This window comes from Rutidosis leptorrhynchoides, chromosome 5, assembly GCF_046630445.1.
Source record: "Rutidosis leptorrhynchoides isolate AG116_Rl617_1_P2 chromosome 5, CSIRO_AGI_Rlap_v1, whole genome shotgun sequence".
NCBI lineage: Eukaryota > Viridiplantae > Streptophyta > Magnoliopsida > Asterales > Asteraceae > Rutidosis > Rutidosis leptorrhynchoides.
Window position 1 is genome coordinate 99,874,918 of NC_092337.1, and position 72,089 is coordinate 99,947,006.

The 72,089-nt window shown below is 34.4% G+C and overlaps 5 protein-coding genes across 5 annotated transcripts; 3 read left to right on the plus strand and 2 right to left on the minus strand.

Annotated features, from left to right (window-relative positions):
- Positions 1–14,831: 14,831 nt before the first annotated feature.
- Positions 14,832–15,293, minus strand: LOC139848874 (uncharacterized). Its single transcript, XM_071838560.1, has one exon. The coding sequence runs from the start codon at positions 15,291–15,293 to the stop codon at positions 14,832–14,834; it is 462 nt and encodes a 153-aa protein (XP_071694661.1).
- Positions 15,294–15,744: 451 nt separating this feature from the next.
- Positions 15,745–16,823, plus strand: LOC139848875 (uncharacterized). Its single transcript, XM_071838561.1, has one exon. It carries the CDS (start codon positions 15,831–15,833, stop codon positions 16,821–16,823), a length of 993 nt encoding a protein of 330 aa, XP_071694662.1. The 5' UTR covers positions 15,745–15,830.
- Positions 16,824–18,952: 2,129 nt separating this feature from the next.
- On the minus strand, positions 18,953–20,775 carry LOC139847499 (putative F-box protein At3g28280). The gene has a single exon (XM_071837170.1). The coding sequence runs from the start codon at positions 20,696–20,698 to the stop codon at positions 19,250–19,252; it is 1,449 nt and encodes a 482-aa protein (XP_071693271.1). The 5' UTR covers positions 20,699–20,775; the 3' UTR covers positions 18,953–19,249.
- A 970-nt stretch (positions 20,776–21,745) lies between these two features.
- LOC139847103 (uncharacterized) lies at positions 21,746–24,863 on the plus strand. Its single transcript, XM_071836709.1, has one exon. The coding sequence runs from the start codon at positions 21,823–21,825 to the stop codon at positions 24,367–24,369; it is 2,547 nt and encodes an 848-aa protein (XP_071692810.1). The 5' UTR covers positions 21,746–21,822; the 3' UTR covers positions 24,370–24,863.
- A 930-nt stretch (positions 24,864–25,793) lies between these two features.
- Positions 25,794–30,785, plus strand: LOC139848876 (uncharacterized). The gene is made up of 2 exons (XM_071838562.1): positions 25,794–26,775; positions 29,035–30,785. The coding sequence occupies exons 1-2, from the start codon at positions 25,794–25,796 to the stop codon at positions 30,783–30,785; spliced, it is 2,733 nt and encodes a 910-aa protein (XP_071694663.1).
- Positions 30,786–72,089: the final 41,304 nt, after the last annotated feature.

Consider the following 72,089-nt stretch of genomic DNA (forward strand, 5'->3'; position numbering starts at 1 on the left):
TAGGGTCAATTTCTTACCGAACACGTCTATCATTGCTTTAGCCGTGTTTAAGAATGGTCTTCCTAATATGAGAGGAACTTGAGAATCTTCTTCCATGTCCAGAACAACAAAATCTACTGGAAATACTAAAGTACCAACTTTAACTAGCATGTTCTCCATTATCCCTCTAGGATATTTTATTGATCTATCGGCTAGTTGTATGCTTATTCTGGTTGGTTTCAATTCTCCAAGGTCTAGTTTAGTGTATAGTGAATATGGCATTAGATTTATACTAGCACCTAAGTCTGCCAATGCTTCTATTGAACTAAGACTACCCAGAAAACATGGAATTGTGAAACTTCCTGGATCAGATAGTTTTTCTGGTATCTTATTCAACAGCACTGCTGAACAATTAGCATTCATAGTAACAGCCGAGAGTTCTTCCATTTTCTTTCTATTTGAGATTAGATCTTTCAAGAATTTAGCATATCTAGGCATTCCTGAAATCACATCAATGAAAGGAAGATTTACATTTATCTGTTTAAACATATCCAAGAATTTGGATTGCTCGGCTTCAAGTTTCTCTTTCTTCATTTTACTCGGGTAAGGAAGTGGTGGTTGGTATGGTTTAACATAAGGTTTATCCTTAACTGTGTTATCTTCATTAACCTTTTCAATTACAGGTTCTTTTTCCTTATCTTGATCAGGTTGTGGTTCTTGTGGAGTAGGAATAGTTTCATCAGAAGTTACAGGTATTTCAGGTGGTTTAAGTGTTGTACCACTTCTTGTGGTAATGGCTTTAGCTGTTTCATTCCGGGGGTTAGCATTTGTATCACTAGGTAGACTTCCTGGTTTTCTTTCACCTATTAACCTTGCTAGGTTACTCACTTCTTGTTCCAGATTTTGAATAGAAGCTTGTTGATTTGTAAATGCTTGAGCATTTTGTTCATTGGTTTGTTTTTGAGATGTGAAAAACTGCGTTTGAGTTTCAACTAGCTTTGTCATCATATCTTCTAAATTCGGCTTTTTATCATCGGTTTGTTGTGGTGGTTTGTTTTGAAAATTAGGTCTTTGCTGATTGTAAGTATTATTGGATACTTGTTGATTGCTAGGACCTTGTTGGTTGTTGTATGGAATATTTCGGTTATAATTCTGGTTTTGATTGTAAATCGGTCTTGGCGGTTGATAATTATTCTGATAATTATTTCCAGGCCTTTGGTTTATGTATGAAATATTCTCTCTTTGTTCCATTGTTAATTCAATACTGAGACAATCTTTTGTCAAATGTGGTCCTCCACACTGCTCACAACTAATTCGTATTGAGTGAATATCTTTAGTCATCTTTTCCATTCGTCTCTCCACAGCATCTATCTTTGCGGAAATGGAATCTAAGTCATGGCTAGAATCGGCTCTAGCTGCTTTAGATGATCTAACGATGTCTTTTTCTTGGTGCCACTCATGTGAGTGGGAAGCAGTGTTATCAATAATTTTGTAAGCATCAGTTTCGGTTTTCTTCATAATAGAACCACCAGCTGCTATATCTATGTCTTTCCTTGTAGTGATGTCGCATCCTTGGTAGAATATTTGTACTATTTGACAGGTGTCTAAACCATGTTGCGGACATCCTCTTAACAACTTTCCATATCTAGTCCATGCCTCCTATAGAGTTTCATTCGGTTTCTATGTAAACGTAACAATTTCTGCTTGAAGTCTTACGGCTTTAGATGCAGGAAAGAATTGTTTAAGAAATTTGTCAACTAAAACATCCCATGTATCGATCGCCCCTTCAGGTAACGATTCCAACCAATCTTTGGCTTCTCCCTTTAAAGTCCAGGGAAATAACATGAGATATATCTGTTCATCCTCCACTTCTCGAATTTTAAATAGTGTGCAGATCCTATTAAAGGTACGTAGATGTTCATTTGGATCTTCCTTCGGTGCACCGCTAAATTGGCATTGATTAGTCACCATGTGTAGAATTTGTCCTTTGATTTCATAATCTGGCGCATTAATGTCTGGATGAGTAATTGCGTGACCTTGGCCAGTGCGTTTAGCTCTCATTCGGTCTTCCATACTTAAAGGTTCCAGATTCTCCATAATTGAATTTGTTGAATCGGAATCACTAGAGGATTCTGATTTAATGGTTCGTTCCTCAACAATCTCTGTGTGAATGATTGGTGGTTCCAGAGGAAAGTTTAATGGTTCAGGATCTACGAACCGTTCCTGAATATTCTCCGGATTCTCAATTGTGAGGTCGGGTTCAAAAAATGGATTATCGGAAATTTGAACTGAAGTACTTGGTCGACTGGATGACGATTCTAAAGAAAAATCAACGGCGGTTATATTTGCTAAATGTCTTGATCTAGTTACAGGTGGTGAACGTACAAAAGGTGGTGATCGTCTTGCTCGGTGCATTCACTGAATATCCTATTAGTTTTTAAAAGGAAAGAAAAATTATAATAAGTTATCCAATTAATAGACTTTTCTGATTTTGCCCACGTTTTGAATAGCCAAAAGATGCAGCAGAGGGGCAGGATTCGTTTGGTCTCAATATAATTGAGGACTGTTTGGCTCCAATAACCCGCTCCACGTACAAATCCAACTATTACTACGAACCAGAAAATTTTGATGTCTATCAATTTAACCACTTAAAATAAATTTTCGTAATTTTAAGAAAATTAGATAAGAAGTAGAATAAAAATCTATGTCCTAAAAACTAGAATAGCGAGAAATAAGAAAGAAAAAGAGTTCGTCGGAAAAGGAAAAATGGTTGAAAAATAAAAGGTGACGGAAAAATTAAAGAAACTTATAAAACTTAAAAGTACTTGACTAAACTAACCTTATTACTACAACTAACTTAAAATTATAATCGCAAATTGAGATTACTAATTGGAATGATAATTGATACATAGGTAAAAGGTGTCTAAAAATATTAAAGCTTACAAGTAAAACTATATCCCAAATGGAAATAACTTTAAAAGAAACTAAAACTTAAAAAGGCGTCACAAAATTCTAAAGCACCTAAATCTTATTCTAAAGAAAAAGCACTTAAGGAATTCTACGGCAAAGCCTAAAAATCTAGAAGTAAAAAAATAACTATGGCAAAAACTAAGTTTAAAACTAAATATGAGCTAAATATACAAATATTACGCTAAAACGATTAAAAAGGGACAAAATATAAAAATATACAAAAAGTTGTAAAAAGTACAATTTTTATAAAAATATTATTTTTATATTATTTATTTAATAAAACTACTAATTTTACAATTTAATTAAACTAATTTAATTAAATAAAACAAATTAAATAAAAAGTAAAACTAATTAAATAAAAATCTTAAAACTAGATTTATATATATATTTTTATATGTTTTTAAATAAAAACAAAATACTTAAATAAAACTTATATAAAAATAAAGAAACTTTATAAAACTTAAATATTTAACAAAATCTTAAAAATACATAAATTTTTTTTTTGTTTTTCTTTTTATATTTTCGAATATTTAAAACGTACTTTTATAAAAACGAATTTTAATAAAAGTAAAATAAAAATCTTTTTTTTATGTAACGTTGCGCTTCCGGCTTTTAAGAGACTCCCCGGCAGCGGCGCCAAAAATACTTGATGTTTTAGCAGAGTAGTATATAAAATAGCTTATTTTTACAGAAAATACTATTAAATACGATACAATTTTACACAAGATATTTATTTATTTATAGAATGGATATACTTAAACCTTGCTACAACACTTATAGGCAGTGTACCTAATCGTACAGTAGTGTAGTTTTTAGTAAGTCCGGTTCGTTCCACGGGGAATCTTTTTAAACAAAGCTTAACGCTATATTAGTTTACTTTTATAAAAATACAAATATATATATATATATAAGTAATATTATTATTATAAAGGGGGGTTTTTACCGTTTAATGACCGGTTTGTCGATTTTAAAACTTTAGTCGCAGTTAAAACCAAATAAATACAAGACTTTAAATTAAAGTATAAAGTAAATAACGATAATGAAATTGCGAATAATAAAAGTGCGATAAAATAAACTTGCGATAATTAAAAGTGCAATTAAATACAATAACAATAAAAATGCGATAATTAGAAGTGCAATTAAATATAAAATAAAGGAAATTAAATATGAAATAAAAGAATTATGCTTATTTAAACTTCCGTAATCATGATGTTTGACGTGTTGATTTTAGTTTTATGCCCATGGGTTAATTGTCCTTTGTCCTGGATTATTTAATATGTCCGTCTGGTTTTTGTCCATAACAGTCCATCAGTCATAAATATAAAGTGCGAGTGTCCTCGTCAAATTATTCTTATACCCGAAGTTAAATATTCCAACTAATTGGGGACTTAAACTGTAACAAGATTTTAATACTTTGTTTAATAATTACACCAGGATGTCGACTGAGTGTAACCCAAGGTTTTAATATTTTGTTATCAATTATACCAAGTGTCCTTGTACATAATTTCACCCCTGTTTTAATTATTCTAGTGGCTATTAATCCATTCCCTTATCCGGTTAAATGAACGATTATTCGTACATATAAATACCCCGCCCATCGTGTCCGATTGAGTGTATATGGTAATTTATAGGGACGCCCAATTGTAAATCTTTATATTAACATTAACAAACTATCATTTAGTTAAACAAATATAAAGCCCATTAATAGCCCATAGTCTAATTTCCACAAGTGTCGTTCTTTTGTCCAAACCCCAATTATGGTACAAAGCCCAATTACCCAATTTTAATAATTAGCCCAACATCATGATTACTTCGTTTTAAATAAGCATAATAATAACTTAGCTACGAGACATTAATGTAAAAAGGTTGAACATAACTTACAATGATTAAAAATAGCGTAGCGTTACACGGACAGAATTTCGACTTACACCCTTACAACATTCGCTAACATACCCTTATTATTAGAATTATAATTAAAATTAAAATATAAATTATAAATATATATATATATTTTACGTATGAATGAGGAGAAGAAAAAGATTATTTTTTACGATCAGAATGCGCGAGCTTTATAGGGAGTTTCTGAAATTGGGGTTCCGCGACTCGCGGCCATTTTGGCCTTCAAACTCCGCGAGTCGCGGAGTTTACTTTTACAGCTCACACAAGCTTGGCTCTTTGTTTACCGACGGTTTTAAATATAAATATAATATATTAAATAATTATAAGAATTATTTAAATATTATATTATATTTATGTGCATAGTTGACTTGTAATTTTTAGTCCGTTGCGTCGAGCGTTGAGAGTTGACTCTGGTCCCGGTTCTGGATTTTCGAACGTCCTTGCGTACAACTTAATATCTTGTACTTTGCGTTTTGAATCTTGTACTCTTGTAATTTCGAGACGTTTCTTGTCAATAATTGGAACCTTTTTTTATTGTCTTTTGTACTTTTGAGCTTTTTGGTCGTTTGCGTCTTCAATTCGTCGAATCTGTCTTTTGTCTTCACCTTTATTATTTAAACAAATCTCACTTGTAAATAGAACAATTGCAACTAAAAGTTTGTCTTTCTTGAGGAATAATGCTATGAAATATATGTTCGTTTTTAGCATTATCATCTTCCCATACTTAGCTTTTATTTATTCTTTTCTTTGCCTTTTTATTCTCCTCTATTCCATTTTAAATGAATTCAAGCGTTTTGGGTTGTTTCTCAATTTATGTCCTTTCCGAGGTAACACTAATTTCGGTATTAACACCTATTTTTATCGTTCATAAATATGTATAAACATGATTTTGAGTTCATTTAATTGAAAATTTTTCAAATTTTCACAAAATTTGGCAATTAAACTAAGTGTAAATCCGAGAGAATTTATAACCCTTCCCCACACTTGAGATCTTGCAATGCCCTCATTTGCAAGAAATCAGTAAAAATTTAAATTTATGAGGGTGATTAGCATAGGAAAATGATTAAAAATACCCAGTTTGCAAACATATTGTTGTTATCTCACATTTGATATTTTGCGTCTTGTCGTCAAAATTAGTACTTTTTGCTGAACTTAATGACAGTCTTTGAAAGTGCGTTGTTTTACCTTGTGTATATGATAAAATACAAACATATATACATATTTTTGAAGTTGGGTATATTACCCCACATTCATATAATATTTTTGGCATACATTAGATCAATAAAATTAAAAATAATGATAACAAAATTTGTCGCCCCGCCCTTGGGTAAAGCAATTTCGATTCTATGACCTAGTGTTCAACTCACGACGAATTTTAGAAATCACTTTTTTTAAAACTTAATGAAATAAAGTAAATTTTTGTTTTAAAAAAAACACAAAAAACTTAAATTTAAGAAAAGCGTATTAATTTCATATAAAACCTACAAAACAAAAAATATTTCAGAATGGTGGGAGAAAACTAGTTCTTTAGTGTCTGCTAGTGGAAAAGACCAATCGGATTCCATTCTCAGAACTACACGAGAACAGAACAACTAACTCTAGACAGCATTTTCTTTTTATAACATTTGAATCTCCCCACACTTAGGTAGTTGTGGTGTCGAAATTGTGATTAACTTCATCGTCAATTTCTCTTGGACCATAATCAACTTGCATATCCGTGACTTTTGCTTTAAGCCAGTGACCAGCTTCTTCCGTAATATCCACAAATTTAACTAGTTTCGCTTTTTCTTTAGGCGACAGATTGGATACTAACCGGTTACATAACTTAAAGTTCCCCTTACTTCTAGCATCATAAACCCGTTTAAAAAGTTTCTTCATTGAACTGTTAATAACGGGGTCATTTAATTTCGTATAAACAACGGGGTTCTTTGTTATCAGTTCATCATTAGGTGTTGTTTCATTTTCCCCACACTTAGGCGTTTTATTATTGTTAAGCACTACTGTTGGAGTTGGTAAAACAACATGGTTCTTACCAATCGTTTTTGCTGGTTCAACGGTTTTGGTTGGTGGAGATTTAGACATTCGAATCATAAAGGTGATCGATTTCTCATTATTACTAAGTGTCATTCTACCCTTTCTTACATCAAATAACGCCCCGGTGGACGCTAAGAATGGTCGACCTAAAATTAGAGGAACGTTTGAGTCCTCTTCTATGTCAATGACAATAAATTCGACTAGAAAGGTTAAATTACCTACTTGAACAGGTAGGTTGTCAGCAATTCCAACTGGATGCTTAATGATTTGATCAAGGAGTCGAACACTCATATCCGTTGGAGTTAACTCACCTACACCTAATCTCTTATATAATGAAAGAGGCATAACACTCACACTTGCACCTAAATCTGCTAGTGCGTCATACATGACACAATCACTAAGTAGACAAGGAACAATAAATTCACCCGGATCACCTACCCTAGGTGGAGGTTTTGGTGGAAATGTCTTCACTGGGTTTACTTTTACGAGTTTTGTTTCTTGTACTTTCTTATTCTTCTTCTTCTTTCCAGAGGTATCACAAACTTTATTTCCTATTACTTGCTCATACTCAACTCCTTTTCTTGGAAACGGGATACGTGGTCTGTATGGTGCCACCACTGGCTTTACATACTCGGGTGGTGGTGGTGTAACTTCTTCATTGTTACTCACATCTAAAACCTTCCCATCTTCTGGTGTTGGTTTTTCAGAATTTGTTGACACCATATTAACATTCTCATTCCGAGGATTTACTTCAGTATTACTCGGTAGCTTTCCTTGTTCCCTTTCACTCATCAATCTAACAAGAGTACCTACTTGTTTTTCTAGATTCAAAATGGAAGCTTGTTGAGTTCTAAATGACTGATCAAACCTCTCATTCGTTTGGGTTTGAGTTTCAATAAATTGTGTTTGCGATTCAACTAGCTTAAATACCACTTCTTCCAGATTTGACTTTTTCTCTTCAGTTTGTTGTGGTGGTTTATACAAGCCAGGTCTTTGTTGATTGAAAGTGTTGTTTTGAGTTGGTTGGTTATTCAGACCTTGTTGGTTGTACGAGTTATTGTCGAGTCCTTTTGGATTGTAAAGAATGTTTTGATTTCGATTGAAGTTTGGCCTTGGCGGTTGATAATTATTTTCCGGCTTTTGGTTCATGTAGGAAACATTCTCACGTTGTTCCATTGTTTGTTCGATGTGACAATCTTTCGTTAAGTGTGGTCCTCCGCATTGCTCACAACTGATTCGTATTGCGTGAATATCTTTAGTCATCTTTTCCATTCATCTCTCGAAAGCTTCTATTTTTGCGGAAACAGAATCAAAGTTATGGCTAGAATCGGCTCTAGCCGCTTTAGATGAATGGAAAATATCGTTTTCCTGGTGCCACTCATGAGAGTGGGAGGCTGTGTTATCAATGATCTTGTGAGCTTCGGTTGCGGTTTTCTTCATAATGGAACCACCAGCTGCTGTGTCGATGTATTTTCGTATGGCGACGTCGACGCCTTTATAGAAGATTTGTACTATTTGAAAAGTATCTAGACCGTGTTGAGGACATCCTCTCAACATCCTTCCGAATCTTGTCCAAGCCTCATATAACGTTTCATTTGGCTTTTGCACGAACGTGGCAATTTCTCCTTGAAGTCTCACGGCTTTAGATGCCGGAAAGAATCTTTGAAGAAATTTCTCAACTAAAACATCCCATGTGTCAATCGCTCCTTCAGGTAACGATTCTAACCAATCTTTGGCTTCTCCCTTTAAAGTCCATGGGAACAACATAAGATAAATAGTTTCATCCTCAACTTCTCGGATTTTAAATAGATTACAAACCCTATTAAAAGTTCGAAGATGTTCGTTTGGATCTTCTTTTGTTGTACCACCAAATTGGCACTGATTGGTGATCATGTGTAGGATTTGCCCTTTGATTTCAAAATCTGATGCTCTAACACCTGGCTGATTAATGGCGTGACCTTGGCCCGTGCGTATGGCTCTCATTCGGTCTTCCATGCTTTGAGGTTCCGTTATTTCTATTTTTGAATTTGTTGAATTCGAATCAATAAAAGATTCTGATTTAACGATTTGTGGTTCAGGAGGAATGATTAGTGGTTCATGATCTTGGAATTGTCCTTGAATATCCTCCGGATTCTCAGTTGTGAAGTCGGGTTCAAAAGATGGATTGTCGAAAATTTGAATTGGAGTATTTGTTCGACTGGATGATGATTCTAAAGAAAAATCAACAGCGGCAATATTGGCTAGATGTCTTGATCGAGTTACAGGTGGTGAACGTATGAAAAGTGGTGAACATTTTGCTCGGTGCATTCACTGAATATCCTATTAGTTATAAAAATAAAAATTATATAAGTTATCAAATTAATAGACTTTTCTGATTTTGCCCACGTTTCGAATAGCCAATAGATGCAGCAGGTAGCCAGGACCCTTTAAATCGGAAGCCCACAACTCGCCACTAACAAATCCAACTATTACTACGAACCAGAAAATTTGGATGTCTATCAATTCAACCACTTAAAATAATTTTTCGTTTGAAATTTTAGAGAAGAAATAGAAAATTCTATGTCCTATAAACTAGAGCGTAGAAATGAGAAAGAAAAAGAAGCGCGTCGAAAAACGTCGAAAAAAATAAAATAAAAGGTCGAAAAATAAAAATAAGAAAGTAGCGCGTCGAAAAATAAGAGGTACTAAAATTTATAAACAGCGTCGCAAAATTCTAAAGCACCTAAATCTTAATCTAAAGAAAAAGCACTTAAGGAATTTTACGGCAAAGCTTAGAAATCTAGAAATAAAAATAAACTACGGCAAAATATTAGACTTAAAACTAAGGAAAAATTACTCCAAGTGAATAATAAATTTACAATATTTAATGGTAGAACGACACTTGATATTTAATGTTCATTGAACGTAGTTATATAATGCTAGAATATTAAGACGGGTTTTGTTCAATGATTGATATTTAAGAAAATATTGCACAAGAAAAATTATATATATTTAATGTTCATTTAAATTTCGTTTTCATGGTTTAGTTCAATTACCCTTACATATCATGTGAATATTTTACACAACAGTGTCCATCGGTCAAGGTTTTTTTTTTTTTTTTTTTTTTTATATCGACCCACACCGATGCACGCAATTGCTTTCTCAATTCTCTCCTCTAATTCATGTACACATGGACTAGTAGCAAATCACTCCCTTTAATTTTTCTTTTGTTTCACATGATCAAAGTCAAAAAGGGATGTCACCCTCATGTCCCAACTTATATATTTATCTACACTTGCTTTGCTTTTTCTATTCTTTTAATTCCAATCACCTTACTGACCCAACATATTTAATATAATTAAATTGTAGTTGCAGGTCGTGTCAGATAGCACTCGAATTTTTTATTTTTTTTACACAAAATATGTTACGTTTGTAACTATACTAAATGAACACCTAGTTAGATTTTAATAGGTATACCAAAATGTTGATTCCATTTTGAAAAGGTTATAATCTTAAAACAGTTTTATCATTTTCATACCCATCCTTATTCCTAAAACTCAAATACTCTAATTCTCTAAAGTAAATTAAGATACAAAACACATATGGTGTCGGTACTAGTATTTTTAGAACGACAAATTAATAAGTTATTTTAATATCACTAAACAATAAAAGAAGATTTCTTTTAACAAACCCACAATTAAAAATTACCTAATGAGGTGGATTTGGTAGTTTCTTTGCTACCTACTCCAATTGAAATTATTCTAACAACCAGTTACCACTAAGCTATTATCAAACTTGATAATGAATGAACATACTTGTAAAAATCAAACTTGATAAGTATATATATTAGTATTAAAACTAGTAATTCGATTATATTTAAGCAACATCAAGCATCTTGAACACACGAGTATACATATATAACTAGTAAATGGGTTAGAATCTATTAGTATTTTCTTTCTTTTTCTGTTTTAATTATTAAATCCTAATTAAAATTATCTAAAAATTAAATTTTTTTACACAATCTTACTTAACTACTTAAATACCTAAAATACCCCGTAAACACACAAAAAAGTCTCCCCGGCAGCGGCGCCAAAAACTTGATGATGTGCGAGGTGGTGTACGAAATACTATTATATTTTACTACGAATTACGACGAAATATTACACAAGTTTTATTTTTTATTTACGGATGGATTATACCTAAACCTTGCTACAACACTTATAGGCAGTGTACCTAATCATAGAGTAGTGTAGTTTTTAGTAAGTCCGGTTCATTCCACAGGGAGCTAGTGATTACGTACTATATTTTTAACAACTATATTTATATAAAATATATATAATTATATAAGTAGTAATATTATAAAAAGGGGGGTTTACCGTTTAATGACCGGTTTGTCGATTTTATATTTTAAGCATAAAGATAAATGACAATAATTAAAGTGCGTAAAATAAATAACAATATTAAAATGACAATAAATAAAATGACAGTAAATAAAAGTACGATGAGATATAAAATAAAAGAATTATGCTTATTTAAACTTCTGTAATCATGATGTTTGATGTTTTGATTTTAATTTATTATCCTGGGTTAATTGTCCTTTGTCCTGGTTTATTTGATACGTCTATCTGGTTTTTGTCCATAATAGTCTATCGGTAATAAATATAAAGTGCGAGTGTCCTCGTCAAATTACCCTATACCCGAAGTCAAATATTCCAATTAATTAAGGATTTAAACTGTGACGCAGTTATCACTTCTGTCAATAATTACACCAGTTATCACTGTATGTAATCCACCCCTGTTTTAATTAGTTTATGAATATTAATTCATCCACTTGATCAGAATGAATAATTAATTACCCAACCCAATTGATTAATTAAATGATTATAACAGATTCCATATGAACATCACTAAATAGGACAACCATAATCATTATTAATTATTAGGTTAATTAATTTGAAGATAGGTTTGACAGACTCCAATGAGTTGTCACTCAATTAGACAATACCCTCCATCTATTAATAGTCAATAGTCCAATTTCCACAAGTGTCGGTCTTTTGCCCAAACCTTAATTATGGTCCAAAGCCCAATAATCCCGTCTTAATATTTAGCCCAACATCACGATTACTTCGACTTAAATAAGCATAATAATAACTTAGTTACAAGACATTAATTCAAAAAGGAAGAACATAGCTTACAGTGATTATTTTCGCGTAGCGTTACACGGACAGAGTTCCGACTTAAAACCCGTAAAACATTTCTTACAATAACCCAACTAAACCATAACTTATTATTAATCTTAATTAAAATTATAATTATAAATATATATTACATAAAGAGAAAGAAAGATTGAAAAAAAGTATATTCTGAAAGCCTCCGAATGCGTTGCTTTTATAGGCAAATATTGAATTGAAATTTTCACTTATGACCCCTTAACTATGCTCAATTAACAACTTTTTATTATTTATTATTATTCTTATTATGAATTATTTAAATATTATATTATATTCTTGTGCATAGTTGACTTGTACTTTCAGCTCCGTTGCGTCGAGCGTTGAAAGTTGGTTCATGTCTCGGTTCCGGATTTTCGAACGCCTTTTCGTATAATTTAATATCTTGTACTTTGCGTTTTGCAGCTTGTACTTTTGTAATTTTTAGACGTTTCTCATCAATAAATTGAACCACTTGGATTGTATCTTGTACATTTGAGCTTTTTGGTCATTTGCGTCTTCAAATCGTCGAATCTGTCTTTTGTCTTCACCTTTTATTATTTAAACGATAATTACTTGAAATTAGAACAATTGCAACTAAAATCTTGTCTTTCTTGAGGGATAATGCTATGAAATATGTGTTCGTTTTTAGCATTATCATTTACCTTCGGTCACCTGCAAGTTCCGAACAGTATCACGTAACTCATTTAGTTCGCTATTCGTTCGGCCCATCGGTGGATAGGCCCAATTGCCGAGCCCATCTCCATTAAATTCTTCGATTTTGCTACTGATGTTGATATCTTTGTCGATCTCTAGCCTGTGTAGTCTTTTGAATCTGTCCTTAAAGCTTGCGTTCCCCACCCAAATGTCATCCCAAAAAGAAGTGCTTTTCCCATCCCCGATTGAGCATATGAAAGAATTAGAGAAAGAAATCCCTAACCCGTCCACATGTTTTCCTGCATCACAAATAGAATTCCAAAGGCTAGCGTTTGGATTCCGGGCAAGTCCGTTACCAAGTACAAGACCTCCATTAGAATCATAAATGCTACGAATAACAGTGACCCACAAAGTGTTAGTTTCGGTTTTAAACCTCCACCACCACTTACAAAGAAGAGCCAAATTTTTACTTTTTAAGGACATAATATTTAAACCTCCTTCTTCGTGAGGAAGAAGAATTTTTTCCCACTTAACCCATGACATTTTAGAATTAGAACCTGTCTCGCCCAAAAAAAAATTCCGTCTCACACTCTCGAGAGAATTAAGCACACAAGTAGGGGCACGAAAGAGCGAGAAGTAATAGAGAGGTAGGCTAGAGAGAACCGACTTAACTAAAGTTAACCGTCCACCGAAAGAAATCATTTTTGCTCTCCAATCCGCTAACCTCTTGTTAAATTTCTCGATCACCGGGGATCAATCATTCAATTTCTTCATCCTATTACCCACGGGAATACCCAAATACATGAAAGGCAATCGACCGCCGAGACACGAACACCAAGACGCAAGAGCTTCCACATTATCATTACTAATGCCTATCGCAAATAATTGACTTTTATTATAATTAACCTTCAACCCCGAAGCCTGTTCAAAACATTCCAACAAGTACATTAAATTTCGCGCATTACGTCTACTCCATTCGCCAAAAAAAATCGTATCATTCGCATATTGCAAATGGGAGATGACGACTTTATCTTTACCCACCTCCACCCCTTTATACATCCCTCTCTCAACCGCCACTTTCGTTAGGATATTAAGTCCCTCCGCTGCAATAATAAAAAGAAAAGGCGATAAAGGATCACCTTGGCGAACGCCCCTTTTAAGATTAAACTCACTTGTCGGAGACCCGTTTATGAGAATGGAGATTGTAGCCGATTTAAGACACGAGGAAATCCACTTGCACCATTTGGTACCGAACCCCATACATTTCATCACTTCAAGAAGATAATCCCAATTAAGCGAATCAAAGGCTTTCTCGAAGTCTACCTTAAAAATTAGGCCGTGCTTTTTGTTTCGTTTAAGATCTTCGACCACTTCATTAGCAACTAACGCACCATCAAGAATATATCTACCCCCAAGAAACGCACTTTGTTCCATCCCTACAAGACGAGGTACCACTTTACGAATTCTCAAGGACAGCATTTTCGCGATAATTTTATAATAACTGCAAATAAGACTAATCGGACGATAATCACTAAAACTCAGCGGATCCGATTTCTTCGGAATAAGGGAAACAAAAGAAGCATTGCAACCCTTTGAAAACTCACCAAAAACCCAAAACCAGTTGATTGCACCTACCAAATCATCTTTGATTATGGACCAAAACTTTTTGAAAAAACCAAAGTTGAACCCATCCGGTCCAGGGGCCTTCGAACTACCACAACATTTGACCGATTCCCAAATTTCCTCTTCCGTGAAGTGAGCTTCTAAGAGCTCATTATCCGCTGATGTAATCGATTCAGAAAAGAGCCCTTCAAGGCTTGGTCCATCCGAATTATGCACCTCGAAAATGCTCTTAAAATGGTTGAAAGCAACTTCTTTGATTGTATTAGGATTTTCACACCAAGACCCGTTAACATTAATCCCCCGGATGTTGTTTTTATTATATTTTCTCTTTAAGGAATTATGGAAATATTTTGAGTTTTCGTCTCCATCAATCATCCATCGAACACGGGCTTTCTGCTTTAGCATCCCTGTCTTAATTTTTTCCTTTTCCATCCATGTTTTTCTCGAGTTTAGCCATTTAGCTCGCTCTTCATCATTCAAACATCATACTTCAGCTTTCAATTCAAGATCCGTTACTACCTTTTTAACCGACTCAATCTCACTATCAAGCTTACCAAAGTGAACTTTACTCCATTCTTTAAGGTCACCTTTTAATCTTTTTAACTTGTTACGAAAAACGCAATCTTTCCGGTTACCCCCCATTGGACCAGACCAAGAATCGGCAATAACCTTGTCAATACCCTCAACCACGAACCAATCATCAAAGATTTTGAACGGTTTAGGCCCAAAATCCACCTCACCATCCGACAACGAAATAGGACAATGGTCCGATACACTTCTATCTAAAGCCACCACTTTTAGATCGGTCCAAAGGTTAAGAAAGTCGTCTGAAACCAAGAATCTATCTAGCTTACTCATTTTCATCCCATCATCACTAACCCTAGTAAATTTCCTCCCACCCAAAGGAATGTCCACTAAACTATTCATCATCTTAATCTTCCACATCAGCGCCACATCAACACCAATATCCTATAACTAACTCATAATTAAACACTCCCTATAATGGCTAAAACAATACTCCTCTTAATATATAACGTACAAGCAATAAAGCATCAAGTCCAACAATAAAAAGTCACTGGACCCACAATTTCTATAACTAAACTTAAAACTTCCGTTAAATCCATGGTGAATGCGGGTAACTAAAGCGGGTAACGAGCCCGTGCCTATGGTTAGTTACGGGTAATGACGGGTAATGTGCGGGTAACGGACGGGTAACTAACGATAGTGGTGGTCTTAGAATAGGTATAAGTTGTAAAGCTATCATTTTTAACAGTGAACCCCAAGAGAAACCGACCCATAACGACTTGGACAATACGACCTCGCAAAAGCAAAATACACATTCATAACTTATACGTGCATCTTCCTTCCTTCCATATTTGACTTTGACTCTCTCAACTATTACTCATACCAATTTTTATTACAAACAGAAAATCAAACAATTAAAACTCGGATCAAATCAAAATTTCACAAACGTCGATAACAATGGCCGGGTTATTCACTTACATGATCGGCGGTACCGGTTTATTCCTAATCGGAGCATCCGAATCCATCGTTTCAACTTCTCAAACCCTAAAACAAATCTCATCACCACCGCTTACGTCATCACAATCTCAATCCCAATCAAAACCAAATCCCGCTTTCATAACTTCATTAATCTACTTCACAATCTCCTTAATCTCTTTCTTATTCATCTCAAATTCGTTAATTTCATTAACCGATGCCCTAAAATCACACGACCAAACCGGCGTCGTTTTACAGCTAGAAGTAATTTCAATTTCTGCTTTGTTTTTCCTCTTTTCAATTTTAGGTATTTTAACAAACCTAAATAATTCGTTTCAAATTCCGTCGCAAATACTTAACGTACTCTGTTTATTCGGTTTTGTTGAAGAGTTTTTTTTATTTTACATTCAGAAAAAAGATTCAGATGGAATTGAGAATAGATACTATGATTTATTATTAGTTCCAATAACTGTATGCATTGTTTCAACTTTACTCGAGTTAAGAACGTCGAATTTGGGGTATAGTTATTCGCGATTAGGGCGGGGAGTTGGGTTGGTGTTACAAGGGATGTGGTTTGTTCAAATGGGGTTTTCGTTTTACTCGAATTCGATAACTGATGGTTGTTTTATGAAGGAAAAAAGTAGAGGGAATTTTACGATTAGGTGTAAAGGACATCCAGAGTTTCATCGAGCTAGAGCGATTGCTACGTTGCAGTTTAATGTGCATCTTGCGTTAGTTGTGTGTTTTGTTGCTGGGGTGTATAGTTTGGTTAGTAGAAAGTACGGTGTGAGTAATGAGTCGATGATGCAGTATAAGCCGATTGGAGCTGAGATGCAGCAGTTGGATTTGGGTCATGGTCAGGGTCGGTTTACGTTGGATAGCGATGATGATGACGATGTGGGAAATGTGGTGGTTGAGAAGAGTGGCGTTGTGGGGTCGGATACGATGGTCAATGGTTATGGATCTAACCATTAAGATGATCAAGGTGTTTGTTAGCATTATGAAGAGGTAGTTTGATGAAGATGGTTTGATATTGAATGTATGTTAGAGATACAATGTGATTCTTGATGTTTTGTTTTTGCTGAATAAAGATTAGTATGAGTTTAGTTTAAATTTATATGTTGATGTTGATGAATGTAAGTCTGCTATTTGTATACAATGTTTTGAATCTTGGCTGTGTTCTTGTGTTTGTATTATGGTGAGTAGATATAGATATGATGGATCAAAAGATGTTAGTACTTTTTTTGTTCATTGTATTAGTTTGAATCTAATGTTGATACGTTGCGGTATCTGAGTTGCCCCATCAACCAACAGGTTACGGAATCGAGTCTCATGAAACAGATCAAAACAGTAATTTTGATAGATACTTGCATTTGTGATTTGTTTGCCGATTTGATGACGATGAAGATATATGTAATATGGTCAATTTATATGTTAAATATGATAATCAGCAAATATTAAGTTAAATTTTGAGTGTGCAAAGCGTTGAATAGATGTATCTTGATTATTACGGTTCAAAGCCGAATTCTGGTTTATTCATTTGTTTGTAGCTAACACCGTTTTAAACTTATTTGAACCTTATAATCATTGTTCTAAGTCTAGATTGTATTAGGTATTTGTTGAACAATCTTGACGTTGATTGGTCACTACTCAACTTCCTGATGGCCGAGACATAATTAGTCACTATTTTAAGCTTATAAAATACTCAAACGTTCTTTCTCAATTCGGTGTGAGGCGAGTTGTTTGTGACGTCTTCGGCAGGGAAAACCATAACCAATACACATGATCCATATCCCACGAGATGCGGGAGTCGCGTGTCCGTCACACCCCGAAAGTCTGATGTTTATGGCTAAATCAACGAACTAACCGAATATCTTTGGGTTTCAACTAAAAATCATGGTAGTAAATATTAGTTAGCCACTACTTTAAGCATGTAAAGACTTCATTTCTCAATTTGATGTGGATCGAGTTGTGATTGTGACACATATCAATAGGGATTCGGTATAGCTTAAAGTGTTTTCAAACTAAAAAATAAGCATAATCGGACCTTATAAAACCAAATAAGTAGATAAACGATCATTCAAGAATTCTTTGAATTTGTTGATCTATCGTAAAAATAAACAATAAAAATGTAAACACTCTCCAAACACCCCCTTAAGCTGGAAGGAAAAAAGAACTATGGACATCATACAATGAGCTTTTTAAGATGTACAAACACTTGTACTACTTAAATGTCAAAATGGGCGAAAAATATCAGATTAAAATAGCTGAGATTTTATAGGGGAGGAAACGGGTCCATCAATAGAGTTATATCCAATTTCAGAGAGGAAAAATCTACAAGATGCCGTAAGTAATAAGAATAGTAATAGAGCATATAATATCACAATACTAAGTTGACATTGTTTAAATCAGGGTTGCAAAAGACGTGAGACGGGGTCGAGACGGTCGGGTTCTAAAAAGGTCGAGACGGGGGTCTAAACGGACATTGACCAAAGTTGACTTTTAAATATATAATTATATAAATGTATATATGTATACACATTTTAAAGTCAAAAACTTAAATTGACTAATTTGTACCCATAATCGCTATTCCCGTTAATTTAATACTAAAAAGTTTAAACTAAAATACAACAAATTTGACCGATTTTACCGACTTTCCGGCTTTTCCGAATTTTGACAGACTTTGACCCGATTTTTTCAACTTTGACCCGAATTTTGACTGTTATATTAGACGGTTTTCTTATAGACGGGACGTAGTGACCAAATCGTCGTAACGGACGTCGCAATGGCTTGAGACGGGGTCTTTTGCAACAGTGACAGCATGAATCTTAAAAACTCAGTAACCACGGTATAAAGAACTGTAAATATCACCTTTTTTTACCAAACTTTACTATCATAAACCAACTAAATGTAAATCAAAAGAGTTAGATAAACTTACAGAGCCTCATATACCAACTTCAAACAAACCATATCCATCTTCTTACATAAAGTGACTCCAATAACGATACAGTAACAAAGGTAAAAACAAGTGTCAAGGGTTAGCTATAAGCCCTCATATTTAATTATAGATGAGTACACAAACAAGAAAGAATTTCATCAGCATACACAGTCATAAGTATCACCAGAACAAACTAGTTTCACTCATAAATATGTATGAGGCTGTTACATCCTCTTTGGTTACATTTACTAACAGACAACAGAATACTTGTTATCTGTAAAACAAGTTACATTTATTTAATAAATTAATCCCACCGGAAGGGAAAAAATACAACACTCACAAACATAGTATCACAAATTCATTAGTCTAAAAGAAAAGCAGAAACATAGTTTTGTATCTGAGGATACAGTCATACAGAGCCCTCATACACAACATTTATCAAAGAAAGAAACTCACCCGTTATTTAGAACCGAGTATAAATCCTATACTGGCGATGGCGATGTGCAACTTTCGGCCTCACAACCTTCTTCGGAACAGGTGGTATCGGAACAGGAGTGGGCCACCTCGGGATCATAAACGGTACAACAACACGCCAAGAAAGATCATCCACAACACCAATAGGTTTACAAGCAACATCCAGCCTTTTATTCTGAATACTATACGACACAATACAAGCAAGCTCAACACACCTTAAAAAAACAATATCAAGATTAAACGGGTGAAAAGATAACGGAAGAAAAGTAGCCTTCATTAACCAACTCTTCAATTCAGGGTCAGACGATGTCAGATCACAACGAGTCACCTTAAACTCATTAACCCATTCACCTTTTTCATAATCTTTCATATCCCATAAACTAAAACAGTAAAAGCTACAAGCTTCGGGTGCCACCTCGAAAAAACGCAACTTTCCTTGACACTCGTCACACAATCGATAAAGCCCGTCGTATTTATACTCACTCTCGACATCCCTATCTTCGGGAAACGGGATAATCCTACATGACTTAGGTTCTTTATTATTAGGATCAAAAGCAACCATACCATGTTCATAAACAAACCAATGCAAAATCCCGTTAAAACTAATAGGGCCCGCACCACGTTTCAGCAATGCAATTGGTTTAACACAAGGCAACCTATAATCAATCCATTTCCCAGTATCAGACGAAAAAGTTTCTAAATTTAGATAACTTGTTGCAGTATTCAGTAACTCAACTCTTACAACCGTATAACTAGTAAGCAAACCATCTTCGTTAATCTTACTAACAAACCCCTCTCCGAAAAAAATCGGGTGCCGATTCGGAGACGTATCTCGACCTCTAGGTAAGGTAACCCATTGTCTAGTAACCGGATCACAAACGTAATAGATCAACGGGCCTAACAACCCGCACAATACCAACCCATTACTCACACCTAAAACCTTAAACTGGTCAGACTGCTGCTGTTCCTCAAAACTCGACATAAAAAGCACCGAAAATTTAGACGAATTGTAATTTTCCGGACGAAATCGATCAAGTACATCTTTGAATTTGGAAACATAAACATACCTATACAATATCCTCCAAGATACTAAATTTGATGAAGCGTTAATTGAATTGAAATAGAATCGGTGAAATGAAGGTTGTGAAATTAGGGTTTGCCAGTGTTTACAAACACATTTGAATTTGAAAATTGATTTGAGAGGTAATCGGGATAAGATCTCAAGAAGTAGTGAATCAGGTATATGAGATATATCATAAGTGAATGTGCGAGTAATGAAAAAAAGCCCTAATTTTGACGAATCAGAAACATTAGGGTTTAATTGTGATTGGGCGAAAATTACCTGCGATTCAAGTTGCTTCCTTTTTCTTGAATAAGTGACGATATGATGATTTTGATTTTGGATTATATCTTTTTCATTGTTGTTGTTGTTTTCCATTTGAAGAATCTGAAACCAAGATCAGTTCGTACTTTTGGGTTTGTAGAGTACTGTGAAATTAGGTTTCTATTATTATCTGAACTGGTAGTTGTTTTTAGGCCCAATACTTGCCTTTTCAGTTCACTTTTTAAGACAAAATGATTAAACTACTAGTCCCTTTAGTTTGTCCAAAATCATTGGTTTGATTTTTGCAACTTTTTTTCTGACTGCGATAGTCCTTTTAAAATGCAAATCTGGCTTATAATCCCATCTCGCACTGACTGAAGTTGAAAAATCTCGTTAAATTATGTCAGGTGGGAGACATTTGAAAGGTAAATTCATCATTTTCAATCTCCTTCGTTATCTTCATCTACCAAATATTTTATAATCTCTAACTATAACATAACAAATAGCTTTAAATCAAAAACAATATGATTATACCTTATAAAAAAAGTGATATATCATCACAATATATTTTAGAGTTTTGACTTTAAAAAAGTGATATATCACAAATATTTCCACTGTATTTCACACGAAGTTTAAACATACAGTATCTTAGATCTTAGATCCATATTATTTTAGAAACACATATCAATATTTACAAAACATATACTCCGTATGATTTATACGTATATAGACATAATTTAAATCTTTTAAATTATGGTGGTTGCTGATATTTTGTCACTTTCTGGCTCTTGATCTGTAGGTTGTTAAGGTCACAACGGTGTTATCACTTTTCCGGTCGGTATCCTCATCGTCTGAGTTTCTGTTAGTCGGAAGTTACTTTTTTTCTGCATTTTCTCTTTATTTACTTTATTGTTAGTATAGTCGTTATTTAAGTTTCTGATTGTTATACCCCTGGCTTTACTTTGTTATTTAAATTAAACTAAACGGGTTTGCGAGGTTGTAAATGGCGGTTGTATGTCATTTCCATAATAAAAATTAAAATTAATGAATTGTACAAGAAATTTATGTGTTGTTAGACACCTCTTAAAGAATGTTAGCAAAATCTTTCTTTTATATATACCATGAACTTTTTCTAACACCGTGTGATTGAAAGACACTCCGTACCGTAGTTACTACTCCAGTAGACTTCAACCAAAACCAATTTAGTCAGTCAACAACCCAACCATCCTCACACAACCATGGCTTCCAACCACAACCACCACCATCAACACCGTCCCAACCGCCTCTCCCTTCCACCACGAACCACCGGAACCCCAACCACCCCAATAACCCCCTCCCGCCACTACCCACCCTTCACCCCAACCGCAACACCATCCAAACACCGCCTCCACACACCATCATTCTCCCCCAAACCCAAAAAACACATCTCACCTTCATCTCTATTTCTCCTATTATTCTCACTCAGATCCCTTTACTCACTCCTTCCATTTCTTCAATCATCTCCATCTTCATTCTCCATCTTCCCCTTTTCATTTCTAGTTTCTCTGTTTTCCTTCATTCTATCCCTATCCTTTTCCCTCTTTAAACCAAACCCTAACCCTAATTCCAAATCAATTTTCAAATTTCATCAATCAATTACTAAATTCCAGCAGCGAATCTTAATTCTGAAGTCGATTTTACTCGCGATTGTGTTCCTGATTAGATTTCAAGCGCTGCGTTACTGCGGCACGGCTGCTATGATTCTAGCTGAATCGTCTGGTTACGTTGCGTCGCATTTTTTAACCCGGTTCAATCGGAATCCGGTTGATCCGAATAACAAGGTTCGTGGATTTTTCGCATTGTTTATTGGAATGTTGTTGTTGTCTATTAGTTGGGACCGAATTGAATGCTTTCCGTTATCGTTTGTGAATTTAGGTAATTTAGGGTTTTCGTCGTTTTTGATTGCGAATAGAGAGAAATGTGTTAGGGTTTGGCCTATGTTGCTTCCTTTTTTGTCAGGGTTTTTGAGTGGGTATGAACAGAGGTCTATGAATTGGGGGACGATTAGGGAGTTAGGTCGTAAAGAGGTTCGATTAGTTTCATTGTTTTATACGACAATTGTCCTGTTCGTGCCTGCTGCTGTTAGTATGCTGGTGTTTGAAGCTGAGGGTGATAGTGTTTCGATTAGCACACTTGGCTGGCCGTTAGCTAATACAGTAGTTTTCGGGGTTCTATTAAGTGAGAATTACACCGATGACAAGTTAATAAGGTTGAAGGATTTTAGAAAAGAGTTTCTTGTTACTTTTGTATGTACGGTTATTTTAGAGTTGCTTTATTACCCCGAGCTTTCACTTTGGGGGTTATTGATTTGTGGAATGTTGCTTGGAGTTGGTGTAATGGAATTGGATCCGGTTAGTTTGAATCCGCTTGAATCAGGGTTTGAATCGCGTGATACGTTTATAATTTCGGCTATGAAATCTTTAAAACATATTTTGAGTGAAAGGAAATCAAGAAAGATTGCACTTTTTTTATTGATTAATACTGGTTATATGGTGGTGGAGTTTTTTGCAGGGTTTATGAACAATAGTCTTGGGTTGATATCTGATGCTTGTCATATGTTGTTTGATTGTGCTGCACTTGCGATTGGTCTTTATGCTTCGTATATTGCACGGTTGCCGGCTAATAGTCGGTATAATTATGGACGTGGGAGATTTGAAGTTTTGTCGGGTTATGTTAATGCTGTTTTTCTTGTTTTGGTTGGGGCTTTGATTGTGTTGGAATCGTTTGAAAGAATTTTGGAACCACAAGAGATTTCGACGTCTAGTTTGTTGACGGTTTCGATTGGTGGCCTTGCTGTTAATGTTGTGGGGTTGATCTTTTTTCATGATGAGCATCATCATGCACATGGGGGTGGTGCATCATGTTCGCATGGTCATCATTCACATGACCGTGTACATGATCACAAAATCAACAAGAAATGTCAAGATCATGATCACCATGAACATGACCATCACCATGATCACCATGAACATCACCATCGTCATGATCATCATGAACACCATCATCATGATCACCATGACCACAAACACCAACATGATCACAGTGATCACACACACCATCATGATCATCATGAACACCATGGACATGACCATCATCATGATCACCATGAACATGACCATCATCATGAACACCATGAACATGACCATCATCATGATCACCATGACCACAAACACCAACATGATCACAGTGACCACACACAACATCATGATCACAATGATCACGAACACCATCATGATCATATTCCCGTTAGCACAATTAGGGTTCCTGTAGAGGGTAAACAAAAGCATCATCATCATCATCATGTCGATCATAACATGGAAGGCATATTCTTGCATGTTTTGGCAGACACTTTAGGAAGTGTAGGGGTCGTAATTTCAACCCTTCTCATTAAATACAAGGGATGGCTAATTGCTGATCCTGCTTGTTCGATCTTCATATCGATATTAATCGTGTCTTCTGTGATACCATTGTTAAAGAACTCTGCAGAAATTTTATTGCAAAGAGTTCCTAGAGGACATGAGCAGGAGCTAAACACAGCAGTAAGTAGTATAAGGAAGATAAAGGGTATATGTGGCATTCAAAACTTTCATATATGGACTCTTGCAAACAACGATGTTGTTGCTACACTTCATATGTATGTTTCTGAAGAAACAGACCAGGTTGTTACTAAAGAACAAGTATTAGACATATTGCATGATGCAGGCATCAAGGACTTGACATTACAGGTGGAATATGTGAAAAGTTAAAACCTTATTTTTCTGCCCAATTTAAAGAATCTTATAACAGCTTTGAGGATGAGTCTTGAGTCTTGACAGTTTTGTAAAATATTTCAAAGTTTTGAACAAAGGGTATATGATCAAGCTAGAACACAAAGATGGCAACTTTTTTGGTTGGGTTTGTAAGAAAAAGTACAGCAAGATATACATGTGTGTAGGACTCAAACGTTGACTTTCTAACTGTACGACGAGGTGGTTTTGATTGTATCAAATAACATTACAGTTAATACTTAAATGATTAAAGTTGTATCAATGAAGAGCCCAAATTGTATCGGTATTCCATAATCTTGTATACTACTATAGTTATTGACATTCAGTGTTGTACAGAAACTGAAGGCTTCGCGAATCATGCATTAAAAGTACATTTGTGTTCGATTTGAAGCTCTAAATCTACAATCAAATTGCAGAACAGAATTAATGTAGCAGTTTTAAAAAACATGAATATTTTAAGTGCATGTAATGTTTGATGGTACATAAGATTTTATTACTCATATAGATAATACGAAAACTTTTGAAACATATTCCAATGATAACATAATGCAATAACCTTTTCGACGATCGCTTATTTAGGCTCAAAAGTAAAGTAGCAAAATCATCCCTTTTAAAACTGTTAAACTGGTGAGTTGATAGTTATTACTATATGACTAAACAAACTTCATATCCTACAGGAGGACTTGATCTCGTCAGACACTGCTGCAAAAGTTAAAGCTGTATCAGGTTTGGTAGTACTTGGATGATACTTACCGCTCTCGTTATTTCTGATACGATAGTTGTCTGATACAATACTAGAAGATGAGTATTATGTTATCGGTCAATTAATTTTTTTTTTGCTTTTGTGGTTTTCAATTATATGTTTGTAGAAGTGTGCTTCAATGCCAAAGTAACCTTGAAAAACACTCGGCGATAAACGCCTGTCGAAAAACAACCGTAGAAAAACGCCCGTCGAAAACCCCGTCGGAAACGCGCATCGAAAAACAAACATTGGAAAAAGCGAGTCGGAAATCGTCCGTCATAATCGCGCGTCAAAATCGCATGTTGAAATGTACGTATGATATAAACGTAAATATTTGAGGATCTTTTGATTTTTCATAGATTTAATAGATTCAATGTTTGAAGAAATTCAAATTCATCACCATCTTGAAGGAATGAACATTCCATAGATGAAAGAATCTTAAGATTTCAAGAAATTTACTTACTTTCAAAATATGTCAACTAAACGAAGCGGTCTAAAGAATACAATTCTAATTCAATTAAATTTCCTTGGGATTTCATGTACCAAACAGGCCTTAGATTTCAACTTCCAAGTTCCTAATTACTTCGAGGTGATAAATCGTAGATGATAATTTCAAATAATTTATTTCTCAACGATTATAAGTATACATCGAGAAACGAAAATGAGGTTGAATTTGAATCAAATAATATCATTCACACTTTTATTCCAACTTAATATTAACTTACTACTACTTTATCTCTTAAAAAAAAAATGGTTAAAAACCAATGCGATCAATTTGGAAATACAAGCCGAATCTGGGGTATTAGATGCGAACGGGCATAAATTGTGGGTTGACTCACGAAAACAGTGGCTTGAAAAGGAGGCGATAAAGACGAAAATGCTTAAGCAAAAAGCTAGGGTTAGGTGGATACTTGATGGTGATGAAAATAGTAGATTTTTTCACGCGCTAATTCGCAGAAGAAACAGCAAATGCAATATCAGAGGGTTAACTATCAACGGGGTTTGGAACGAGAATCCTAAAGACATTAAACTTGCGGCCTTCAATCACTTCACTAACATTTTTAGGGAACCTGAGATAGATAGGCCTAGCCTTGAGGATCTTCACTACCCCTCAATTTCAAATGATGATGCAAATGCGTTAGAATCTCCCTTCGATGAAAATGAAATACACGATGCTATCTTTGATTGTGGTAGCACGAAAGCACAGGGTCCGGACGGGTTCAACATGCGATTTTTTAAGAAGTATTGGGATATCATCAAAGGCGATCTCATTGATGCAATTAATTGGTTTTGGAATAATTGCGAATTTTCAAATGGATGCAACGCTTCGTTTGTCATTTTGATCCCAAAGAAAACCGATCCTCTAGGCCTTGGCGATTTTAGACCAATAAGCTTAATTGGTAGTTATTACAAAATAATTGCCAAAATTCTCTCGAATCGCCTTCGCAGGATATTACCAGCCCTAATCGGTCACGAGCAAAGTGCATTCTTAAAAAATCGTTTCATCCTTGATGGTGCACTCATTGTCAACGAAAGTATCGACTTTTTAAAATCAAAAAAGCAAAAGGGGATATTGTTCAAAGTTGATTTTGAAAAAGCCTTCGATTGTTTAAATTGGAATTTTCTCTTGGAAGTTATGAAGTGTAAGACCCGAATAATTGTAATGTACATATGTGTATATAAGTGTATTGAACGATATTTGAAACGGGGTTTTATTGTATATATTAAGAAGACAAAAGAAGCTGAACTGGCAAGGTTGCGCGCCGCGCGGCTAGGTGGCGCGCCGCGCCATCTGACTGTGACAGATTCTCCATCCTTTTTAAATTAGATATTTGGAGGGTATTTTGGTAAAATCAATTGGAGGCCGGATTTAATGCTTGGGATCAGATGTTAGAGTATCATTTACTCAAAAACTCACCAACCTTATCCCTTTCAATTCAAGTTTAGAGAGAGAGTGATTGTAGAGTGAGAAAGCTCACTTTGAAGGAGAAGAAGCTCGTTTCGGGTTTAATCGCAAGCTTTAAAGTTGTGCATCTCGTCATTTGCTACATTTTGATAGTTGTGGTATGCCTTAACTTTCTTTTCTTAATTTGATTTTTGTGTATGGGTTAGGGTTTGTGTTAAAGATGAACATTAAGACCTATTTTAAGTAAATTGGGTGTTCTTGGGTAATTTGGGTCATGTAGACTCAATTATGTGTAAGCTAGGGTTTTAAATGTATAAATTGTTGTTATGAAACCCTAATTGGCTAGTAATTTGTTAGAACACCTTGAGGAAGTGTAAATGGGTGTGATTTGGGCATAAATGACCCAAAATGGGTGTGTTGACTTTTATCGAGTCAAATGGGTCAAAATGGACCAAGATGGGTCAATATTAGTGTTTTGTGCTAAAACCTAGTGTTCTAATGTGCGTGAAGGCCATGAGTGCCAAGTGTTAGGGTTTTTGGTGAAAACGACCCAATTTAGGGTTAGTTGTCAAAATGGGTCAAGATGACCTAGGATGGTGTGTGTTATGAGATTAGACCAAGTTGATTGATTAATTATGCTTGTGAAATAGGTACGTTACCTTGGAATTCAAGCTTGGTTTAATAATCACCGAAGGCATAAGGTGAGTGGAATAATTATGCGTATGTGTATATAATGTATTTATTCGTGTTGCACGAATGTGGTATTGTCGCGGTGTTTAAGACACCACATTCTAAGTAACGAGTAGCATTGTCGCGGTGTTTAAGACACTACTCATGGTATGATTGACTTGTGGTATTGTCGCGGTGTTTAAGACACCACAATGTCATGGGAGTGGAAGTGTCGCGGTGATTAAGACACCACTCATTGTATTGAATGAAGTGTGGATTCGTCGCGGTGTTTAAGACGCCACATTGTTGTAAGGGTGAGTTAGTCGCGGTGTTTAAGACATCACCCGGGGACTAGTGATTACGCGGTGTGTAAGTAACACTAGTGGACGTTATGAACTCCAACGGTCTTGTAAGTACCGCTTCCCGTGTTCGAATTGGTTAACCAAGGTTATGTGAATTATGTATTGGAAGTATTAATTTATGAATCGTATGCTATTGTACTATTAGCTACTTGTGGGATTGTGAATTATTGGTATATGCTTATTAATGTAGCATGCTTGATGAATTGTTAAACTCGAAGATGATGTTGTGTAAGTGATGCGAGTAAGTAGATTATATATGTGTATGTATAATTATTGTGCTCACTAAGCTTTGCTTACCCTCTCGTTGTTTACCTTTTTATAGGTTCGTGTGTGGATAAGGGTAAGGGCATTACCTTGGATTGAGTTTCCCGCTTCGATGATTAGGAAGCACTTTTGGGTCATGGCTTGGAGTTTGACCGAGACTTGGGTAGTTTAACCCCAAACACCATGCTCGTTGTGTCGTTTGGCAATTAAACTTTTTGTGGTCGAAACTCTAATTTGTATTAAACATTGTATTTTAAACTTAGTGGCGTTTTGGGCACGTGTGGACCCCACCTTGTAAAACTTGTTCATACCTTAGTTATGTGCTAGTTTTACATATATGAATGTGTGGTTAAAAGCGTTTTGGTTAAATATGCCGGGAACACGTTCATCTTTTTCGCATTTAAGCTTTCCGGTAACAGCAGGGGTTTGGCGCGGCGCGCGGCCCTTTTGGCGCGGCGCGCCGATGGCCTGGAACAACAAATTTTTTTTTTTGTTTGAAATTTCATCGTGTTTGGTCGGTTACGGTTTGGGTTGTTACATGAAGAGTATGGGGTTCGGTGATAAATGGAGAAAATGGATCCATGCTTGTCTAAGTTCGGCATCAATTTCTATCCTTATTAACGGGTCACCAACGAACGAATTTTCCTTATCCCGTGGGGTTAGACAAGGTGATCCGTTATCCCCCTTTTTGTTCATTATAGCGGCCGAAGGTTTGAATATCTTAACTAAAGCGGCCACGGAGAAGGGTGTTTTCAAGGGTGTCGAGATCGGTAACGATAAAATCCTAATTTCGCATCTCCAATATGCGGATGACACGTTGTTTTTGGGAGAATGGTCTCGTGAAAATGCATATAGTATACGGAATCTCCTTATTTGCTTTGAACTTGCTTCGGGACTTAAAGTCAACTTTCAAAAAAGTTGCCTTTATGGTGTAGGAGTCGATTATGATGAAGTTTGTCACGTGGCGAATCGTATCGGTTGTCAAGTAGGTAAATTCCCGTTCATTTACCTTGGGTTGCCTATTGGTTCCAAAATGAACAAGTTACAAGATTGGAACCCTATTGTTGAGAAAATAAAAAGTAGACTCTCGGATTGGAAAATGAGAACGATGTCATTCGGTGGAAGAGTAGTGCTAATCAAATCGATCCTCAATAGTCTTTCGTTGTACTATTTCTCTATTTTTCGTGCCCCGCCTCGTGTGTTGAAAATACTTGAGAGTGTGAGACGTAACTTTTTTTGGGGCGGGACGGGTTCGGGTTCTAAAATGTGTTGGGTTAAGTGGGAGGATGTCATTGCTTCATACGAAAATGGGGGTTTAAATTTTGGGTCTCTTAAAAGCAAAAATTTGGCTCTTTTGGGGAAATGGTGGTGGAGGTTTAAAACCGAAACCAATTCTCTTTGGGTCAAAGTCATTAAAAGTATTCATGGTCCTTATGGTGGCTTGAGGTCGAGGCGTGATTCATTTCATTCCTCGTCCTCGGGTCTTTGGTATAATATTTTTTTAGCAGGTATTACAATTGAAGATTTAAATGTTCCATTCAAGAGTGCATTTGTGAAGATCATCGGGGACGGTTCGACAACATCATTTTGGCAGGAACAATGGGCCGGAAATTTTACACTTAGTGAGAAATTTCCACGTCTATACAGGCTTGAAAACGTGAAAAATTGCTCCATCCAAGATAGGATTGTGTTCAGCGAGTCAGGTACTTCCTTCACATGGGATTGGGTTCGTCAGCCTTCAGGAAGAACGGGCTCTGAATTACTGGAGTTATCTACCATCCTTGCAAACTTCTCTTTTAATCTTAATAATCGTGATTCTTGGTCTTGGACGTTGGATAACTCGGGTATATTCAAGGTCAAAAGTCTGTCAGCGGCTATTGATGATGGGATGTTTACATCGTGTGGGTCACCATTTGGAACTCTCCGTAATCGGCTCGTGCCAAAAAAATTGGAAATTTTCGTTTGGAGAGCAATCAAAAAACGAATTCCGGTTAGATGCGAGCTTGATAAAAGAGGGATTGACCTACATAGTGTAAGATGTCCACTATGCGATGATGATATAGAAACGGTTGAACACTCACTTATATTTTGTAAATATGCTATGGATCTTTGGAGTCGAGTGTACAAATGGTGGGGACTAGGAAACTTCTCTAACTTTAGCGTTAATGAGGCTCTTCAAGGTAACAACGGTGCGGCTACGTCAAGATTGGGGAAAAAAATTTGGCAAGCGACGGAATGGGTTTGTGCTTATTATCTTTGGAAAAACCGCAACAATAAAGTTTTTCGTGCAAAAAGTTGGCCGGTTTCGGTATTATTGAACGAAATTCAAATCAAGGCTTTCGATTGGATTTCTCATCGAGTACGGGGATTGGATTTAGATTGGCTTGCGTGGTTAAATAATCCAAACTCATACTTAGTTTCTTCAAAATCTAATTCATTGAGTACAATGTAATGTATATATATGTGTGTGTTCTGTTATGGGGTTTGTTCTCCTCACAAACCCTTTAGCTGATTCTGTATTCAGGTTGGGCTGCCCACTGCAAATAGCCCATTCGTGTAGCCCATACGGGTATTATTGTTAATATTAATGAATTTTTCTTACTTTTCAAAAAAAAAAAAAATGTTCACTTATACAAAATAACTATTGAAAATATTAATTTTTCAGTCATTAATTACTGTCAAACATTTATTTCAATATGTTTATAGTCAAATTTACTTAAAATATATTTTTAAATTCTCAAAGGAAACCTCTATAGCGACAATCACACTTGATCTCCACTAGTGAGTAAAATCTTCTGGGTAACGAGCTTCTGAACGACGAGACTCGTAAGTCACTTAAAATACAAGAGTAAAAGTAATATTTATACGACATATTTTAGATACAACAATATTTGTTAGTCCGTAGATGATAATAAGAATGCGACGAAGAATATCAATTAAGAATTAAGAAAACTAAAAAATGAGACCTAAACGAGTTATATACGGAGTAATAATTGACTTTTTGTCATCTCAAAATACGCTCGAGTGAGTTTGGACCCGGATTTCTTTTCTTTTTAGAATATCGTGGGGTTAAAAACAAAGTGTTCGTAATTAATGTATTCGTCAATGTGAAGTTGGCAAACGTTCACTTGGGATTAATTGCCTTTTATTGCTTCAAGATAGGATGACCCTTTATGTTGTTTGGGTGATTTTAACTCCACCCGTACGGCGGCCGTACACCTACTGAAAGATAATGGAAGTTCAAATTCCGGTTTACATGTCCATCTTCTACAACTTCATTCTTCAAGCTGCAAGCAATCATTTTAGGCTTTTAACACAAGACATTCAAAATGCCGAATTTACTAGTGAGGGAAGTGGTGGAAAATGTTCTCAAATTGATCGCCACGTCTCATCCATCGGATCTTTTGTTTGGATTGAGGCTGATGATCTTCCCTTTGTATTTCCTTATATGCCTTATGGCTTTTAGATTGTTTTCCTTTGTGTAATGGGGCTTGTTCCTTTGGGCATGGTTCTGTTATGCTGTAATTGTACAAGGGCAATATATAACTCCATATTGACATAATTATGCCATGTAATTCTATAATTTCACTTTTATCTTTTTTATAATTTTTGTGTGTCTTTTCTAAATAAAAATACTTCCAATTTCTTAATGAGAAATTATATGTTCACTCAAACTTCACAAAAAGAACTTCACAAAATGATGTGAACCAATGATAGTAAGGAGAAAATAATAAGTAAAAGTTGAAATGATTTATTGGTTAAGTAGATATTGCATGTAATTGTGTAAACGTTATTTTGTAAATATTATGTGGTGTAGGTTTGTAGCATCACTCTCTCTTAATAAAAAAGATTTAACTTCATTTTTTAAAGGCATAAGTTAAACTTATATAATGAAGGTTTATAATCGGAACTAATGAGTTTATTGAATTATGTGTCAATAATTAGAGCATGTGTTCAACTTTAACTTTAAGGATAGTTTAGGAGTGGAGATTTGAGAACTTCAAACTCAAATACAATCTACATTGATAATACTTTGAGACATTTTCTTTATATCTTTTTTAGAGAATTTGCATGTATTTAATCAATTGTGGGACTTAACCCAACACCTTACGGCACGAGCTGACGACAGCCATGCATCACCTGTGTCCGCGTTCCCGAAGGCACCCCTCTCTTTCAAGAGGTGATAACTTATATCCGCTAGTGCTCCCCTCCGGTTCGCGCTCCCTCTCCTTGCCTTTAGTTATATAGAGTACCAGTGGCGAATTTATACTAGTAGGAGTGGAGTCCTATGATCCCACTAGTGTAAATTCTTTTATAGTATGTATACTTTAGGATACTACTAAATTTAAGAATAGAAACCCATATATTTTCAAAATTTATAGTCTTTTTTTAAAAAAATAAACAACCACTAAAATACTCTTAAATTATAGTTATCGTTAGAAAATATTTCGGGGACCCCATCGAATTTTTCATCATGGATTCGCCACTGGTTTCTACACTAGTCAAACCTTCTTAATTGCGTGTAATTGTCTATATAATTTGATTAAATAAACCAATTTGAAAACAAATTAAGACTTTTTTTTTCTTCCGAAAAGCTGAAATATTATTAAAACAAACCCGCAAGCCGCGAGCTGAACAAATAAGCAATCAATCAATCACCTTACAAAAAGAAACAAAACATAAAACTCACCAAAAAGCCTTCCATTAAGCAAAACACCAAGCATAATTAAACAATGATGCTTAACGGGTTACTCCTCCAGCTATCAAAGACTCCTTGCACTACCTTGGATCGATTATCAAACCAGAGGAATGTAAGCGCTTTAAGACTCGCCATAATATCTTCATTCAAAATTGATTTCCTCGCATCCGAAGGAGCATGAACAATTTTTTTTCCACCACTTCCAAATCAACCACAAAAACGCAAACCTTGTAGCTAAGAAGACTTTGCTTGCGTTGTCCGAGCCTAACTGAAAATTGGCAGCGCTTGCTGCATTGAGCATACCCACTGGAACAGGGGTATTGAGCTGCCACCAAGTAAACAAGCTTCTCCAGAGAGGTATATTGAACTTACATCTCGTGAAAAGATGATCGCTATCCTCATGTTCACCATTACATAGAGGGCAAAGAGTAAATAAAAGAACCACGCCCCTTTTCGCAAGGTTACAACGAGTAACTAAACCATTGAGCATAAGCTGCCAAACGAAAACATTAATTTTATTCGGGATATAACACAACCACGGCACTGCAGAAAGGGATCCCAAGCCTCCCAACGTTTCATTATCAATGTGGGAAGATAAAGTTTTCACCTTGAAAACACCTTTAGCATTTAAGCTCCATGACCAGGTGTCTTGAATCGGTGAGAGCAAATTACCAGAAGCCAACAACTCGTTAATACTAATAAGGTCATCTTGAGCTCTCCCTCTAATGTTATTTCGCCAACTCCAAGTACCGATTGATCCAACATCCCCATTGACTACACTATTAGAAACACGCGCGTCTTGATTCCGATCTAAAGCATATAGTCTTGAGAATAAGTTTTTAAGAGACATAGATGAACCCGGTACCCACAAATCGTGCCAAAAGCTTGCATTGAACCCGTTACTGATGTGTGCGAGGTGGTGTATAAAATACTATTAATTTTTACAAGTAAATACTATTAAATACGATACAATTTTACACAAGATATTTATTTATTTATAGAATGGATATACCTAAACCTTGCTACAACACTTATAGGCAGTGTACCTAATCGTACAGTAGTGTAGTTTTTAGTAAGTCCGGTTCGTTCCACGGGGAGCTAGCCAAGTTTAACGCTATATTTTTAAAACTATATTTTAATATATATATATATATATATATATATATATATATATATATATATATATATATATATATATATATATATAAGTAGTATTATTATTATAAAAGGGGGTTTTTACCGTTTAATGACCGGTTTGTCGATTTTAAAACTTTAGTCGCAGTTAAAACCTAATGTAAAATATTAAATAAATAAAAGACTTAATTTAAAGCGTAAAGTAAATGACGATAATTAAATTGCGATAAATAAAATTGCGATAATTAAAAGTGCAATTAAATATGAAAATAAAGGAATTATGCTTATTTAAACTTCCGTAATCATGATGTTTGACGTGTTGATTTTAGTTTATTACCACGGGTTAATTGTCCTTTGTCCTGAATTATTCAAATATGTTCGTCTGGTTTTTGTCCATAACAGTCCATCAGTCATAAATATAAAGTGCGAGTGTCCTCGTCAAATTATCCTTATATCCGAAGTCAAATATTCCAACTAATTGGGGACTTAAACTATAATTACACCAATTTTCATTCTTTATAATTTACCCCTGTTTTAATAAGTCCATTGACTATTAATCCATTCCCGTGTCCGGTTAAATGAACAATTATTAGTACTTATAACTATCCCGCCCATCGTGTCCGATCGAGTGTGTATGGTTATTTATAGGTACGTCCAATTGTAAATCTTTATATTAAATTAGCAAACTATCATTTAATTAAACAAATATAAAGCCCATTAATAGCCCATAGTCTAATTTCCACAAGTGTCGTTCTTTTGTCCAAACCCCAATTATGGTACAAAGCCCAATTACCCCGTCTTAATATTTTTAGCCCAACATCATGATTACTTCGGCTTAAATAAGCATAATAATAACTTAGCTACGAGACATTAATTTAACAATAAAATTAAACATAACTTACAGTAGGTGTTATTAGCGTAGTGGTACACGAACAGAGTTCCGACTTAAAACCCGTAAAACATTCTTACAATAACCTCATTATTATTAACTTAAATTAAAATTATAATTATATATAAATATAAATTATAAATATAAATTATAAATATAGAGAGAAAGAAAAGATTGAATTCATCAATCTGGTGTACTGAGTGCTTTGATCGATGCTCCTTTTATAGCAAAATTGCCTACTGTATATTTGTTGGACATTAGTTGAAAGTTAGGTGCAGTAGGCAATCAAGACCACTTGTTCAATAATTCAATTGTCAATCAACAATCCGGTGGCTATGAGATTTCTCAATTTGCAAATTGAGTAATTTATTATTATATTATTATTATTATTATGAATTATTTAAATATTATATTATATTCTTGTGCATAGTTGACTTGTAATTTTAGCTCCATTGAGTCGCGCGTTGATAGTTGGTTCATGTCTCGGTTCCGGATTTTCAAACGCTTTTTTGTATGCTTAGATTCTAACGACCCGCCAAAATCGCTATTGACGCGGTACGTTATCTACTGTCCCACAACGAGGTTTCGACCTCTATATGATACGTTTTGATAAAACATTGCATTCATTTTTTTTTAAAAAAAAAACATACTTTCTATACATAGAAAGTTTGCCAAAATATAGACATATCTCAAATATATATGACAACTTATACAAAATGACTAAATCATCAATTTATTTAATAACAGATTATAACAATAATATTTGAATGCAATGTCTTTTTGAAAATATGGCATAAAAGACTCCATGCAGCACCTTGAGCAAATAGAAAGCAGACAGCGGAAGCACTTTTGAAAAACCTGAGAATAAACATGCTAAAAGTGTCAACCAAAAGGTTGGTGAGTTCATAGGTTTATCATAACAATCATTTCAATATATTAATAGACCACAAGATTTCCGTTTATAAATATATGTACACTCGCAAGTGTATAAAAGTATTCTATAAGTTGTAGGCACCCGGTAACAAGCCTTAACGTTCATGTTTTACCCTCTGAAGTACACCAGATCAGGTGTGTTTAAAATAACTTCGAAGTACTAAAGCATCTCATAGTCAGGATGGGGTTTGTTAGGCCCAATAGATCTATCTTTAGAATTCGCGCCTACCGTACATAGACAAGTAGTTTAATGTTACCAAGCTAAGGGTATATTTCTGGTTTAAACCCACATAGAATTAGTTTTAGTACTTGTGCCTATTTCGTAAAACATTTATAAAACAGCGCATGTATTCTCAGCCCAAAAATATATATAAAAAGGGAGTAATGAAACTCACGCATATAAATATTGTAAAACAGTTAATAAAGCATTTGCATGTATTCTCAGCCCAAAAATGTAATGAGTAAAAAGGGGTAAATGAAACTCACCTTTGTAGCCCAATAAACAATTCACGTAGATGTAACCAATACTCGGAATGCAAGTAACCGTAGACCTCATCCTAAAGAATATATGTTGGTTAATAAATGTCTAACAAGCTAGGTCAGGTCATAGGGTTCGTATAGTCCTATTGCTCAAGTCCGACTCATAAATTTAGCAAAATTTAGCAAAAGTTAACAAAAGTCAACGCAAGTCAAAGTAAGTCAAATGTAAGTCAAATGCAAGTCAAACACAGTCAACATGGTTAACACAAGTCAACAACCGCATAAAATTACACAAGTTGGTCAAGTAGTCAAACATAGGTCAAACTTAAGTTATTCATTTTTACTTAGAAAAATTTATATTATTTACATATATGTATTTTTTAGTATTTTGCACCTGATTCCGGGTCCTACCAAATTTGATATAATACCTTAGGTCGTGACCATTGGAAATTATGTCATCCCACCTTTCTATAGACAGCTTATTTGACAAAAACGGAGTTACGGTTTTAAAGTTATGACCTCGCGAAAACAGTCTCCCGAAACATAAAATGCTGATAAAATTTTTGTTCAAGTGTTCAAAATCAGCAACGATTGCCCATTTTCTCGCTTGTTTTATACCTGTTTAGACTCAACAAAATTATACAAATAATATATCGTTTTAAATTTTGTCGCAAATACTTTCAATACCAAATAATAGTTTTTATCTAAACTTAACCGATTTCAACTTGCGAGTCCTCAAAGTAGGTCCGAGAGTCATTTTGACAATTTTGTTAAAATACTAAAATTTTCGGTTGACGATCCAAATTTGAATCCGGCTGACCTGACTTAACCAAATTTTTATCACAGCTCAAAAATGACATTTTAGATGTGTTGGTGATTTTCGTTTTCTAAAATTATGCATATGGGTCAATTTATGCACGTTTGATCCGAATGAGTCATAGAACTTTCTTTAAACCAAATTTGACTCAAACTCATTTTTAAAGCACCAAAACTTGCAAACATACTTAAATCAATATACGGGATGTGTTACATACCTTTGGTTCTCAAAATTTCGCATATGGGTCAAAGTAGGCTCGTATGACCCAAATGGATCATAAACACCCATTTTGACCAAAACATGCCACAACTTTTTTTTTAAACACCACAACCTTTAAACTTACTTAAATCGACGTCTGGGAATTTTCTACACTGATCGTTACCCATTTTGACCCATTAAACCCATTTGGTCAAACAAAGTCAATTGCACATAATATTTAGCTTAAATAATGTAGTCAACTTCCAGAATTTTTATAAAAATAAGTACAGGTCCGTTTGACTTAAAATACACGCCAAAATCTCCGTAACTCAAAGTCCTAAAACATATCCATAGATCAGACTCTAAGTCATAATAGAAAAATCGCAGCAGTCTCAAATGTGCCCGACAGTTTTTCAGAAAATTTTCAGCGCGCGCCAGTTTTGTAAATTCTGCCATTTATTCTAGAAAAATGAAAACGATGAACGGCCAATTGGAGATGGCCAAAAACATCTCAAATAATCACTGGTAAATAAATCTAAGCAATTCATATAGCCAATTCGTACAGTTTTACAAAATACTACGGACTTCCTGATTTGGATAGAATTTAGACATGTTGTTTTGTAACACATATAACGCATAGCAAACAACGGTTTCAGAAGCTAACATACAAATGACATATGTGCAATAACATGTAAATAACCACATACCAGAAGCACAAGTCCTAAGTCCATCTACAAATCAAGTTATGTCATTCGCTGCAAATTTTTTTGGACAGATTCAATTCGTTTCAGGAGGTCATATTCGAACGCATATAACCGAACATCTAGGAACAATTAGCATGCATAATCTACATGAAAAGTGAAGTAATAATCATATAATTTTCAAAAATCCTCAGCTCATAATCCAGAAATCAATTTAAATGGCGTTTTTCATCTGTTTAAAACGTTGATCAACAAAAGTCGGGTCTAATAATCAATTAAGCATAACGGGAGTTTTAAAAATCCAATTAACATGATATCCGAGTCTATCTTGAGTGTTTTTCACTTGTATTTTCAACCATGTAACATACATAAACCAATTCATCACCAATCAATACCAGTTTTCAGATTAATGCATAAAACACAACGATAATTCAATTGATCATAACTTGAGTTATACATAGCGAAAATATGCGATTCAAAAGAGCAAACTTATTAATTTTTCACAAGGATTTCATTTATAATTATTTCATAAACTGAAAATATCATGTTCATATCAGTAGCATATTATTCAAAAACGTGATCATTCATAAAAACGAGTTAAAACTTCAATTAAGCATAACATGAGCATACGGTAACGAAAATTCGAAATTCCAAAGCCCAAACTTATTAGTTTTTCAAGAGGATTCTGATTATCTCATAATATTATACATTCAACAAGTTTAAGTTTCTGACCTCACACAAAACAAATCGTGATTCATCAAAAAGTCATCAAACGATCAAATTAACGAATATACTATCATTCATACATACAAGGACTTGAGCACTAGACACTATATCTACCCTAAAATGTAACAAAAACATGAAAACCCAAAAATTAGAGTTTTTGAAACTTACCCTAATCAAGAAATTATTGGTATAGATGTGTAGAGCTCTTCGAGAGGAGTCCGAATATGTAAACGATTTTATGATCAAGTGATTATTGAAGGTGTTCTTGAGGATGAAAGATTGATGATGATGATGAATAGTAATGGGTGTTCTTGATAAGAGAATAAGATAGATACGTATGTATGTTTGTTTGGTGAAATGAATCTAGATCAGAAATATAAGTAGAAAAGGGAAGTCACGGTTTAAACTGTAGTAGTCACGGGTAGTTATAAGATATCACGGGTGTAATAATTTGATAAACACAGGTATTATATCTATTTGCAATTATAATTATAGATGTCACAATTTTTAACTGTATGGTCACGGGTTCTATTAAATTCTTATCCGTTATCTAAAATCCAATGTATTTTACTTTAATATGATTTACTTAATTGATTTATTTTGTATTTAAAAAAATACATTTATATATTGTTCAAAACCTTTTAGAATCTTGACGTTATACTTAGTTGATGTGTTTCATAAAATACTTATTTATTATATTTTTAAATTAGATACTGAAAAACATGAATGTTTAAACTAATTTTCTCGCGTTTAGTTTAAGAATATCCTAATTAATACAGTTGATTTTCAAAACTCAATTATTATATAACATAATAACTATTGAAATTAATAATCATACGTTTTGTTGTCTTAAAATATATTTTTCTCGTTTTCACTAACCGTAGTGTTTTAAAAAAATAAAATATAACCAATATTAATAATAGTATATTTAAAAAAAATACATACAAAATTGTAAGTTTTAAGCAACGGTTGTTAAGTTCTCAACGAAAAGTTAACGAAAAAAGTTGGGTTATTACATTACCTACCCCTTAAAGAAAATTTCGTCCCGAAATTTTAGTTGGTGTGATTAAACGGCGTTTAAGAAACAAGTGAGGATAGAAATGTTCGTCTTGACGTAGAAAGATCGAGCATCTTGTAGGTAAAACGAGATCATAGTCTTTTGATACGAATACCTTTGAATAAACTGCTCGGAGTGCAAGTGTGATATGACAAAGATGAGAAGGAAATTACGGGTGACTCGAATGATGTCACATATAGAGTCTCAGTATATCCAGATGTCAGCAAAAAAAATAAAGGATTTATGTAACATGGTACGTGGTGAAAGTAAAGTTGATCAAGCATTACTCCCATCACGTTTCATTAAAACTTCCACATGACTTACCGTAATATAACCACGTTGATCAAGCGTCATTATATTACACTAACTCATGCTTCCATTCCAACATTACTCGAAAATATTTATGGATATAAAACAAGTGTCGTTTTCCAAAATTTATAAATCAAAATGATTTCAAAAAAGGGTGCACTAAAAATAGTACGAGAATATAATATTTAATTAATTTAATAATATTGAAAGGGTAATGACATAAGAATGTCTTTGAAACTATTGAGAATCTTCGTGAGTCGGATAAGACTTCTTCCGATTTACAATTCGAGATGTCAGGAGTTTCTGAATCGAAGCATATAAGCACATAATATAACACATATGATATCTATAAAAATATATAAGTAATAACTCATGTAGGAATGTCGAAAATTTCTAAAGTTCTGAATGACACTTCCTGGTTTTTCAATGACCGGGGTGTTGAAAATGAACTCGTTTGAGCATGAGAAGGCTTGTAATCAAAGGGAGAAATACTTTCTCACCGATAGTAATAATAATATTATATTAATATCAGAATATGCACATAATCACATATAAGTGTAACGACACGGTTCTAGACTAGATCACTAATGTATCCTAACGGTCCAGGTCAGACACATTAATGCACCTAATTCCCTAGAACCAACGCTCTGATACCATCTCTAACGACCCGCCAAAATCGCTATTGACGCGGTACGTTATCTACGGTCCCACAGCGAGGTTTCGACCTCTATATGATACGTTTTGATAAAACATTGCATTCATTTTTTTTTTTTTTTAAAAAAACATACTTTCTATACATAGAAAGTTTACCAAAATATAGACATATCCCAAATATATATGACAACTTATACAAAATGACTAAATTATCAATTTATTTAATAACAGATTATAACAATAATATTTGAATGCAATGTCTTTTTGAAAATATGGCATAAAAGACTCCATGCAGCACCTTGAGCAAATAGAAAGCAGACAGCGGAAGCACTTTTGAAAAACCTGAGAATAAACATGTTAAAAGTGTCAACCAAAAGGTTGGTGAGTTCATATGTTTATCATAACAATCATTTCAATATATTAATAGACCACAAGATTTCCGTTTATAAATATATGTACACTCGCAAGTGTATAAAAGTATTCTATAAGTTGTAGGCACCCGGTAACAAGCCTTAACGTTCATGTTTTACCCTCTGAAGTATACCAGATCAGGTGTGTTTAAAATAACCTCGAAGTACTAAAGCATCTCATAGTCAGGATGGGGTTTGTTAGGCCCAATAGATCTATCTTTAGGATTCGCGCCTACCGTACATAGACAAGTAGTTTAATGTTACCAAGCTAAGGGTATATTTCTGGTTTAAACCCACATAGAATTAGTTTTAGTACTTGTGCCTATTTCGTAAAACATTTATAAAACAGCGCATGTATTCTCAGCCCAAAAATATATATAAAAAGGGAGTAATGAAACTCACGCATATAAATATTGTAAAACAGTTAATAAAGCATTTGCATGTATTCTCAGCCCAAAAATGTAATGAGTAAAAAGGGGTAAATGAAACTCACCTTTGTAGCCCAATAAACAATTCACGTAGATGTAACCAATACTCGGAATGCAAGTAACCGTAGACCTCATCCTAAAGAATATATGTTGGTTAATAAATGTCTAACAAGCTAGGTCAGGTCATAGGGTTCGTATAGTCCTATTGCTCAAGTCCGACTCATAAATTTAGCAAAATTTAGCAAAAGTCAACAAAAGTCAACGCAAGTCAAAGTAAGTCAAATGTAAGTCAAATGCAAGTCAAACACAGTCAACATGGTTAACACAAGTCAACAACCGCATAAAATTACACAAGTTGGTCAAGTAGTCAAACATAGGTCAAACTTAAGTTATTCATTTTTACTTAGAAAAATTTATATTATTTACATATATGTATTTTTTAGTATTTTGCAGCTGATTCCGGGTCCTATCAAATTTGATATAATACCTTAGGTTGTGACCATTGGAAATTATGTCATCCCACCTTTCTATAGACAGTTTATTTGACAAAAACAGAGTTACGGTTTTAAAGTTATGACCTCGCGAAAACAGTCTCCCGAAACATAAAATGCTGATAAAATTTTTGTTCAAGTGTTCAAAATCAGCAACGATTGCCCATTTTCTCGCTTGTTTTATACCTGTTTAGACTCAACAAAATTATACAAATAATATATCGTTTTAAAGTTTGTCGCAAATACTTTCAATACCAAATAATAGTTTTTATCTAAACTTAACTGATTTCAACTTGCGAGTCCTCAAAGTAGGTCCGAGAGTCATTTTGACAATTTTGTTAAAATACTAAAATTTTCGGTTGACGATCCAAATTTGAATCCGGCTGACCTGACTTAACCAAATTTTTATCACAGCTCAAAAATGACATTTTAGATGTGTTGGTGATTTTCGTTTTCCAAAATTATGCATATGGGTCAATTTATGCACGTTTGATCCGAATGAGTCATAGAACTTTCTTTAAACCAAATTTGACTCAAACTCATTTTTAAAGCACCAAAACTTGCAAACATACTTAAATCAATATACGGGATGTGTTACATACCTTTGGTTCTCAAAATTTCGCATATGGGTCAAAGTAGGCTCGTATGACCCAAATGGATCATAAACACCCATTTTGACCAAAACATGCCACAACTTTTTTTTTAAACACCACAACCTTTAAACTTACTTAAATCGACGTCTGGGAATTTTCTACACTGATCGTTACCCATTTTGACCCATTAAACCCATTTGGTCAAACAAAGTCAATTGCACATAATATTTAGCTTAAATAATGTAGTCAACTTCCAGAATTTTTATAAAAATAAGTACAGGTCCGTTTGACTTAAAATACACGCCAAAATCTCCGTAACTCAAAGTCCTAAAACATATCCATAGATCAGACTCTAAGTCATAATAGAAAAATCGCAGCAGTCTCAAATGTGCCCGACAGTTTTTCAGAAAATTTTTAGCGCGCGCCAGTTTTGTAAATTCTGCCATTTATTCTAGAAAAATGAAAACGACGAACGGCCAATTGGAGATGGCCACAAACATCTCAAATAATCACTGGTAAATAAATCTAAGCAATTCATATAGCCAATTCGTACAGTTTTACAAAATACTACGGACTTCCTGATTTGGATAGAATTTAGACATGTTGTTTTGTAACACATATAACGCATAGCAAACAACTGTTTCAGAAGCTAACATACAAATGACATATGTGAAACAACATGTAAATAACCACATACCAGAAGCACAAGTCCTAAGTCCATCTACAAATCAAGTTATGTCATTCGCTGCAAATTTTTTTGGACAGATTCAATTCGTTTCAGGAGGTCATATTCGAACGCATATAACCGAACATCTAGGAACAATTAGCATGCATAATCTACATGAAAAGTGAAGTAATAATCATATAATTTTCAAAAATCCTCAGCTCATAATCCAGAAATCAATTTAAATGGCATTTTTCATCTGTTTAAAACGTTGATCAACAAAAGTCGGGTCTAATAATCAATTAAGCATAACGGGAGTTTTAAAAATCCAATTAACATGATATCCAAGTCTATCTTGAGTGTTTTTCACTTTTATTTTCAACCATGTAACATACATAAACCAATTCATCACCAATCAATACCAGTTTTCAGATTAATGCATAAAACACAACGATAATTCAATTGATCATAACTTGAGTTATACATAGCAAAAATATGCGATTCAAAAGAGCAAACTTATTAATTTTTCACAAGGATTTCATTTATAATTATTTCATAAACTGAAAATATCATGTTCATATCAGTAGCATATTATTCAAAAACGTGATCATTCATAAAAACGAGTTAAAACTTCAATTAAGCATAACATGAGCATACGGTAACGAAAATTCGAAATTCCAAAGCCCAAACTTATTAGTTTTTCAATAGGATTCTGATTATCTCATAATATTATACATTCAACAAGTTTAAGTTTCTGACCTCACACAAAACAAATTCGTGATTCATCAAAAAGTCATCAAACGATCAAATTAACGAATACTATCATTTATACATACAAGGACTTGAGCACTAGACACTATATCTACCCTAAAATGTAACAAAAACATGAAAACCCAAAAATTAGAGTTTTTGAAACTTACCCTAATCAAGAAATTATTGGTATAGATGTGTAGAGCTCTTCGAGAGGAGTCCGAATATGTAAACGATTTTATGATCAAGTGATTATTGAAGGTGTTCTTGAGGATGAAAGATTGATGATGATGATGAATAGTAATGGGTGTTCTTGATAAGAGAATAAGATAGATACGTATGTATGTTTGTTTGGTGAAATGAATCTAGATCAGAAATATAAGTAGAAAAGGGAAGTCACGGTTTAAACTGTAGTAGTCACGGGTAGTTATAAGATATCACGGGTGTAATAATTTGATAAACACGGGTATTATATCTATTTGCAATTATAATTATAGATGTCATAATTTTTAACTGTATGGTCACGGGTTCTATTAAATTCTTATCCGTTATCTAAAATCCAATGTATTTTACTTTAATATGATTTACTTAATTGATTTATTTTGTATTTAAAAAAAATACATTTATATATTGTTCAAAACCTTTTAGAATCTTGACGTTATACTTAGTTGATGTGTTTCATAAAATACTTATTTATTATATTTTTAAATTAAATACTGAAAAACATGAATGTTTAAACTAATTTTCTCGCGTTTAGTTTAAGAATATCCTAATTAATACAGTTGATTTTCAAAACTCAATTATTATATAACATAATAACTATTGAAATTAATAATCATACGTTTTGTTGTCTTAAAATATATTTTTCTCGTTTTCACTAACCGTAGTGTTTTAAAAAAATAAAATATAACCAATATTAATAATAGTATATTTAAAAAAAATACATACAAAATTGTAAGTTTTAAGCAACGGTTGTTAAGTTCTCAACGAAAAGTTAACGGAAAAAGTCGGGTTATTACATAGATATCTTGTACTTTGCATTTCGCGGCTTGAACTCTTGTCATTTTTAGACATTATTCATCAATAAATTGAACCACTTGGATTGTATCTTGTACATTTGAGCTTTTTGGTCATTTGCGTCTTCAAATCATCATTTTTGTCTTTCGTCTTCGCACTTATTTATTTAAACGATTATTACATAAAAATAGAACAATAGTAACTAAAAGTTTTACATATTGGAAGGATATTGCGCCTAAATATATGTTCATTTGGAGCACTATCAAATATCCCCGCACTTGAACGTTGCTTGTCCTCAAGCAATACAGAACTTGAAATTAAATCACACGAATCACTTCTTTATTCTTCACACTTTATACATCAGTGATTTTGATACGGCGATATAAACAATGATAGTAACTTTGTAGTTTACAGTCCCACATGACTATGAAAATTTAGATCCTTTAAGGAAATTGGATCTTTATGAAAACATTTGATCTTTTGAAAATTCAAGCTAGATTTTACCCTAGACAAGTTTTCTGGAATAACCCTTCACCGGTGTTTACAAAATATTTTTGTGGGTTGTGTGGGTTTCAGATTTGAAAATTTTAGCTCAAAACTTGCGGTTTTGTGTCACCCACTAGCTAACCTTGTATTGGGAAAGCAACACGTCCAGTATACTTGCTCCGTATATTACCTTTTGGTAAACTACCGTCCGGTTGTAAAGGAAAGCGTTGAACAAGCAACTGTTAAGGCATTGTCCCATGACATGCTTTTAATTATGGTCTATAACGTGTCGGATGCAATTACTATCCTTTGTAGGAGCAATAGTAAAGATCACCCTATAGTTTTTCGGTCTGGCACAAGGTCCTGTCTTTGACCATGTTATACAACCACCGTTCTTACGATTGACACCCGATTTGGTTCAGGTGACCTAATGAATAGTATGTGAATTTCTAGGATTTTACGTTCAATGGTAATGAACGCATTGAAAATAGGTTTTCAGAAAACAAATCGGTTTGTAATTTTGATCAAAATATTTTCTCGTTCAAGCTCGAGTTTAGATATCATCGAATTCCATGAGTTTGTAATTCTCAATCTTTAAGATCAATCTCTAGGATTGAGTAATATCAGTCTTAAAAGCTGATTTTTAATCTTTAAGGAGATTATCCTTTTCTGGGGGTCTGATTCATTAGTCTTATCAAGCTAATTTGCACGACGTCCTCCCCATTTTACGAGACAGATCCTCTCATGGTTAGGATAAGTCTGACCACTTGGCGACCCTGTTTGATGCTGAGGCCCGTGGATTTCCAGCTGATTTTTGAGAAAACTTTTCAAGGTTTTTCGTAGACTCTACAACTGGTCTGGATGACAACTTCCTGACCTAAATCAAGAAGCGCATTTCTTTTTCAGAAGACTTTACTTCCTTTTTTAATGATGGAATTGATTCATCGTGTAGATCTATCTTTTCTTTTATCTTTATTATAATATTATGGGTAAAACAGTTAATTTAGTCCAAAATAAAAGTACCTGCAATAAACTTTACAGAAACATGTGATAGATAGTTTTATTGAATAACTTGGTACATTCTTCCCACACTTAGTTTTTTTCTTTACCTTTTTATTCTCCTTTATTCCATTTTAAATGAATTCAAGCGTTTTAGGGTGTTTCTCAATTTATGTCCTTTCCGAGGTAACGATAATTTCGGTATTAACACCTAGTTTTCATCGTTCATAAATATGTATAAATATGATTTTGAATTCATTTAGTTGAAAAATTTTCAAATTTTCACAAAATTTGGCAATTAAACCAAGTGTAAACCTGAGAGAATTTATAACCCTTCCCCACACTTGAGATCTTGCAATGCACTCATTTGCAAGAAATCAGTAAAAATTTAAATTCATGAGGGTGATTAGTGTAGAAAAATGATTAAAAATACCGAGCTTGCAAACCTATTGTTTTATATCACAATTGATATTTTACGTCTTATCGTTAAAATAAGTAGCTTTTGCTGAACATAATGCCAGTTTTTTGAAAGTGTGCTATTTTACCCTGTTTTGTACATAATATAAACTACAAACAAATATATACATAATATTTTCTTTTTATAAAACCTTTATTTATTAAAACAATTTAAATGAATACTTTTTAAAATTTTGTTTGCTTTTACTTTAGGTAGAGGTAGTTTCGGTACTTTTACCTAGTCCGTCCCTCAACAAAATTTAAAATTTGTCATTTTAAAGTGATTGTTTTAAAAGCAAAGATTTTCAGGTTTTTTAATGTTTTTGGCATACTTTAGATCAATAAGATTAAAAATAATGATAACAAAATTTCTCGTCCCGCCCTTGGGTAAAGCAATTTCGGTTCAAAAACCTAGTCTTCAACTTACGATGAATTTTGGAAATCAATTTTTAACTTAATGAAATAAAGTAAATTTTGTTTTTAAATTCACACCAAACTTAAATTTAAAATACATAAAATTAAAACTTCATTTAAATATAATTAAAATTTTTAATTTTACAAACTTATATTAAAAATATTAGTTTAAAATATTTACAAACTTAAATATATTGATATAAAAATTTACAATTTTAAAAACATGTAAGAATAAAATTAAAAATCTTTTTTTTTTCTTTTATCCCACTTTAATCAATCAAATATTATCAAAAATATACGCCCCTCTTTTCGGTAAAGTAATTTCGGCTATATTACCTAGTTTTACTCATGACGAATTTTTGAAATATTTTTGGGTTGATTGATTAAAGATATTTATACCTTATGAATAAACGGCAAATTTTGCAGTGATGTAATAAATTTTTGTATGATATCAATAATTTCGGTCGCAAAACCTAATTTTATTGAGTATCAATTTAATACTTTATAGCGAACAATTTAGCGTTTAATATCAAAAGGTTAAAAGCAAATAAAAAAATAAAAACTGTACATACTTACCTGTGAGATAGAATTCTCAGTGGCCTGCTTTAGCCCACTCATAATAATAGTCGGACTAATTGGTTTTCCATAGCTACATAGGCGTAACCTCGAGCATTCAACAATTTTTCTTCTAAACATATGAACGGTCCTTCTCTGCATAAAGTAACGAACTCGGTATTGGAATATGTCTGATTCATCGAGCATTTTGTTTCGTGTGACCATTTTTCGCATTTGTGACATCTTTCAAGGTATCGTGCTCTTCTTTTCGCTGCGAATTTTTATTTTCCTTTACCAAAATGTAACTTATTATGATCGTTCCTGAGTTCTTTTCTTACTCCGTCCAATTTGGCTCTTATTACTGACACCAGGTCACTCGAAAGGGTGTCATTATTACGTTTAGTAATCAAGGCGTGTAGCATTAGACCATGGTTTAGTCACAGGAATTCTTCATCTCTTAAAACCTAAAAAAAATAAAAATTCAGAATGGGGGGAGAAGACTAGTTCTTTAGGGTCTGCTAGGAAAAGACCATTCGGATTCCATTCTCGAGAAGTACACGAAAACAGAACATCTAACTCTAATAGAAATACATATTACCCTAAAAAGATTCGAACCTTCCCACACTTAATTAGCTGTGGTGTCGAAATTGTGATTAACTTCGTTGTCAACTTCCATCGGACTATCTATGTAATGTTAAACTCTGTGACCATTAACTTTAAATTCAATCCCATTTGAATTTATTAACTCTACTGTTCCGTACGGGAAAACTCTTTTGACTATGAATGGTCCAGACCATCTTGATTTCAATTTTCCAGGAAATAGCTTGAATCGTGAATTGAAAAGAAGAACCTTGTCTCCTTCCTTAAATTCTTTTGAACTTCTGATTCTTTTATCATGCCATTTCTTCGTTCTTTCCTTATAGATTAACGAATTTTCGTATGCTTCATGCCTTAATTCTTCTAATTCGTTTAATTGACTTAACCGTAGACGTCCGACTTCATGTAAATCAAGATTACATGTCTTCAAAGCCCAAAATGCTTCGTGTTCAATTTCTACTGGAAGATGACATGCTTTTCCGTAAACGAGTCTAAAAGGTGTGGTTCCAATTGGAGTTTTGTAGGCTGTTCTAAAAGCCCAGAGTGCATCCTCCAATTTCATGGACCATTCCTTCGGATTTGATCCTACGGTTTTCTCTAGAATACGTTTTAAAGCTCAGTTGGTATTTTCAACTTGTCCATTTGTTTGTGGATGATAAGCGGTGGAGATTTTATGAGTTACTCCATATCTTTTGAGAACTTTCTCAAGTTGATTATTATAGAAATGAGTACCCCGATCACTTATTAAAGCTTTCGGTGTTCCAAACCTTGCAAAAAGACGTTTTAAAAAGTTGACTACAACTCGTGCATCGTTAGTTGGGAGAGCTTGTGCTTTCGCCCATTTAGATACATAATCAATGGCTACGAGAATGTAGAGATTATTATGAGATTTTGGAAATGGACCCATAAAGTCAATACCCCAAACGTCAAATACTTCACATACTTGAATGACATTTTGTGGCATTTCATCACGTTGACTTATTTTTCCGGCCCTTTGACAAGCATCACAGGATTTGCAAAGAAGGTGTGCGTCTTTGAAAATTGTAGGCCAATAGAATCCAGCATCGTAAACTTTTCTTGCTGTGAGTTGAGGCACATAATGCCCTCCTATTGGTCATGTGTGACAATGGTTCAATATTTGACTGACTTCATCCCCAAATACACATCGGCGTATTATTCCATCGGGACAACTTTTAAACAAATGTGGATCTTCCCAGAAATAGTGTTTTATATCACTAAAGAATTTCTTTCGTTTTTGGTACGATAATCCTTTTTCAAGGAATCCACATACTAAGTAGTTTGCATAGTCTGTAAACCATGGAATTTCATTATAATCGATTTTCAAGAGATATTCATCAGGAAAGTTATCTTGTATGGCCGATTCATTTAGAACTTCTAATTCGGGATTTTCAAGACGAGAAAGATGATCAGCTGCGAGATTTTCTGCTCCCTTTTTATCTCGGATTTCAATATCGAATTCTTGTAAGAGTAAGATCCAACGGATTAATCTTGGTTTAGCATCTTGTTTTGAAAATAGGTATCTAAGAGCAGAATGATCGGTATAGACCATCGTTTTAGCTAGAACGAGATATGAACGAAATTTGTCAAAAGCAAAGACAATAGCAAGGAGTTCTTTTTCAGTAGTTGTGTAATTTGTTTGTGCTCCTTGTAATGTCTTACTAGCATAATAAATAGGTTGAAATCGTTTTTCAATCCTTTGTCCTAAAACGGCTCCCATTGCAAAATCACTTGCATCGCACATAAGTTCAAACGGTAGATTCCAATTTGGAGTTATCATGATTGGTGCATTAGTGAGTTTCTCTTTAAGAATATTAAAAGATTTGATGCATTCATTTGAAAAGATAAATGGAGTATCTTTTTCAAGGAGTTTGTTCATAGGAGTGGCAATTTTAGAAAAATCTTTTATGAAACGTCGGTAAAAATCGGCATGCCCTAGAAAACTCCTAACTCCTCTAACATTAGTGGGATGTGGAAGTTTAGCAATTACATCTACTTTAGTTCTATCCACTTCAATTCCTTCCTTTGAAATTTTATGACCAAGAACGATGCCTTCTTTAACCATGAAATGGCATTTCTCCCAATTAAGTACTAGATTTGATTGTTCGCATCTAATAAGCATTCGTTCAAGATTAACTAGACATGATTCAAATGTATCACCAAAGACTGAAAAGTCATCCATGAAAACTTCCATGCATTCTTCTATCATGTCGTGAAAAATCGCCATCATGCACCTTTGAAAGATTGCAGGGGCGTTGCAAAGTCCAAATGGCATGCGTTTATAAGCAAAAGTACCATAAGGGCACGTGAATGTGGTTTTCTCTTGATCCTCGGGTGCGATTGGAATTTGAAAATATCCGGAGAAACCGTCAAGAAAACAATAGTAACTATTCCCGGCTAATCTTTCCAACATTTGATCAATAAAGGGTAAGGGAAAGTGATCTCTTCTGGTGGCGTCATTTAATTTTCTATAATCAATACAAACACGCCATCCTGTTACAGTCCTAGTAGGAATAAGCTCATTTTTCTCATTTGTGATGACAGTCATGCCACCCTTCTTAGGTACACATTGAACTGGGCTTACCCATGGACTAACAGAAATTGGATAAATTAAACCTGCATCTAGCAGTTTAATTATTTCTTTCTTAACAACATCTTGCATATTTGGATTTAGTCTTCGTTGGCGTTGCACATAGGTTTTATGATCTTCTTCCATAAGGATTTTATGTGTGCAATACGAAGGACTTATGCCCTTAATGTCATGAATCTTCCATGCAATAGCTGGTTTATGTGCTTTTAGCACAGAAATGAGTCTAGATTTTTCATTTTTCGTAAGAGAAGACGATATTATTACAGGTAATTCATATTCACCATGTAAATAAGCATATTCCAAATGGTTTGGAAGTGGCTTTAACTCTAATGTCGGTGGTTCTTCTATCGATGATTTGTATCGATATCTATCTTCCTCTTTTAGCATTTGAAGTTCTTCTGTTGTTGGTTCATAATCATTAGCCATGAGTGCGACTAACATTTCATCTTCATCAATTGGTTCATTTCCTTCTCCTAAAGAACATTCTCATGTTCCTTGTAATTCTGGAAATTCTTCTAACAATTCTGCATGTGAATCTATAGTTTGAATGTAATAACATGTATCATCTGCAGATTGCGGTTGTTGCATGGCCCTATCAACAGAAAATGTAACACTCTCGTCCTCTATACTTAGGGTCAGTTTCTTACCGAACACGTCTATTATTGCTTTAGCCGTGTTTAAGAATGGTCTTCCTAATATGAGAGGAACTCGAGAATCTTCTTCCATGTCCATAATAACAAAATCTACTGAAAATACTAAAGTACCAACTTTAACTAGCATGTTCTCCATTATCCCTCTAGGATATTTTACTGATCGATCGACTAGTTGTATGCTTATTCGTGTTGGTTTCAATTCTCCAAGGTCTAGTTTAGCGTATAGTGAATACGGCATTAAATTTATACTAGCACCTAAGTCTGCCAATGCTTCTATTGAACTACGACTACCCAGAAAATATGGAATCGTGAAACTTCCTGGATCTGATAATTTTTCTGGTATCTTATTCAACAGCGCTGCAGAACAATTAGCATTCATAGTAACAGCCGAGAGTTCTTCCATTTTCTTTCTATTTGTGATTAGATCTTTCAGAAATTTAGCATATCTAGGCATTTCTAAAATCACATCAATGAAAGGAAGATTGACATTTATCTGTTTAAACATATCCAAGAATTTGGATTGCTCGGCTTCAAGTCTCTCTTTTCTCATTTTACTCGGGTAAGGAAGTGGTGGTTGGTATGGTTTAACATAAGGTTTAGCTTTAACTGTGTTATCTTCATTAACCTTTTCAACTACCGGTTATGTTTCCTTATCTTGCTCAGATTGTGGTTCTTGTGGAGTAGGAATAGCTTCATCAGAAATTACAGGCATTTCAGGTGGTTTAAGTTTAATACCACTTCTTGTGGTAATGACTTTAGCTGTTTCATTCTGGGGGTTAGCATTTGTATCACTAGGTAGACTTCCCGGTTTTCTTTCACCTATTAACCTTGCTAGGTTACTTACTTCTTGTTCCAAATTTTGAATAGAAGCTTCTTGAATTCTAAATGCTTGAGCATTTTGTTCATTCGTTTGTTTCTGAGATGTGAAAAACTGCGTTTGAGATTCAACTAGCTTCGACATCATGTCTTCTAAATTTAGCTTTTTATCATCGGTTTGTGGTGGTTTGTTTTGAAAATTAGGTCTTTGCTGATTGTAAGTATTATTGGATACTTGTTGATTGCTAGGACCTTGTTGGTTGTTGTATGGAACATTTCAGTTATAATTCTAATTTTGATTGTAAATTGGTCTTGGCGGTTGATAATTATTCTGATAATTATTTCCAGGCCTTTGGTTTATGTATGAAACATTCTCTCTTTGTTCCATTGTTAATTCAATACTGAGACAATCTTTTGTCAAATGTGGTCCTCCACACTGCTCACAACTAATTCGTATTGAGTGAATATCTTTAGTCATCTTTTCCATTCGTCTCTCAACAGCATCTATCTTTGCAGAAATGGAATCAAAATCATGGCTAGAATCGGCTCTAGCTGCTTTAGATGATCTAACGATATCTTTTTCTTGGTGCCACTCATGTGAGTGAGAAGCAGTGTTAGCAATAATTTTGTAAGCATCAGTTGCGGTTTTCTTCATAATGGAACCACCAGCTGCTATATCGATATCTTTTCGTGTAGTGATGTCGCATCCTTGGTAGAATATTTGTACTATTTGACAAGTGTCTAAACCATGTTGCGGACATCCTCTCAATGACTTTCCAAATCTTGTCCACGCCTCATACAGAGTTTCGTTTGGCTTTTGTGTGAACGTAACAATTTTTCCTTGAAGTCTCACGGCTTTAGATGCCGGAAAGAATTGTTTAAGAAATTTTTCAACTAAAACGTCTCATGTATCAATCGCCCCTTCAGGTAACGATTCTAACCAATCTTTGGCTTCTCCCTTTAAAGTCCAGGGAAATAACATGAGATAGATCTGTTCATCCTCAACTTCTCTGATTTTAAATAGAGTACAGATCCTATTAAAGGTTCGAAGATGTTCGTTTGGATCTTCCTTCGTTTCACCACTAAATTGGCATTGATTAGTTACCATGTGTAGAATTTGTCCTTTGATTTCATAATCTGGCGCATTAATGTCTGGTTGAGTAATTGCGTGACCTTGGCCAGTGCTTTTAGCTCTCATTCGGTCTTCCATACTTAGAGGTTCCAGATTTTCCATGATTGAATTTGTTGAATCTAAATCACTAGAGGATTCTGATTTAATGGTTTGTTCCTCGACAATTTCTGTTTGAATGATTGGTGGTTCCGGAGGAAAGATTAGTGGTTCAGGATCTCTGAATTGTCCTTGAATATCCTCCGGATTCTCAATTGTGAGGTCGGGTTCAAAAAATAGATTATCGGAAATTTGAATTAGAGTACTTGGTCGACTGGATTATGATTCTAAAGAAAAATCAACGGCGACAATATTTGCTAGATGTCTTGATCGAGTTACAGGTGGTGAACGTATAAAAGGTGGTGAACGTTTTGCTCGGTGCATTCACTGAATATCCTATTAGTTTTTAAAAAGAAAGAAAAATTATATAAGTTATTAAATTAATAGACTTTTCTGATTTTGCCCACATTTCGAATAGCCAATAGATGCAGCAGGTAGCCAGGACCCTTTAAATCGGAAGCCCACAACTCGCCACTAACAAATCCAACTATTACTACGAACCAGAAAATTTTGAATGTCTATCAATTTAACCACTTAAAACAATTTTTCGTCGAAATTTTGAAATAAAAATCTATGTCCTAAAAACTAGAGCGTCGAGAAATAAGAAAGAAAATTGTAGCGCGTCGAAAAATGTCGAAAAATAAGAAAATTGTAGCGCGTCGAAAATTAAAAAGGGATTCTAAACGAAAAACGGGAATTACTTAAAAGGATACTAAAATTTTAACACGGCGTAGCAAAATTTTAAGGCACCTAAATCTTAGTCTAAAGAAAAAGCACTTAAGGGATTTTAAGACAAAGCCTAAAAATCTAAAAGTATAAAAATAACTATGGCAAAACTAAACTTAATACTAAAAGTTGTGACTAGAGTCTAAAAATCTAAAGGTAATAAAACTTAAAATAAAATTTTTTTTTTAGACAAAATCTTAAAAATATATTTTTTTTTTTTAAAAAAAATTTTAATTTTTTTTTTAATTTGGAATTGCATGTTCAAAACGAAAATTGCGTGTTCAGAACCGAAATTGCGTGTTCAAAACTGAAATTGCGTGTTGAAAATATGAAATTGCGTGTTTAAAACTGAAATTGCATGTGTAAAATCTGAAATTGCATGTGTAAAATCCGAAATTGCATGTTCAAAACTGAAATTGCGTGTGTAAAATCCGAAATTGCATGTTCAAAAACTGAAATTGCGTTTTGAAAACTGGAATTGCATGTTTAAAATCTGAAATTGTATGTGTGAAAACTGAAATTGCATGTTTAAATTCTGAAATTGCGTGTGAAAATCTGAAATTGCATGTTCAAAACTGAAATTGCGTGTTCAAAACTGAAATTGCGTGTTCAAAAACTGAAATTGCATGTTGAAAATATGAAATTGCGTGTTTAAAACTGGAATTGCATGTGTAAATTCTGAAATTGCAGGTTCAAACTGGTTTGGCCCAAATATTATAATTTATTTATTTATTTATTTATTTTTAAAAAAAAAATTTACCTTTTAAAAAAAAAATTTATTTTTTTTAACGATTTTAAGATCAAAATTTTTTTTTTACGAAATTAATATTTTTTAAAATTTTTTTTTTTAAATTATTATTATTATTTTTTTACGTTTTAATTTTTAAAAAATTTTTTTTTTAATTTTTTATTTTAAAAAAAACGAGCTCCCCGGCAACGGCGCCAAAAATACTTGATGTGTGCGAGGTGGTGTATAAAATACTATTAATTTTTACAAGAAAATACTATTAAATACGATACAATTTTACACAAGATATTTATTTATTTATAGAATGGATATACCTAAACCTTGCTACAACATTTATAGGCAGTGTACCTAATCGTACAGTAGTGTAGTTTTTAGTAAATCCGGTTCGTTCCACAGGGAGCTAGCCAAGTTTAACGCTATATTTTTAAAACTATATTTGTGATGACCCGAAAATTTCTGATCAAATTTAAACTTAATCTTTGTATGATTAACATTTCCGACACGATAAGCAAAGTCTGTAATATTGATTCTCAAAATTTTTGAACTAATGTTATATATTCAGTTAACCTTTGACTATTGACCAACGATTCATGAACATCTATTTGAAAATAGATATATATATATATATATATATATATATATATATATATATATATTGGAATATTAATTATTCATAAATAACTTGCAATGTGTATTTAAAAACTGATTTATGTATATTAAAAAGATATATACATATATATAATTTCAAGTTATTTAGTAAACGATAGTAACATTCGTTTGTTGATTCGGTTGATATTTAGATAAGTTAACTAAAGCGTTTAAGATGAACCAGTAAAACACTAATTTGCTACAGTATTTTCAAATTGCTACAGTACCCAAAATGCTATAGTGTTTTCGAAAATCACTATTTGCTACAGTGAAATTGACTTTGCTACAGTGAATTGCTACAGTAAAAATTGATACAGTAAAACACTATTTCAAAATGAAAATGTAAGTATTATATGTTAACAAATAGCGAGACGATGATTTATAGAAGTAAATGACCAAAACACTCAAATATATAAGTTATACCTCGAGTGGTATAGTTTATGGATGATTTAAGACTATATTTTGACAAAGGTACGATTCACGAAACGTAAAGTACAAGTTTTCTCAGTATACGATAGGACGTTCGAAAAACCGGAACCGGGACATAAGTCGAGTGACAACGTACGACTTATCGGAACAAAAATTACAAGTCAACTATGCATGTGAATTTAATATAATATATAATTAATTATATAAATTAAATATATTATATATATATATATATATATTAAATTAATATGTCGACAAACAAAGTGACAAACCACATTTTGAGCTGGACAGGGACCTCATGCGATCGCATGAGTTCCCCATACTCTTCTCATGCGATCGCATGAGCTGAGATTGCAGGCCAAGTACTATAAAATGCGAAGTCTGGTGCCGAATTCATTTCATATTTTCATCAAACTATCTCTCTGATCTCTATATATATTTATATTATTATTATTATTATTATTATTATTATTATTATTATTATTATTATTAATCCTAATATTATTATTAGTAGTATGAGTATTATTATTTATACATAAAATACTACGACGAGGTCATGAGCGTGTCACTTTCAAAATATGTTTTCGAGCGGGATAGAGCTAAGGAAATTATGGGTTATTGCCAAGGAGGTTATGGGTAATGTTTGGGGGTATATTTGTGAATCAAATCTAGTGTTTATCATCTTCGTTACGTCTACGTACTTTCCTACAATATTGAATCTCAATACTGATACGTAAGCACTCATATTTTATCTTTTATAAATATTAATAGTGTATACATGTCTAGTGCTCGAGTATATATATTTATACATATTTGTATGCTAAATTTTGTCGTTAAACAGTTTATAATGAATCCCGAATTAAATACAAATATTACTGGTAAAAGGTATATGATATACATGTTTTTGGAAAGCTGGCGAAAAATCATTAACTTTTCATTTAGACACCGAATAGTTTCGATGAACGGATTAAAAGATATGATCAACTGAATTATGACTGACGTTAATTGAAATTTCTTTTAAATCTGCAATTAAGATTTAAACAACTTGTTTACGAGATTGATAAAATGGATTTTTGAATATTACCAACCGAGTAAATGAATCCTTATACAAGGTACGTCTCGTTTTGTTGAACTATTGTCAAAAATGACTTTTTTGAAATGACTTTTGATAAACTTATGTATGTCGATCTCGAGCATTAGGATTATGATACACTTTGACCTGACCTAGCTTGATAGACATTTATTGACCAACATATGTTCTCTAGGTTGAGATCTACGATTATTTGATATTCTGAGTTTCGGTCACATTACGATGAACAACTTTATGTGCTGCTAAGGTGAGTTTCATATGATCCCTTTTACTCTTTACGTTTTTGGGCTGAGAATACATGCAATGCTTTTATAATTGTATTACTAGATGGATACAAATGCTAAAACTGATTTTGCGTGAGTTTCATATGATCCCTTTTACTCTTTACGTTTTTGGGCTGAGAATACATGCAATGCTTTTATAATTGTATTACTAAATGGATACAAATGCTAAAACTGATTTTGCGTGAGTTTCATTTGCTCCCTTTTTAATTTCTTTTGCAATCTATATTTTTGAGCTGAGAATACATGCACTTTATTTTAAATGCAATGGATACAAGTACATACTAAATTCTACACTGAGTTTGAACCGAAAATCCCTTAGCTTTGGTAACTAGTAACTGACAGTTATAAGAACTGGTGGGCGCGAGTAGTAGTATATGGATCCATAAGGCTTGATATCCCCGTCCGAGCTAGAGCACTAGCCTTTTAACGGACGTATGCTATTTGAGAAGCGTACACGTTGGTTTGCGTGTATTATTAAGATGATTATACAAAGGGTACTTATTATATAGACGTTAAAGTTTAGTTACCAGGGTGCTCAATCTTGTAGAATATTTTGAGAAACGTTTCTGGATGAAGCAACTGAAATCTTGTGATCCACCTTTATATACAGATTATACGAAACATTAAAACTATGAACTCACCAACCTTTGTGTTGACACTTGTTAGCATGTTTATTCTCAGGTTCTCTAGAAGTCTTCCGCTGTTTGCTTATACGTCAGACAAGCTATGTGCATGGAGTCTTTCGTGGCATATTTTTCAAGGAAACGTTGCATTCACCAAATCATCACCATGTATCTTATTTTGACTGCATTGTCAATGGAAGTACTATTGTAAACTATTATTTACGATGATTGTCTATATGTAGAAATCATCAGATGTCGAAAACCTTTGATTTAAATATTCATTTATGGTGTGCCTTTTCAAAAGAATGCAACGTTTACAAAACGTATCATATAGAGGTCAAATACCTCGCAATGAAATCGATGAATGACGTGTTCGTCCATATGGATTTGGAGCGATCGTCACAATATTTTAAATATATATATAAGTAGTATTATTATTATAAAAGGGGGTTTTTACCGTTTAATGACCGGTTTGTCGATTTTAAAACTTTAGTCGCAGTTAAAACCTAATGTAAAATATTAAATAAATAAAAGACTTAATTTAAAGCGTAAAGTAAATGACGATAATTAAATTGCGATAAATACAATTGCGATAATTAAAAGTGCAATTAAATATGAAAATAAAGGAATTATGCTTATTTAAACTTCCGTAATCATGATGTTTGACGTGTTGATTTTAGTTTATTACCATGGGTTAATTGTCCTTTGTCCTGAATTATTCAAATATGTTCGTCTGGTTTTTGTCCATAACAGTCCATCAGTCACAAATATAAAGTGCGAGTGTCCTCGTCAAATTATCCTTATATCCGAAGTCAAATATTCCAACTAATTGGGGACTTAAACTATAATTACACCAATTTTCCTTCTTTATAATTTACCCCTGTTTTAATAAGTCCATTGACTATTAATCCATTCCCGTGTCCGGTTAAATGAACGATTATTAGTACTTATAACTATCCCGTCCATCGTGTCCGATCGAGTGTATATGGTTATTTATAGGTACGTCCAATTGTAAATCTTTATATTAAATTAACAAACTATCATTTAATTAAACAAATATAAAGCCCATTGATAGCCCATAGTCTAATTTCCACAAGTGTCGTTCTTTTGTCCAAACCTCAATTATGGTACAAAGCCCAATTACCCCGTCTTAATATTTTTAGCCCAACATCATGATTACTTCGGCTTAAATAAGCATAATAATAACTTAGCTACGAGACATTAATTTAACAATAAAATTAAACATAACTTGCAGTGGGTGTTATTAGCGTAGTGGTACACGAACAGAGTTCTGACTTAAAACTCGTAAAACATTCTTACAATAACCTCATTATTATTAACTTAAATTAAAATTATAATTATATATAAATATAAATTATAAATATAGAGAGAAAGAAAAGATTGAATTCATCAATCTGGTGTACTGAGTGCTTTGATCGATGCTCCTTTTATAGCAAAATTGCCTACTGTATATTTGTTGGACATTAGTTAAAAGTTAGGTGCAGTAGGCAATCAAGACCAGTTGTTCAATAATTCAATTGCCAATCAACAATCCGGTGGCTATGAGATTTCTCAATTTGTAAATTGAGTAATTTATTATTATATTATTATTATTATGAATTATTTAAATATTATATTATATTCTTGTGCATAGTTGACTTGTAATTTTAGCTCCATTGAGTCGCGCGTTGATAGTTGGTTCATGTCTCGGTTTCGGATTTTCAAACGCTTTTTCGTATGCTTAGATATCTTGTACTTTGCGTTTCGCGGCTTGTACTCTTGTCATTTTTAGACATTATTCATCAATAAATTGAACCACTTGGATTGTATCTTGTACATTTGAGCTTTTTGGTCATTTGCGTCTTCAAATCGTCATTTTTGTCTTTCGTCTTCGCACTTATTTATTTTAACGATTATTACATAAAAATAGAACAATAGTAACTAAAAGTTTTACATATTGGAAGGATATTGCGCCTAAATATATGTTCATTTGGAGCACTATCAGTTACCAATCTTGCACTTAATTGATGAAGTAAATGAAACTTCACAACTATCAATTTCGGCACCACCTTTCACGATTATATTCCATGTTGCAGAGACACTGGTACCATCAGAATGATTATATAGACCCCCAGATTGTCCGTGAATCCAGCAAACAATTTTTACCCACAAGGCATGATTCTCGTTTTTTAGTCTCCACCACCATTTCGCAAGTAAACTTAAATTTTTTGCCTTAAGACTTCCAATACCATGACCGCCAAAAGCTTTCTTTCTCATAGTTTGACTCCATTTTATCCATGTTATTCCTTTATTTGTATCCGCTCCCCAAAAGAATTTTCTTCTCATTTCCTCCAACTTACTTATAACACCCATCGGGGCTTTAACTATAGACATATAAAATAAAGGTAAACTTCCTAACACGGATCTAGTTAGAGTAAGTCTACCACCAATCGACAAAAGTCTCGCTTTCCACGGATTCAATTTATCCCTGAACTTGTTGATAATAGTATCCCACGAACAAATTTTATTCATGTTTTGGCCCACCGGAAGGCCCAAGTAAACGAAAGGAAAAGAACCTGTAGAACATTTGAAAACACGAGCAGTAGCCTCGATCTCAGCCACCGGCACACCCAAACCAAAAATTTTACTTTTCGAGAGATTGATGAGTAAACCGGATGCCATCCCGAACCAAGTGACAATATCAAGTAAACTTGCAATGTTTACATAAGACCAATCACCAAAAAATAAAACGGCGTCAGCAAATTGAAGGTGTGATAACTGGATAGCATCCATACCAACCGAAATCCCCTTGTAAAATCCAAGTCTCGTGGCGTCCTTCAACATCACACTTAGAGCTTCACCAATGATTAGAAACATGAATGGCGAAAGGGGGTCACCCTGCTTAAGACCCTTTCAAGAGAAAATTCATTTGTGGGACTGCCGCGTATTAGAAACGAAGATCTTCCAGACACGAGACAACCTCTGATCCAGTTTCTCCACATAGGAGAAAACTTAATCTGCTTCATTATATCATCAAGGAAATCCCAGTTTACACAATCGAACGGTTTCTCGAAATCCACCTTGAGAAGAAATAACTTACGTTTTTCCTTCTTGAAATTATTTATTACTTCGTTAGCAATCAACACCCCATCCAAGAGTTGCCTACCCTTAACAAAGGCCGATTGATTTGGACTAATTATCTTCAGAAGTACCTTTTACAACCTGTTCGATAAGAGTTTTGCCACGATTTTGTATAGACAACCAATAAGGCTAATTGGTCGATAATCGTTGAAACTTACCAAATTCGATGTTTTGGGGATATGAGATATAAACGAACTATTGCACCCTCTAGAAAAGGAGCTGTAATTTGCGAATTCATAAACACATTTGGTCACATCGTCTTCCAAAATATTGCAGAACCGTTTAATGAAATTGAAGTTAAAACCATCTGGGCCCAGGGCTTTAGAACACGCACAATTCCACACAGCTTGCTTTATTTCCTCCTTCTCAAACGGGGCGCAGAGAAAATTATTATCATCCTCCGATAACTTTGAGAAAGAAGAACTCGAGAATTTAGTATGACACTCCTCAGATCTCCTGAAGCGATTCGAGAAAGACTCATGTGCAGCTTCTTTTATCTTTGTAGGATCAGACACCCATTCACCATTTATATTAATTCCGCTCATGCCAATTTTCTCCATAATCTTGAGAGTAGCATGAAAGTATTTGGAGTTCTCGTCCATCTGATGCCCAACTTATAAAAAATATTATTGAAATACAAAGGAATCAAGTTTTATTATTTAATTATGCAATGTAAAACACAATCATGTTTTCGTTTTACCAACACCAATGGCAAATCTGTAAATACATTAATTCAAAAAGAGAGTAATATTAGACCCGAAAACTCAATATTAGTTGTGGACATCATAGAAGAAAGAACATAAGAAGATATAGATATAGATATAGACTAGATTTATGAGCTCGTGCGTTGCACGGGGATTCTTAAGCAAAATAAATTAAAATATAAAACGTTATATCATTTGACGTTATTATAAGCTCAGTATGACAAGTATATTTGTGAATCTAATAAACAAAAGTTTTACTTTTTATATGTTTATATGTATTTTTTATAAATACATATATACATATGTCTTTTATATAAATACATAAAAATACATACATCTAGATTTAAGAGCCCGTGTGTTGCACGGAGACTCTTAATCAAACAAACTGAAATCATACCAACTCGTGGGTGGACTCATTCCCCACTACACATGAATAAACTGTTTTGACTAAAAGGCTAAAATCGCAATTTATACAACCCGCCTAACAATATCATTTAACAACTCTCCTTGGTCAGCTTCACGACGTTTTGTCTTCGTGTCAAATTTCTACATAACACAATGATTATGGAGCCAGTTGAAGTTAAGTTACACCAGACATGTTTAACAACATGGACAAGCTTTGGTAACCATATAATCCTAAACCTTGAAAAAATTAAAGTAGTTAGCACACTTTTACCAAAAACAAAAAAGGTTTTGGTTTGAGATTGTTTTAAGGTTTTTATGATAAAGTCTATATCTGAAAGCAATCTCAGTAGTGACTGCGTGCCTGGAGTTGCTGCAACATTGGAATATTTGCAAATGCAGATAACTATTAAGAAAGAGTATATATATATAGTTCATTTCGATCATACCTACCCCTGGATAGACTCATTCCCCACTAAACATGAAAAAATTGTTTTGACTAAAAGGCTAAAATCAAAAATTATACAACCCGCCTAATAAATCTCATTTAACAACTCTACTTGGTTGACTTACAAATATGTTAATAAACCACTGGAGATACATTACCTTGTATAAGTCCGTGTTCTTAGATTCAGCTTATATCTTCATCAAATTGATTGGAAATACAAATCTACGTTGCAAGGTTTTCCCTTTTCGGGGTACCCAGGAAGAGCGAGTAATCCAACCCCATATTCTAGTGTACGCATATAAAACAGTTATAATTGGAAATGAGTCGAGTCAGGGGTTGGTATGATTGAGAATACAAATATTTGTTAATTATCGAATTATCAAAGTAAAAATGAACATAGGTTTAAAATTATTAACGAAAAAAAAGATGATAAGAGGATAAAATTATCATATTAATACCCACCGAAATAAGGAAAAGAAAAATGATAATGATTAAGAGTACGTGGGTTGTGTTTTTCTGCTCCATCTTGACCCATTACCCGCTTCATCCAATTTACCACCTCGTATGTGCCCACTCCGACAAGATATAATATTATAAAACTAAAGGTGCAGTTAATTATCATTATGTAGCAACAAAGTTAGACCATCCCATATCAATGCAGATTTAGCCATAGATGGCCTAAATGAGACAACATGGACAGAATACATATGTTGCTTGCTATAAATAGCTAATAAGTCCTTTGTAAACCCATTACATTCGCTAATTTGCATTAGGTAATTGGTCGATTCTACAAACTCATAATCCCATACATATTTCTTTACCTTCAACATTTCATTTGTATAATTACACATATTTCCTAAACTTATCCATACGAAAGATATTGCATCCATAAAGTCAGGCAACACGAAAAACCTCTTTTAACGTTTCACCTATCCCACCAAGAAATTAGTTCGTAAAGCAACTGATTCATTTACCAAAATCATCAGGCAACAGGCTGCGCATAAGAAATATTTGCACTAAATAACATAACAAAAACCAACCTTGAACCACTTTGGCCAAAAATGATGAGATAATTACCGAAAGCATGACAATTTCACTACATTAGGATGTCTAAAATATCAAGTATCTTATAGAGAAAAATCTTTTAAATGCCACCAACAGATCACATATGAGAAAAATATGATATTAAGTTGTAAAAGAAATAGAATGAGCATAGTTAGACTATAACATAGACTGTTGATACCCACAAAAATTTAAATAAATAAAGAAAAAATACCTATTGAGTAACTCCAATGTGAATTTGGTTAAAACCATGCTGCCCATATGTGTGGTTCAAATGCACATATGTCGTTCTTCATTCAGCAGTAGCACAACTTGGAACAACCTATTCATAATTAACTATTTCTTCAATTTCAGTTACAACCAATATTTTTACCTTAGTAAAACCTGTATAGAATTAACGATTAATCTACTAAAAAAACTACAAACTGTAATCAATCCTAAATGCAAACTTTGAAAACCTGTTATCGCATCTCTCTAACTGTAGGAGTATTCCATCGCATTACATTTCCATTAGACTTTCATGAACATACAGCTTTGAGAGTTCGCCCGTCAAGTCTCCTACAACATACACTCAATCTAACGACAACGATCACCAAGACCATCTAAATTAAACTCATATACCATAAGCCCTTTCAGGATTAAAATCGCTGTCAAACAGTGGCTAAATCTACCCATTTGGTACCACCACATTACCACGCACAGACCTTGATCATTCAGACACAAACTATTTAAACTTTGTTAAATATTTTGAAAAGTAAGATGTGCAAGAACTGTTCTTTTATGCAGTAGAACACTACATTTTTTAACAACAAAAAACTTCAGTAACAAACATATAAAATGTCACTAACATGCTAAAACTTAATGGAAACTCACCAACCAAAAAAAAATATAAATAAGAACTCTAATATACTAAAGAACATATACCAGTGACACAACAATAAGAATCTAATTCAAGAATTGTTGAAAAAGTTTTAATTCATGAGATGCCAGTTCTTCAAGGCTCAATAAATGCACCACAATAATACCAATATGATATGATGCCAGTCATTCTCGACCCAAGCAACATGATAACTACATTGCAATGAAGAAGTCGGAAAGTGACTGAAAACACTACCTGGTGGTACCCCTCAACGGATTTAAGAAGAGAATGACGAGTGAAAAAGAACATACGGTTTACTAATGCCTGAAAAAATCAAGTTTAACATTGCCATTAATCTTGAAGTTGTAAACGACATATTATTTATAAAATAACAATATGCATTATAGGTAACTTAAGAGGAATTGATAAACAAAAAGGCTAAAGAATGAAAAATATACATACCTGAAGAAACTTGAAAAAATGTACAATTTTCATATTCAAATGAGCTCATTTGATCCTGGTCAAGAAAGATCGTAACCCATTTATACATTAAGTGAATTTTACAACCCATTTAAGTCGTTGTTTGAAGCTAAATAAATAGAAAATAATGGCCCACTTAAACCCCCAGCCAATCTAGAACCATTAGCCAAACCGACCTGCATATGTAATTAAGAAATATATGAATATCTATGTAAATTATCACGAACATACGTAGTAGCTATTTGCATAATCTCCATTAGGAAACCCGGTGACAAATTACAGCCCACTGCCTTATCCATATGGCACATCATGTGAGTGCAATCAAAATATTGCCTCTTCATTCATCAGCTTGAGTAATGACCCATAAATATCTACCATAAACAAAGTTAGAACAAATTTAACGTAAAAAAGACATAATACATCAAAAGCGGGAATTTTTTTTGATTTTGAATAGGTTTCTGTCAATTTTAAAAGAGTAAAAAGCTATCAAGCAAAAGAAGACACGTTTGTAGATCTGGAAATAGATAAACCTAATGATCTTAAATCACACCTGGAAACAAATAAACCAAGGAACCAAAATTTATCCAGACTATATTAGTACTCTATTAATACTGTATTCGTAATCACACATATCACATTCTTTATTTAATGGAAATGGGTAATACTTACGGTTCAATCCAAACAGGGCAGACCCATTTTGACCTTTTAGTCCCATATTACCACCTATGGAAGATAAATGCATTACAAATGAACATAAAAACCTCCATGCTGTATCCAAAGATAGGTTATCTTAAATGCAAATGACCCAACATATACAAAGTTGTAAGACCCTGTTTCAGTTTCAGTTGATTGGGATGCCGTCCAATCTTCGGGACACCGTCCAGCAAAGAAGATTTGGACGCCGTTCAATATTTGGGACGCCGTCCAACATAACTGACGGGCCAGCTGTTTTACTTAAAGATATTTAGAGGGAAAAATTGGTATTTTCACATGTGGAACGAGTTAAGGACACAAGATCAGTTCTAGGAGCATCATTTGCTCCACTATCACCCACACAAACCCTCTTATCTTGTTCTAGTGAGAGAGAAAGAGTTTAGAGAGAGAGCTTGATTTGGAGAAGAAGGAGGCGGATTCTCGCCAAAGCTCGGGTTCTAAAGTTGTTCATCTCGCTCCTAGATACGTTGTGGTGGTATTGGTAAGCTCAAACTCCGAATTTCATTTGTTAGATTTGATATTCAAGTTAGGGTTTTGAGCTAGTTTGTTGCAAAACCCTCTTAGATGATGAAGTAGGTTCATGGTGACTAGTTATTCTTGTCACTTGGCGGGTTTTGGGTTGGTTGACAATTTGGCCTTGATTAGGCTTTGATCTTGAGTTTAATCACTATGTTTAGTGATTATGGAAGTGTTGGAACATTTTTTGGTGTGTTTGGTTAACTAATTTTGAAATGGGTCAAAATTAGGGTTTTGGTGTCAAAATGGGTATGCCACGTGTTTAACGCTTGTGTTCGGGTTTAATTGGTGTGTTAGGACCATTTTCGCTTGTGTTAGTGATTATTGGTTAGTTTGGGCGCGTGTGGTGCTTGGAAGTGCATTTGGGTCGAAATTGCACTAAGTGTCAAATTGGGTTGGTTTGTAAGTCAACCCTAATTGTATTGTTGTATTTGTGATTATGGAATAGGGACATTCCATCGACGGGTTGCGGGTCTTTCGGTTGCATTCATCAAGGCGACAAGGTGAGTGTTAATATACTATGTGCATATGTATTTGTAGGATGGGTGCGGGTCGGGTGAAGTGGTTCTCGGTTATAGAGCTCACTTCACATATAGGTGGATTTGATGGACTTGCGTTTAGGTCCAATTGGCATGGTTGTGCATTTTGGTTGACCACCTTTGGCGAGGTACACATTTTGTGTGTACGTTATCATGCGTGGTTGTGATGTGGATGATATAACCCCAATGGCGAAGGGTTGATATTGTCGTGATGTGGATAACCCCGATGTGGTGGATTTTATAATCCCGTGACCTTGGGTTTTGAGTTGGAGAAGTGGATCACGTGTGGATGCGGATTCACGATGACACGTGTAGTTCGGTCATCTTATCGGAAGTGAGTCTCGTGTAGTTCGGATTCACGATGACGCGTGTAGTTCGGTCATCTTATTAAGGTAGTGATCTCGTGTGTTTGCGGATTCACTAAGGCTAGTGTAGTTCGGTCAACCTCGATGTTGTTGTGGTATTGAAGATAGTAGTCTCGTGTGGATGCAGATTTACTAAGGCTCGTGTAGTTCGGCCAATCTTCATTTTGGTATTTGGTTTCGGTACTCGGGTTAAGGGGTTAACCTTGGGCGGTTTACGCTTTGTTATATATATATATATATATATATATATATATATATATATATATATATATATATATATATATATATATTAATGTATTGTTGTGATGTAGTTAACCCTCCGGTTGTAGCTCATTGGCGTTGTTCACATCATCGTTGGTGAACTTATGTTTGTTGATGTATCTTTAGCTTGTTGCTCAGTGATCGTACGGTATGCTTAGACTAGCTTGCCTTTATGCTTGGATGCTCCGGTATGCGTTATTTGATATCTTATGTGGCGTGTCCATTTTATGCATATATATGTATGTAGTATATTCTCACTCACTAAGCGTTAGCTTACCCTCTCGTTGTTTACATTTTTATAGATTGCTTGGATGCGGTGGCTCGGGTAAGCGTGGTGACTAGTGAGCTTGCGTAGTTTGCTTTAGAAGACTTGCTTTTGGTTCGATTAGGATTGGGTAGCGTATCCCCAATCCCATGCTCGGTCTATGTTTTGTATAAACTAAATTGGGTCGAAATGGTCACTTTGTGGTAATTTAGGTCGATGTGGGCCCGGTGTTGTAAAACTCGGTTTTATTATGGAAAACTCTTAGTTTTAATCATTATAACATATTGTGAAAGTGTTTTGGTTTAAAAGTGTCGGGAAGCGGGTTTTTCGCCCGTGTGTAATCGTTAAGCAGATCAGAATCTAGCAGACCATTTGGACGTCGTCCAAAGGGCTTGGACGCCGTCCAGTCCTTCAGAGCGGGACGCCGTCCAGAAATCTGGACGCCGTCCAGATGTGCTGTTCCAGAATATATTTTTTTATGGCACATTTTTGGTCGGTTAACGGGTTGGGTTGTTACAAGTGGTATCAGAGCATGGTCTAAGGGATTTAGGTGACTTGAGATAGGTGCCTAGACTTAGACTTTTGTGTGTGCTTAATTTGTTACGGGACTTGTAGGATTACGGGTCAGAATGGGTTATAGTTAGTGCCTTGTTTGTAGGTGGACTAACGTTTATATTAGTAATGCGAATATTATTAATATATTATTGTGTTGTGATAATAATTCTCGCGTGTGCTTATATCGCGTAGAATTTTGTTTGTGTTTGTTTATATCATCGAGAGAGGCGGTCGTTGTACTAACGAGTTGATACGGCGTGTGTGCGTAATAAGGACTTGCAAACCTTATTACGGGTGCAAATCGTGTCTAACAAGTGATGTACAACGAGTGTTTAGCAAGATGGGGTGGTATTGTGTGTGTGCTTTATACGTTCGTGATCTAATCGCTTTGCATTCCTTAGAATGGCGACGGGAACCGGGATCGAGACGGACGATTTGGAGTTTAACGCTAGAGTTGCGGCCGCCGTTGCAGAGCAAATGAGTGCGTTTCGAGAAGAAATGGATAGGAAGTATTCCGAACTTCAAGGTAGTAGTGGAATGGAGCGTTGTCTTAAGAGCTTCATGAGGACTAAACCCCCAATGTATGACGGGAAACCGGATCCTTTGGTAAGCACAACTTGGATCTCGGATGTCGAAGGGTGTTTTCGTACTATTGAATTCCCTCCCGAGAAAAAGACAAGACTCGCTACTAGTTTGTTGCGGGGTAGGGCGAAGGATTGGTTGGATGGTAAGATTGATCTTGTCGGTGGTGAACCGTTTATGGCATTATCATGGGACGAGTTTAAGAAAGAATTCTTCGAGGAGTTCCGGACTTCAGCTGACTTATCGGAGTTGCATAATGAGTTGCGAAATTTGCAACAAGGTTCCATGGATTTGAATACTCTCAAGACGACCTTTATGGCGAAGGCTCGTTTTTGCCCAGAGTATATTGGGAATGATCGGATGTTGATGGAAGATTTCTATCGGACTTTGAATGATGAGTTGCAGGGTAAGATTAGCGTTGGTCATGTGAACTCGTTTGCGGAGTTATTCAACATGGCTAGGGGTTCCGAGTCGTATTCGCGATCAAGTATGGGTGAACCTTCAAGTGAGAGAAGGGTTGTTTCGTATGGTGCTCCAAGTAAGAGATCTAAGGGTTCGAGTGTGAGCACGGGTGGTACGCTGACGAGTATATCGGATTCTAGCATGCCTAGATGTTACAATTATGGCGTGAGGGGTCACAAGTCTTGGGAATGTTCGGTACCAAAGGGTGGAGGCATGGTGTGCTTCATTTGCCAAGAAGAAGGACATCGTAAGTCGGAATGTCCCAAGTTAGCGGGGACGGGTGCGGCAAGGAGACGTTAAGGTACGTTTCATTTTAATAAATATGTCCTTTGATTATTTATTATGCGCCGTTGAGTTTGAGTTTGTTAAATGCAATGTGTTGTACATGTTATTGATATGGGTGACGTTCCTAATGGAAGTACCCTATGGTGACGTTTGATTGTCGGGCGAAGGGCGTAAGACTTGGTGCAACCAAGCATTCCTTAGTATTTGGGAAATGTTTCTACCAAGCCATGGAAATAGGTTTTGGTGTTCGGTTGTTAAGCCCGTGTTCGCTTTTGTGTTGAAGTTGATGAACCATGAGGTTCTACGGTTGGGGTGAAACCCGAGAAATCGAGTGCCGATCTCGATGTATGTTGGTAAAGGAGTCTATGTGATGCGACATTAGGTGCCTCTTTATACCTACTAGCGTGGTGTTCGACTCCGATTGTGTTGCGGTTACATTGTACTTAGGGTACCGAAGTGAAACCCTTAGGTACATGAGTGACTAGGTGAAATTTGACAAGCTAAAGCAATTGGATGATTGCGAGAGTATAGTTTGTGTAAATTGTGGTACATTTTTCGTTCGAAGTGTTTAAGGATAGGTTAAGATCCTTAGTATGCTCAAGGTTGGAGCAAGATATGGTGATGGGTCGTGTGAACCCAATTGTTGGTAAAGTCTACCTTTGGTAGCATTGTACTATTGTACAAGATGCGGTTATGGAACGTAGTTCCAAGTGGGGGAGTTACACTCCAGCGCGAGGAGGTTTTAGTGTGAGATTTCGGATGATACTCTTAGTAGATCCGAAATTTGTGTCGGGACCAAGATTTGGCCGATTTGTGGTAAAAGTACGATTTGGAATAAATTGTACTTATGGTTTTGGATTTAAATTATCACCGAGGTGGTAATGTGATGGACCTCAATTAGAGATAATGTTTTTGACGAGCAAGTGAGATCCCTCGGTTAAGGGATGTACGTGTCGGATTCTCTTCTAGAGAATTGTTGTGTTGTGCCTATGTGCGATATAGGTGGTTCATGCTCGATTGTGATGGCATTGTGTACACGTACGTATGATGCGTGTGCAAGGATTTCTGTGACGCCCCGTACAAAACTATCGTGTACGGATCATCAACAACAGGATCATCACAAGGTCAAACACTATATGCTGTTTGAAAATCGATTTGCATTCATTAAAAAGATAACGTTTTACAAATATATCATGTCATAAGACTTATTACAAACCATTGTTCCAAAATAACATAAGTTTCATAATTTGAGACATCTCTAGTAATGCAGCGGATAACTAGTAAAGTAGGTCCATAACAGCAATTCAATAACAGCATGACAGCAAGTGTAACAGCGGAAGCAATAAACCTCTAGGCACCTGAGAAATACACGCTTAAAAAGTTAACACGAATGTTGGTGAGCTATAGTTTAAGTTGTAATAGTAACGCAAGATAGGCCACGAGATTTCAGTGCTGCAACAGCGTATCAAAACAGTATGAAAAGTATATGCATAACCGTGGGCACCCGGTAACTAGACTTAACGTTTATAACCCCCTGAAAGTACACTTGGCGAGTGCGTATGTTCACAAAGTATTAAACACTCGTTAAATGCTAGCGCAACTAGCCCGAGTGGGGATGTCAAACCCTATGGATCCATATCTAAGATTCGCGTTCACCGGTTCAAAGACCAATGACTAAACGTTACCGTGCTAAAGGGAATGTTTATGCCGTTATATAACCCACACACATATAAAGTTTAAGTACTCGTGCCTAGTATGTAAAACGTAAAAATCGCATGTATTCTCAGTCCCAAAATAGTTAAAGTA

Bases quoted from the DNA above. Each gene is read 5' to 3' on its own strand.
- LOC139847499 (XM_071837170.1), bottom strand. From the start codon at position 20,698: ATGGAAAACAACAACAACAATGAAAAAGATATAATCCAAAATCAAAAT.
- LOC139848875 (XM_071838561.1), top strand. From the start codon at position 15,831: ATGGCCGGGTTATTCACTTACATGATCGGCGGTACCGGTTTATTCCTA.
- LOC139848876 (XM_071838562.1), top strand. From the start codon at position 25,794: ATGAGGTTGAATTTGAATCAAATAATATCATTCACACTTTTATTCCAA. The intron at 26,776-29,034 runs GTAAGACCCGAA...TGTTCATTATAG, and splicing joins TCTCTTGGAAGTTATGAAGT to CGGCCGAAGGTTTGAATATC.
- LOC139848874 (XM_071838560.1), bottom strand. From the start codon at position 15,293: ATGTGGAAGATTAAGATGATGAATAGTTTAGTGGACATTCCTTTGGGT.
- LOC139847103 (XM_071836709.1), top strand. From the start codon at position 21,823: ATGGCTTCCAACCACAACCACCACCATCAACACCGTCCCAACCGCCTC.